The sequence below is a fragment of the Solanum verrucosum genome, unplaced genomic scaffold, assembly GCF_900185275.1.
Source record: "Solanum verrucosum unplaced genomic scaffold, falcon-dt-bn FXZP01000213.1, whole genome shotgun sequence".
Taxonomy (NCBI): Eukaryota; Viridiplantae; Streptophyta; class Magnoliopsida; order Solanales; family Solanaceae; genus Solanum; species Solanum verrucosum.
This window is the reverse complement of record NW_026020043.1, coordinates 626,342-698,430: the sequence shown is the minus strand read 5'-3', so window position 1 is coordinate 698,430 and position 72,089 is coordinate 626,342. Positions and strand designations below refer to the sequence as shown.

Sequence of the window (72,089 nt, the reverse complement as noted above, 5' to 3'; positions counted from 1 at the left end):
ACATGAGGACGAACTAGTCCAACACTATGATTAACCTTACATACCTGGAAGAACAAAGTTCTTGGCGAAACTCAGGAATTAGCTTGGAACCCTAGCTTTTATCCTCTTGGATCCTTTCTCTAAGACTTGAAATGTTAATGAAAGTAATATAATTTATTAAAACTTCCTAAACCCAAATTAGATGTAAAAACATTGGGTTTTAGGTTTAGAAGAGGTGGGAAAATACCAAAACACCCTTACTTAAAGTTATTAGAGTGATCTATAGTCCGTACTAGTCAACTGTAGAATCACTTTATGGGGCACAACTTTTGGGCAACATTCTACAGTTCCTTTCTAAAAACCGTAAGACTTTCTATGGTCCTTAGGTCCCTTTTGTAGACCTCAAGTTCAAACTCAAAAATCTCATTAAGTATGGATCACTCCTACAGTCCCTTCCTACGACCCGTAGGTCCTTCTCATAGAACCCAAGTTTTATCCAATTTTTCTTTCTAAGTCTGGAACCCTTCTACGGGCACTTTCTACGGCCCGTAGAGGTTTCTACGAATTATCCTGTAAAACCTTAGGATACATTAGTGGGACTTAAAATTTCAACTCACCTCAGATTCTACGGATGTCATCTTTGACCCATAGGACCTTCTGCGAACCATCGATGGGTCTCGTATGATTGGTCCAGAAGTAAAAATTTTTGAAACATTTTCCTTTATGTTTTCCTAGGTGTTAAATTAGCATCCTAAAGCATACATCTAACCCTCACAACTAGAGTTTTGTTCATCCTTTCTACTAAATCATTTAACTGAGGAGTCTTTGGAGGATTTTTCTTATGTTGAATACCCTACTCTCTAATATATCTATCAAAGGGAGCAATATCAGCACCACCATTATCTGAGAAGATGCATTTCAATTTCTTCCTTGTCTGTCTCTCAACCAAGGCCTGAATACACTTAAACACATCAAGGACTTGATCCTTGGACTTCAAAGAATATATCAAAGTTTGTGAGAATAATCATTAATAAAAGTCACAAAGTAAAGTGCACCACCATGAGACCTTATCTTAAAAGGACCACACAAATTAGAATGTACCAACTCCAGCCAATTAAGCTTCCTTGAAGGTGGATGACTCTGAAAAGAAACTCTTTTGTTTACCGGCTAAACAATGAACATACTTCTTCAACTTTGCATGTTTCACTCCAAAAAGTATTTTTTCCTTAATCAAACTATCAATCCACATTCTCACTCATATGACTCAGCCTTATATTTCATACCTCTAATGAAGTATCATTCTCTACCAAGTATAATAAGTCTCTAGAGATGGAGCCCTAAAATACATACAAGTTAGACAACTTGTCACCACGAGCCACAACCATCGAACCTCTAGTAGGCTTTCATTGACCAGCACCAAGGGTATTAGAATAATCGTCATCATCAAGGTATTCCACATAAATCAAATTCAACTAAACAACTTGAACATGCTTGACATTATTGAGAACTAGTTTGGAGCCATTGTTACTTTCCAAACAAACAGTCTCATTGCCAAGAACTTCAACCTTATGATTATTGTCCATTTCAGCAGCCGAAAACTACCTAGAGTATGAGAAGTAAATAATTCCTTCTTTGGCGTGACATAAGATGTAGAACCAGAATCCACACACAAGCTAGACTCATCACGAACAAGATTAACGGCATTTTCATCACAAAAAACAAGAAGATCATTATTAGCAACAACAGCAACACGATTTTCATTATTTTCATTTGTTATTATTTAGTTTTTATGATTTTACAAACCATGGGATATGATAAGGGGACCTGATCCCATGTGAGAATGGTGCACCTGTACTAGAAAAGGACAACTCAAAAAAGTATTGTGCACACTCTGCCATCTGTAAAAGGTGGTGCGCGTTTGGTGTAGTGGTAGGTTTGTTGGCCAATAACATTGCTTCTAGGGTTTTGTGTCCATCACATATAAGCTTCATAACAATCAACACAACCTTAGTTTTTGCATCCTAAAATTTTGAAAAAAGCAAAACCAATTCTCTTCAGAAATATTCTCCTCAAGAACAACAAGGGACCAGATAGAGTTTTCATTGTTCTTAGTTGTTGTAGGTTCATATTTATATCCTTATTCTTGTAGATCTATCCATGTGTAATAAAGGAATCAGATAAGTTAGTGTCTTCAACATTAATTCTGAGTTGTAGCTAGAATTAGCTATAGTGAGTTAGTGAAGTCTAAATTGATTAGGGTTAATTGATTTAGTGGGCAACAGGTTTGTTGCTTTGAAGCTTGTTCGTAACATAGTTGTTACAGTGAGGGGGTAGAGATTTAAAGTTAAATTCCTAGATTTCAAGAGCTTGTAATCGGAATCTTTGCTCCTTGATGATAATGGAGGTGAGTTGAAATCTTGTGAGTACATGTTGTGGTTTTCTCCTCCCTTGAGCAAGCAGGTTTCCATTTAAATGCTTATGTCATTTATTTTAACGTTTTTATTCAAGTTACTGTTCTTGTTGAGTCAAGGGACCTAGTCCATTGACGTATAGTGGGAGCATACATTCTAACAATTGGTATCAGAGTCTGGGCTCTCTAACTAGTTAATTAATGTTTGTCGTAATCAATGACACAACTTCCAATTCAAGTGTCAACGATCGTGCAATAGTATAATAACTCAACCAAGGGTTAGAGCCGTCCTAGGAGACTGGTTTTGAGAATTTATAGAAAAATAAAATTAAGTTCGAACTAGTCGTAACTTAAGACGTTAACGAGTAAAAAAATATTAAATAAAAGGAAGTGACACAAAGTGTCAAATATCAAATGGGGGTTTTGTCGCAAATAGATAAAAACAGCAAATTAACAATGGAATCTAAGCAATGAGAAGGCGATTCTTGGGATGCGACGGAAATACGGGTTAATCTAAAGTATTGGGTACATGCTTTTGATAGAAAAGTTATAGAGTAATAGTGACTAGGCTAAGCTTTATGTGGAAATAAGTTCTCTCTCGAGCAACTTACCCCATTTCAAATGGGTTCCTCTCGGACACCCACTTGTCGCATAAAGGCCAGCCTACGCCTTACCCCACTCACTCTCTCAAGCTGAGTGTTAGGATATGGGACTAGGGCTCACCCTCTCGGGCTGAACCTCATGTCGACACACTCCTTAGGCCATTAATTTAGTGGTCTTAGTTTTACGACTTCTCTCTCGAGCAAGTCGAAAACACATAAATAAACTTGTATTTACAACTACAAATTCATTAGATTCATACACAACCACTAATCGAAATCACAATTAAACTACAAATAAACTATCAGCAAGCATGACCCAACAAATATCTTAACCCATATTAGTTAAATCACACCCCAAGAATTGGGAGTTTTAGCCACACATCAAGAGAAAGAAATTTATACCTAAATGAGTTTGCATTCAAATGGGTATGAAGATTTAAGTCTTGTACAGGCCAAGAATGAAGAATCTAAGAGACCCAACTCCAAATCTCGAAAATGAAAACCCTCTTCTCCTTCAAGTCTCCAAAACCCTCTCACTTAGAGCAAAAAGCACTATTCTATTGTGGAAATTAAAATAAATGTTCGACTCCCCTAAAAATTAGTAAAGAGTTTTGTAGTTATAGACTTCAGAAATTAGTGTTGGAGGATCATTCGGCGAGGTTATTCGGAATCGCCGATTAACTCGGTGATTCGCCCTTTTGTGTAGTTCGTCGTCATCTTGCACTAGCCTTCAGCATCGTCATGCTCTATGTCGTTGGGCGACATAGTACTGCTTCGCGGAACTATTCGGCGACATGTTGACTGCTCCTTTCATCACCTTTTTTATCTTGCTCTTTTAGGGTTTTGCGTACTGGAACAAAGGGCGAAGTGCGTCCTTTCGGTGAATCGCCAAACGTGCTTGGCGATGCTCAGGTTTCATCTTCTTTGTTCTTTTTAGCCTTTTTATTCGTTTTTGCGCCTAAGTGTCCATGCTTCCACTAAAAGTTGAAATACCTGAAACTTAAAGGTTTTTATCAGATATTGAGATAAAATAAGCATTCGAGGACACAATATTTATTAAAATATAGCCCTAAAATGAGTCCAATTTGTGGACTCATCATTAACACCAAGAGAGAATCTTCTAGAAGAATGGTTGCTCCACTAAATTTGGAGGAAGGACAATCATCAACAAGGCCACCTCGTTTTAATGGCTAGTTCTACTGTTGGTGGAAAACTAGAATGCATGATTTTCTAATGGATGAGGATAGTGAACTATGGGATGTCATGTTTGATGGTCCCTATGTTCCTACAGCTGAAGTGAAGGAAGGAGAGATTACCAGATTTATTCCTAAAACTCAACAACAGTACACTGAGGCTGATAAAAAGAAGATTGAGAAAAACTACAAGGCAAAGAAAATGTTAGTGTGTGGCATAGGAGCTGAGGAATACAATCGAATTTCAGCATGTGAATCAGTTAAAGAAATTTGGGACTACCTCAAAACTGCTCATGAAGGGACTGAGCAAGTGAAGGAATCAAAAGTGGATATGCTTACTACTCAGTATGAAAACTTCACCATAAAGAAGAGAGAAACCATTCATGATATCCACACTAGGTTCTTGTCTATCACAAATGAGCTACATTGCCTGGGAGATCCCATTCATCCAAGTAAATAAGTCAAGAAGATACTTAAAATTCTTCCTAAGTCATAGGCAAGTAAAGTTGATGTTATTACTGAAGGTGCTGACAATGGATGCTTTGATTGGAAATCTGCAAACTCATGAGATGAACAGAATTCAGGAAATTTCAAAGAATGACAAGTTACTGGCTCTCAAAGTGACATCAAGTGAAGTGTGTAAAGAAGATGAAGACATGGCATATCTCACAAGAAGATTTCAGAAAATTATGAGGAAACATGGAGGGTTTAGGAAGACAAGAAACTCTAGTAGGGCTACTAAAGCAAATGATTTGTGCCACAAGTGTGGAAAACCAAGGCATTTCATCATATATTGTCCTATGCACAAACTTGAATATAAAGACTATGTCAAGGCCGGAGGAGACAAACACAAGAGAAGGGACCTGGTCTTTGATAAGAAGGGAAGAAAAGTTACTGCTGACTATGTTGTGAAGAATGCCCTTGCAGTCTGGAGAGACTCCTCAAGTGACTCAGAAGACTCCAAACATCCTGAAGATGCCTCCATGCTTGCAGTGAAATATGATGAGGATGTGTTTGATGCAGTGTTTGCTTTCATGGCAAAATCTGATGATGAAGAAGTTAAAGAAAAAGTAATTATTTCTGACTTTAAACAGAACATGGATGTTTATTCTATTAAAGGGTTGAGGAGTCTAGCAGTTGTTTTGATTGACTCAATCACTTAGTTAACCACTGAAAAAGATTTGATGAATAACAGTCTAGATATCTTCATGAAGAAAAGGTAGCCTTGGTTTCGCAAATGTCAGTAATAGAAGAACAAATGATGGTTCTAGAATCTTAAAATCTAGAACTCAGGAAAAAATTAAAAAATTTAAGTGAGAACTGTGCAAGAGGAGGGGGTGAAGCTAGCAGTTTACAACTCGAGCTAGAAACTAGCTTGAATACTGTTGAAATGAAACTAGCTATGGCCTTGTATAGAAATGATCAATTATAAAGGGACCTGGTTTGTGTCAAAGAAGAACTGAACAAATCTCTCAAATGGACCACTCCTTCAAAATTGCTTGTCAATCTTACTAGTCAGGGTCAAAATTATGGGAAGGGTTTAGGAAGCTTGAACATAAGTGCTCCCTATAACCCTCATAGCAAATTTGTGTCAGTGCCTGACAATTTTTTGTGTCTTCATTGCGGCTGTAATGGTCATCTGAAGAAGGAGTGTCCAGCTTGGAAAAGAACTCAAGAAAGTTTCTCAAACTACTCCAAAGATAAAGTCATACAGAACAAGGGACATGGTCCTAGTTCTGACTATTTTCGTGATATGAAAAAAGACTATCTTGCCATACTGGACGAGAAATTCTCTTGTTATGCCTGTGTCGGCTTACTAGGGACTCAGATTGAAATGGGTTCCCAAATCTAACAAGTAATCTATGTTGTAGGTGAGTGGAGGAAGTATCAATCGGTGTTGGTTCATGGATAGGGGATGTTCGAAGCATATGACTGGAAAGATTGAAAACTTCCTCTCACTCTAGGCACTTCAAGGTGGAGGTGTCTCGTTTGGAAATGGAAAGAAAGGGTACATTCTGGGAGTTGTAAGAATTGGAAAATAAGTAACAAAAGAGGTATTCACAAAGCCTACCAGGGTTTCAAAAACAAAGTTAATGAGTGACGCAATGAAGGAGAATAAGGTTAGCACCACTGAGAACAAGAGAAGAAAAAACGACTACAAGGGAAGAGAAACTGGTCCCAGATGAAGCAGTGGTTGAATTATCAAATGACCAGGATGAGAGTGAAACTATAGCAGAAGACATCATTTTAGCAGTTGAAAAGAGGAAGAAAGATCCATTAGGAAAGGAGAAACCAAAAACAAAGAAAGCACTAGTTAGAAAAGAAGTTGATTCGAAGAAGGGAGGGAAGAAGGAGCCAGTGAAGAAGAGAGTGAAGGAGACCACTAAAAGAAAAATATAAGTGTATCCTGATACTGAGGAACTCTTTGCAAAATCTGAGTCTAAGTCTGAGAAGGGACCAGGTTCAAAGAGTAAGAAGATGAAGGTTGAAAAGGAGTTAACTCGAGATGAGAGACTTAACAACTTGAAAAAACAAGAGGTTCTAAATGGGAGGGTATTTGACCGTGAGATAATCACTAAGCCGGGCATGTGTATTCTAGCAGACTCTGTGGAAATACAAGCACGGACTCACCTGTTCATAAATCGCATTCCAATAATACATGAGGCTCAAGTCAGGGATTTTTACTATAATGTTGAATTCACAGAAGATGGAAGTCTCAATACGCAAGTAGGTGACAGAATTTATCACTTGAATGAGGAAAGGTTGGGGGAGATTCTAGGTGTACCCATGGAAGGGATCGGGTCTGTGGTTGGACAATTTTGCTCCAAAAGTTTTGCTCAAGAATGTGGCAAACTCTCAAAGCTAAACTGTGTTGGTATTCCCAAGAAGCTTCCAAATGGGGAATATCAATTACTTTTCGAGTTTGTGAACAAAGTTCTTCTTCCTATATCTGAGAAGAGAATAGTTGCTTCGGAGGCTGACCTGTTTCTCATGGAAGCACTGAGCAAGTTTGATGTCATAAAGATCTCCAACCATTATGCTAGAACACATGCACAAGACTATTATAGAGCAAAAAAGGAAACATGGCATGGGTTATGGCTACTTCTTAACAAGAGTGTTCAAACACTTGGACATTCCTCTTGAAGATGGTGTAAGAGGAAGAGTGAAGCAAACCTTGTCCATGAACACCCTTGTTGAGTGTGTGGAAGGAAATATAGGGCACATGAGAAAAATGTCTAAGTTGGTGGTAGAACAGAGTCAACTGAAGCATGAGCTAGAAGAAATGACAGTATTGTTGAGCAAGAAAAATACAGAGAGAACTTTGTTGAAGACGTAGTTGGTAAAAGCTCAAACTGGGGGAGCAGGGTCGGCTAAAGTCACCGAACTGAGGGCTAGAAATGATAGCCTTATGACTCAAAATGTTGAACTCAAAGAAAAGTTGATCAAGACCCATGATGATGTAGATGTTCGTCTCACTCTTATCCTACAATCCATCACCCAAAAGACTCCCCATTTTAATTCTTGTCTGGTTCTCCTTATCAGTCCTCCCTTTATATTTTTTGTGTGGATTTTGTCCCGTGTTTCTCTTAGTAGCTTGTTTATGATGTATTGAATGCACTTTTTATGCAATGAAATGAATTCCTGATTTTGTTAATTCCCTTTCTTAATTTCCTGCTTTTCATTTATGCTTGTGTTGCCAATTGGCCATGGTTCTACCATTCTTGCTTACTTTTAATCCTGGTTTACTGTCTTCTTTTTTTATGATGCCAAAATAGGGAATATTGGTATGCATAGGATAGATTCTGCAAGTTCACTGTGTGGTTGACAGGGGGAAGTAGTGGGAAGAAGAAGAGAATATCCTAATGTGTTGACAGGGGGAAGTAGCGGAAAGAAGAAGAGAAGTTTGTTTGTCATCATCAAAAGGGGGGGAAATGTTATTATTTAGTTTTGATGATATGACAAACCATGGGATCTAATAAGGGACCTGATCCCATGTGAGAATAGTGCACATGTACAAGAAAAGGACAGTTACAAAAAGTACTCTGCACACTCTGCCATCTGTAGTAGGTGGTGCGCGTCTGGTGCAGAGTGGAAAGGTTGTTGGCCAATAGTATTACCTCTAGGGTTTTGTTTCCATCACATATAAGCTTCATAACAATCGACACAACCTTAGTTTTTGCATCCTGCAGGTTTGTAAAGAGCAAAAGTCATTCTCTCTAGAAATATTCTCCTCAAGAACAACAAGGGACCTGATAGAGTTTTCATTATTCTTAGTTGTTGTAGGTTTATATTTTTGTGCTTATTCTTGTAAATCTATTCTTGTGTTATAAAGAAATCAGATCAGTTAGTGTCTTCAACATTGATTCTGAGTTGTAGGTAGTGTTAGATATGGTGAGTTAGTGAAGTCTAAATCGATTAGGGTTAATTGATTTAGTGGGCAATAGAGTTGTTACTTTGAAGCTTGTTCGTAACAGAGTTGTTACAGTGGGGGAAATTCCTAGATTGCAAGAGCTTGAAATCTAAATCTTTGCTCCTTGATGATAATGGAGTTGAGTTGAAATCTTGTGAGTACAGGTCGTGGTTTTCTCCTTCCTTGAGCAACGGGGTTTCCATGTAAACTGCTTGTGTCATTTATTTTAACGCTTTTATTTAAGTTACTGTTTTTGTTGAGTCAAGGACCTGGTCCGTTGACGTATAGTGGAAGCATACATTCTAACATCATTTTTTTGTCTCATATCTCTCTTGTACCTGTACTGATATTTATTTTATATGTTCTTGTGGCAATAGTCACATGTAACATTATTATATTTAGACTTTGACTTGCCTCTAATTTTATCTCAGTCAGCCTGACCTTTGAACTTGCTTCTCTCCCTATTTTCAGTAACCAAAACATTAGAGTGTGAAGTTGAAAAATATGAGGCCTGAGATCGTATTCTCATCTCTTTATTCAAGACACCACTCTTAGCATATTCCACAGTTACAACACCACTAGGAGCAGAATTAGTCAAAGTCCATGTATCTCTTCATCGAACTTTACATTCATTCCAGACAGTTGGTCAAGAACACCTTGAAAATAATTAATATGATCAGAAATAGGAGTGCCCTTTTATACATGATGTTCATCAATTGTTTCAATAGAAACAGCTTATTGTTGCCAATCTTCGAAGCATAAAGTGTCTCAAGCTTGTTCCATAAATTTCTGGTGTGTGCCTTATTCACAATGTGATTTCTACCATTATCTTCAATTCATTATCTTATACAACCACAAACCTACAAGTGCTCAAATTCTCATTCATCATTCGTCATGGACTGAGGTTTATTAGAAGCAAACATAGGTAAATGCATCTCTTTCATCTTGCCTTTCCAAGTATGATAGTTACTACCATTCAAACAACTCATCTTGCTCATACTTTACTCCATCATTCAAATCGATAATCAACAATAACCTAATGTTCTCTGATACCACTTTGTTGGGTATGACAAGACACTAACAGACACCGAAATAATACCCAAGTCTAAATTTTCCCTTTCAATTTGAACCAAGTGAAGGCAAAGTAAATCAAGCAATACAAACAATGGACAACAAGTGTATCAACCAAACAAAACAAGACAAGAATAAATCAATCACAAAACACACAAAGATTTACGTGAAAATCCCTTCGATGTGAAAGGTAAAAAATCACAGGACCAAAAGTTCCACTATAATCATCAAGAGTTACAATATTGTTCTTCAAAACTGGCCACAAAACAAGTATCAAACAATGAGCAACAACGAAATAAGATTGCACCAAAACTAGAGAATTAAATGAGAGAATTCACCCAAAAAGGAGCTACTGTTCACGCACCAATCTTAGCAGCTATAGACAAGAAACTCCGATCTCCACCGTTGAAATACAAGAGTCAAATGTTGAGAACTCCCAGTTCAAATTTAAACACAATCCAACGGTTAACGAAGCAGAACACTTTGTTTAAAGCGGACTATCCGAGCAAAAAATTTGTGAAGCAACACGAAATTTATGTCTCCTTCTCTCAATCTTTAAAACAACTCTCTTGATTTTTCTCTCTTGTGTGTCAGAAAATAAGCTCTCTCTTGATTTTTCTCTCTTGTGTGTCTGAAAATAAGACCTAAGCAAGTCTTGTTTATGTCATATAATATTAGGCTTATGGGTAAAAGTGGGATGGTCCATATAAGTCTTTTATTTATCCACATAGAAAGGAAAAAATATCATAAACCCAACAAAGAAATACTGTGTTAGTGAAAACTTGCAAGATAACAAAAAGACAAGATTACAGTTGAAAATAAAAATGAAGAAAATAAATCTCTTCAGGTTGAGGCGCGGATATCTCGCTTTCTTTAAGGAGATTCAAGCTCACTACAGCAAATGTTTTCACCGGTCCAGCAATAGTCCTTCTTGACTTGTCCCCTCCAGGATACAACAGTTTAATCACAAAATATAACTCAACAACTCTGGACAAGAGTTGAGTCCAAAACTCCACAAAAAGAACACCACCCTTCAACTAATAAGAACTCTCTTTTTGACTAACTTTTTCACTCTATATTTTTCTTATGTGTTGTGTGTAACAAACCAAATGAAGACCACCACTATTTATTGTACAAGAAGTCTTCCTAGAAATTAATAGGAAGATAATGGAGTAGTAAATAGTGAAGATAAATGGCCTAAAGGTTACATAGGTTACAAGGAATAATAGAGGAATAATGAAAAGAATTAGTGGTCATAGTTGACCACCTTCTGCCACTAACGGCAACCTCAAGTTGAACGTTTTGTAACCACCAAATAATGAGCAATAAAACACATGCACAGTGAGTAACCAAAGTGAGTAATTAGGCATAAGAAAAGTCCACTAACGAACAACAAAAGAAATGCCATAATTTTCAACTTTCTCTGCACATTCACTAAGGCTGAAATGCAATTAAGCCTAGGATACAATTACGAGACTATTTTAATAATAAATAAATATTAAAATGCTCAAAAAGACCAACAACATCCCACTCATTTTAATATTAATCAAGAGAGTGTATCAGCTGAAGGAAGACTACTATGCATAATGAAGGTGTGCCCTACATTGAACCTCCACTTAGTGAAACAATAACTTTTACTCCAGAGTCGTAGTGGTCTCAGACTTGAACTATGACTACTTAAGGGAAATAAAATATCACTGCTCGCACATAATAATCAAGGTGTTGACATGAGCTTTAAAGCCAGCATGTTATGGCCATGTGCTATCCCGGTTTCATGAGTGCTTTTGAGAATAAGCCCAATTCTCATAGGAAGCGACCTACTTCCACACATCACATAGGTGAAATATGTCGAGAGTGCTCCTGTAAGCTTAACACTCCACCCATACGGGCTACAGATATTCATTAAGAGTTTTATCAACTCAGCCTTCACAAACTACAGGAAACAATGCACTCACATCATAGGAAGGGAAATAAAAAGATAGTGCATTTTTCACAACAAGTCATCATATGATTAGTTTTTCCCTTTGAACCTGGTTATAGGATCTCTAGTCCCCAGGTTGGATTTCCTCATATATGACTCAAGGATTTGTAGGCTTCAATCCCATCCCCCTCGATGTGCTCCAGACCTTTTCTCTTGTTAAGGCCTCAGTAAGAGGATCTGCAAGATTATCACAAGATTTGACATAATCAACATTAATGGTACATTTGTTAAATATGATTTTACATTACTATGTTTCCTCCTTATAGGTCTGGATTTACCGTTGTAATAACGGTTTTGAACTCTACCAATTCCAGCGGTGCTATCACAATGAATTAAAATAGGAGGAATTGATTTTTCAAAATAAGGTATTTGAAATAATAAATCTCTTAACCAATTCGCCTCCTCACTAGCTGAAGCTAAAGCAATTAGTTCAGCCTCCATGGTAGAGTTAGCAATTATAGTTTGCTTTATTGATCTCCAACAAACAGCGCCACCACCTAAAGTAAAGACATAAACAGCGGTAGAACATGAATCACCTGATAAAGTGTTCCAATCTGCATCACAAAAGCTTTCAAGTACAGTATGATATTTTTTATAGAACAAACCACAATTTTTCGTTCTAATTAAATATCTCATAACTCTTGTTACAGCATGTCAATGCTCATTACCTGGCTTGCTTGTAAACCTGTCAAGTACTCCTACTGCATATGCAATATCAGGCCTAGTGTAATCAGTTACATATCTCAAACTTTCGATTATGCTAGCATATTCCTTTTGATTTATTACATCATTTTCACTTTCAACAGGAAATAAGTAAACACTTGAATCAAAAGGAGTAGCAACATGCTTGCAATCAAGAAAGTTATATTTTTTTCAAAATTTTCTCAACATAATGTGACTGGTCAAGGAAAATTCCATCACATGTTCTTGTTATTTTTATTCCAAGAATAAAATTTGCCTCACCAAGATCTTTCATATCAAAATGGCTTCTAAGAATATTTTTAGCTTCATCAATAACATTCATGTTAGAGCCAAAGATCAATAAATCATCAACATATAGGCAAATAATCACATGTGAATTATTCCAAGACTTATGATATATGCACTTATCACACTCATTTGTTTTAAAATCATTTTCAATCATGCAAGAATTAAACTTTTCATGCCATTGCTTAGGTGCCTGTTCAAGCAATATAGGGATTTGGTAAGTTTACATACTTTGCTTTCTTGGCATGCTTCAACAAAAGTCTCGGGTTGATCCATATAAATTTTCTCATTTAGGTCTCCATTTAAAAAAGCAGTTTTTACATCCATTTGATGAATTTGCAAATCAAAAATTGCAGCCAAAGCAATTAAAAGTCTTATGGATGTAATTCTTGTTACCGGTGAAAAAGTATCAAAATATTCTAGGCCTTCTAGTTGTTCAAAACCTTTTTGCAACTAGCCTAGCCTTGTATTTATCAGTAGATCCATCCGGTTTCAACTTTTTTCTTAAGACCCATTTGCAACCAATAGTTTTACAACCCGTTGGTAAATCAACTAACTTCCAAGTTTTATTAGAAATCAGTGATTCCATTTCATCATTTACAGCCTCTTTCCAAAATATAGAATCATGTGAAGATAATGCTTCTTTCAAAGTGAGAGGGTCATCTCCAACATTAAACACAGAAAAATTAGGACCAAAATATTTTTCTACTCTAGTTCTTTTACTTCTTCTTAACTCAAAATCATCAATTTCTTTATTTTTTAAAGTAGAAGTAGAAGAACTAGGTAGTGACAAAATATTTTGTTCAATCTTTTGACCCCCACTATTTTTAGAATCAAAAGGAAACTTATTTTCATGAAAAATAGCATTACCTGATTCTATCACAATATTATCTTCAAGATTAAAAAATCTATAGGTTGTACTATTTGAAGCATAACCAAGAAAAGCACAAGTAGTAACTTTCTTACCCAATTTTGTAATATTGGGATCCATTAGCCTCACAAAGGCTAGACAACCCCAAACTCTTAGATATCCCAAACTTGGCTTGTAACCTTTTCACAATTCAAAAGGTGTCAATTTAGATTTTTTATGAGGCACACGATTCAACACATAACAAGCAATTAAAATAGCTTCACCCCAAAAATTTGAAGGTGCATGTGACTCAATAAGCATGTCATTAGTCAGTTCAACCAAAGTTTTATTTTTCCTTTCCGCTACTCCATTAGATGAAGGAGAGTAAGGAGGAGTAGTTTCATGAATTATTTCCAATGATCTAACAAAAGAATTAAAACTCATTTGACTCATATTCACGGCCTCTATCACTTCTACTTCTTTTTATTTTTCTTCCAAACTGATTTTCAACTTCATGGAGATAAACTTTAAAGTTTTCAAAAGCATCACTTTTATTTTTCATCAAGTAAACATATATAAACTTAGAAAAATCATCAATGAAAGTGATAAAATATCTATTACCTCCACGATTTAACATTCCACCAAATTCACAAATATCAGTATGAACTAATTCTAACAAATCAGTTTTTCTTTCATCTTGAAAATGAGGCCTTTTAGTGATTTTGGCTTTACTACAAGCCTCACACTTTTCAAAATTCTTTTTAAATCATTGGGATTAATCCTAAACTACTCATGATTTCAACATAACGATCATTAATATGACACAAATGAGCATGCCAAAAATTGGTAGAAGAAAGCATATAAACATAAATAGAAACTTTATTCATTTCAACATCAGTTTAAACATCCCATCACAAGCATACCCCTTCCCCATAAAAATACCCTTCTTTACTATTACATATTGATCAGATTCAATAATCTGTTTAAAGTCTGCTTTATTAAGAAGAAAACTAGACATCAATTTTTTTCTCATGGAAGGAGTATAAAGTACACCTTTCAAAGTTAACACCCTTCCAGAGGTAAAACACAATTCGACATCTCCCGTTCCAAGCACTTGAGTAGTATGTGAATCACCATGCGTGATGGTTTTGAGCTCCTCAAAATGAGTCTATTTTTTAAACCAGTCTTTGTCATAACAGACATGACGGTTTACACCAGAATCAGCCCACCATCCATCAACACTCTCAACCATGTTTATGTCGGTAATTACCACCACAAAAGGTTATTTGGTAACGTTTGCCTGAGGGTTAGGACCACGTTTCCAGAATCTGCAAAATCGAGCAATATGCCCACTCTTGCCACAAACAAAGCACGGCCCCTTATCTTGAACTTCTTGATTTTGTGCTTGGTTATTTTCACCATTATTTTTCTTGGGAGGTCTACCATTGTTTTTCTTGAACCTTTTCTTCTTAGGTTTCAAAGAAGTATTTTTGTGAGTTTCAGGAGTAGCATTATTTGAAGTAATTAAATTTACCTTCGTTGTGATGTTGTTCTCTTCTGTTTGTAAAAGTGCATCTTGGCCTCTTGCCTCTTCTTCCATGCGAATTTTCATTATCAAGGTTTCAAGGGAGGTTTCCTTTTGTTTGTGGCGCATAGTTTTTTGAAATTCCTTCCAAGAAGGTGGAAGCTTATCTACTATGCCACAAATAATAAGGTTATCTCCAACTTTTACCTCCTCGGACCTTAGCTCTCCAACAATCATTATAAAGTCTTGAGCTTGGTCTACCACTGATTTGTTGTCCACCATTTGGAAACGAAAAAATCTACTAGCCGCATATTTTTTCGCTCCAGCCTCTTCGGTATCATACTTACTCTACAATGCTTTTCAAATTTTCTTTGCACTAGAGTAAGTTCTATCATAATAATCATAAAAATTATCAGATAGACAATTAAGAATATAATACCAACACTTATAGGAATCACCATCATACTTTTCCACTTTCTCTAGATGAGAAATAGTTTCATCATCATTCATAGAGGTGATGTCTACTTTATTATGATTCTTCTCAGTTAACACATAAGAAACATTGAGAAGACTTAAGTAGAAAAGTATTTTACCCTTTCATCTCTTAAAATGGTTACCATTGAACCGAAATGGCTTGTTAAGGTCTCCCATCTTGACATCCGCATTTTTTTCAATTGTAGCCATGGTGAATCTCCTTAAAATTGTTAGTGAAAACTTACAAAATTACAATTGAAAATAAAAATGAAGAAAATAAATCTCTTCAGGCTGAGGCGCGGATATCTCACTCTCTTTAAGGAGATTCAAGCCCACTGCAGCAAATGTTTTCACCAATCCAACAGTAGTCCTTCTTGACTTGTCCCCTCCAGGATACAACAGCCTAATCACAAAATATAACTCAACAACTCTGGACAAGAGTTGAGTCCAAAGCTCCACAAAAAGAACACCTCCCTTCAACTAATAAGAACTATCTTTTTGACTAACTCTTTCACTCTATAGTTTTCTTATGTGTTGTGTGTAACAAACCAAATGAAGACCACCACTATTTATAGTACAAGAAGTCTTCCTAGAAATGAATAGGAAGATAATGGGGTAGTAAATAGTGAAGATAAATGGCCTAAAGGTTACATAGGTTACAAGAAATAATGGAGAAGTAATTAAAAGAATTAGTGGTCATAGTTGACCACCTTCTGCCACTCACGGCAACCTCAAGTTGAACGTTTTGTAACCACCAAATAATGAGCAATAAAACACATGCACAGTGAGTAACCAAAGTGAGTAATTAGGCATAAGAAAAGTCCACTAACGGACAACAAAAGAAATGCCGTAATTTCCAACTTTCTCTGCACATTCACTAAGGCTGAAATGCAATTAAGCCTAGGACACAATTATGAGACTATTTTAATAATAAATAAATATTAAAATGCTCAAAAAGACCAACATAAAGTAATGCGTAGAGATATATAAATACGCCTAACATCAATTATTTTGGAATTCTATCTATAAAAGTTAACTCTTTGTGATAATAACTATTTTTCAATTACAAAAATTAAAAAAATGGTCATTCGTAAAATTTTCTCAAATAATAGTCACCTACCCCATTTTGATAGTTTATCTCTAAGTCTTAGGTGAATTTAATTGGTACCGAAAATTATGTCTTGACAAAACGTCAGGAAAGTCCAAAAAAGGTATTGAGCTTAGCTAGACTAATTTAGAGGATAGAGAATATACGATGGAGATAAGAATATAAATAGTTTCACATCTTGATTTTGTTGTGTAACCGGTGGATACACAACAAACTGAAATGGAGTAGTAGTTTTCATCTTCTTTTTAAAGAGATTAGAATCTAACACTTGGCTGGTGATCTCTAATTTATCTAAGAGAAGACATTTAAACAGGAAAGGACAAGAGACAAGACAGGTTTGGCATAAGAGGACAAAGAAAAATTGACTACGATTACTAGTAGTGCTAGAGTGTATACTCTTTCATTCTTAATGAAGATAAAGTACTAAAAATAATTGTGAATTTAGTGTAAATTATTAGTTTCGTTCTCAAATTATTGATAACTTCAAAAATATCACATTACTTAACTAATTAAACTTAGATACATCATCGATCTGCCACGTGAGATAAAAAGTAGTCTCAAACTCTTGTAGGAGCATGAAGTTCTTAATAAAAAGACTAGAGAAATATGTGAAATCACCCCTGAACATAGCGAGAATTTAGGAGTGTATTTCACTCATGTTGCAAGATTGAGAGTGTATTTAAGTTCAGTTAGTCAAGTAAATGAATGTTTTTAAGATTGTCAATTGTTTGGAAATGAAACTAATATTTCGCGTCGAGTTCAGACGTGTTTTCAATACTTCCCTCTTCTTAATTAGAAACTTTGATTTCAAATTCAAGATACGACGTCGCATTTGATAAGAAGCACTTTATCATTAGTTTGAGACTTTCCTGTGTAAATCCAAATTAATCTAACTTTAAAACCAAAATTTTATTAGAATTGGCATTGCGGGAATAAGGATTAAGTAACCCATTGGGTATCCTTGTGTAGGGGTGTACATGACCGGGTTGGTTAGGATTTTTCAAATATCAAACCAAACCATGCGTGTCGAATTTTTAAATTTATAAACCAAACTAAACCAATAAAAGTCGGGTTTTTCAACCTTGGGTTTTTTGGATTTTTTCTGGTTTTTTCGAATTTTCGGGTTATTTCGGGTTTTTCCGGTAAAGTATTCATGCAAACATATAATTTACTTATACTTCAAATATTTCTTTAGTCCTACCAAAATACAATTATCTAAGGTGTTTCTTAATTTAAAAAAAAAAACACAAAATATGATATGATTAATGACACTAAAATATCCAACAAAAAAAATGAAATCGTGTAAAACAATTATTGCAAATTAAGAAGTCATAATGAAAATGATCATAATTTAAAAGTACTAAATCATGCTAAACTAAGTTTAATAAGTATTAGTTACATGACTAAATATTAAAGGAAATTAAAATTAGATTATTATTTTAATTGTCTAAATCAATGTAAAACTAAAGAACAAATATTCAATATTATTGTCATTCTTAGTGTTGAATTGATTTTCTTTTTGTATTAGTATTAATTTGATCTTGATTTAAGCTTTATTATAATTACCAACATATGTGGACTATAATCTTTATTTGACCATTCAGAATTTTAAGTTTCAAACTTGAAATAATATATTAAAAGATAAAAACTATGAAAAGTATAAGAAATATTAAAAATTATATCAAAGTAAATATTTTTATGTATAAAATAAAATTTTAAAATTATATATATATATATATATATAATGTCGGGTTGATTTGGTCTCAGATTGGTTTTTTTAGTTAAAACCAAATCAACCCAAATATAGTCGGGGTTTTTTTTCAATACCAAACTACTAATCAATTTTTTTTTCTATTTAACTCGATTTATAGTTTGATTCGATTTTCAATTTTCGATTTTGTACACCTTGCCTTGTGAGTTGTGAAGCCCCTTTGTACAAAGTAGTGTTTTTTTGGGACCGCAATAAACATGGCATCCAGCTCATCAACCATCCATGCCTTCATTTATTTCGTCCTTGTCCCTCAATTATTAACCCCTATCTCCTCCTTTTCCCACATACTCAAACTCACACACATTTATTAACTATTTCATATACTATTTATTTCGTTGGGCTTGTTATAAATAACGTTAAAGACTTCACTATGTCACTAATTACTTGTCCACTTTTTCTTTTATAGTTGTTCTTAATTACTTGTTTATTTTGACAAATCAAGAAAGAACAATTTTTTGTATCTATTATACCCTCAATTAATTACTTTGAAAAAGGTAGAACTTTTTGAAAATCTTAAGTTTTTAATCCATCTAATTCATAATTAATATGGGTAAAATGGTAAACTTACTATATCAATAATTATTTTTCTTAATAGGTGTGTCAATTCAAAAATGAATAAGTAATTTGGGACAGAGGGACTATTAGGTGAGATAAATCCATTTTTAATCGGTTCAAATACAAGAGAAATGATTTTACAAATATCTTTTGTACCTTGTTCATCAATTTCATGCGTTATATTTTAGTAATGGCATAATATATATATAAACACACACTTAAATTTGACCATACGAGTAAACATTCCAACTTTGAATATACACATTTAGACATCTCAAGTTATCTTCATTGTGTCAGTTACTCACAAATCATCATTTAAACATTTTCAAATTTTATGTGTCACTCAATGTCGGATGTCCATGAGATAAAGAGTGTATGAGTTGAAGTGTTGAGTGACCAGTTGAGACTAAATTAAAGTGTCTAAATGTGCATTCTAAAAGTTGAAATGCTTATCTATCAACTAAAACCAAATTTAAAAGTCTCTTTATATATTTTAGCCTCTATTAATGCAATATGAAACGAGTCATAAAACTAAAACAACATTGATAAACCAAGCCATATAAACAAGCTTTTATTTATTTATTTTACAATTGACACGTTTTTTAAAAAATAATTATTAATATAAATACTTTATCATAAACTGATTTTTAAAAAAATGGAACATTAATGGAGCACAAGTAAATGTGAATTGGAATAGATAAAGTGGGCTGTAAATTTGGAACGTGAAACACAATAAAAGGTGATCCAACCTTAACATCGTGCGAGTAGATAGAAATTAATAGCAACTTCTTTCTTCTGACATTTTCTGCTCACTCCATCTTTAAGGGTGGCGGCTCATCTTATTACCTCACTCAACATAACATTTTATTCAACTATAATAATACTTCCTCCGTCCCATTTTATGTGACATCATTTCTTTTTTGGTGAGTCTCAAAAAAAATATCACATTTTCTAATATGGTAAGTATTTAAAGGTACAATTCCTTTTTCACCATTATTGGTCCCACTTAATCTTAAAATAATACTCCAATACATTTATGAGGAGAGAGAAAAGTGAGTCTATTTTTTTAAAGGGCAATTTGGTAAACATTTCAAAGTTTTCATTTATTTCTTAAACTCCGTGTCCGGTCAAATGTTGTCACATAAAATGAGACAAAGGAAGTACTCCCTCCGTTTCACAAAGAATGACCTCCTTTCTTTTTTAGTCAGTTTCAAAAAAATGACCTCTTTCCTTTTTTGGTAACATTTTACTTTTTGTTTTTCACGTGGCATGTTTAAGACCACAAGATTAAGGGCAATTTTGTACATTTGACATAACTTTAATTTAGGACCACAAGATCCAAAAGTCTTCTTTAATTTCTTAAACTTCGTGTCAAGTCAAACCAAATCAATCTTTTTGAAACGGAGGGAGTATATATTATAGGCAAAAGGGTCTAATCGACCCTTATACTTGTATACGTTTGTTTTATAGACCCTTCTACTTAACTTGTTATCAACTGGACCATTCAACTCAATAATATTCAATATATTAAATCTCTCTGACCATTGACCATGCTTATGTGGCATTAAGATGGCTGAGTTGGCTAGAGAGCATAAATACACGCGTGTTAAGGCAAATGTACACCATATTTAAAATTAAAAAATATTAAAATTATAAAAGAATAAAATAATTAATATAAAAATAAAATAAAAATTGAAAAACCTTCTTCTTCACCCCACCCACCTACTTTTTCAGGCATCCCCATCCCTACTCAACTTTTTTTTTTCATTTTCTTCTGACAATCCATACGCTGGAGGCGGCAAGGAGTCCTATGGCATGCTGGTTCGACAAAGGCGGCAAGGAGTCTCCTTCTGATTCGAGAGAGGCGGCGATGATAGGCGGTCCTTGGTGTTTTGCGGGGATCACTGATGGTGCAGAGAAAGAAAGACAATGAAGGGGAGAACGAGGCGGGTGAGCGGCGAGGAGCTAGTCACACCGGGTGAAGAGGTTTGGCCACCGAAGTTGTGGTGCGGCAGCTTAGATTTATGGAGGTTGGAGAAGAATGAAAGGAAAATGTAGAAGGTGATCGACGAATAGAGACGTGTGAGGGAGAAAGTATTTGTGTGGTCTCGCCGACAAGAGGAGTGGTGGCTGTGGCAACTATCTCCGGCGAATTTTGGCCATTTCATGGCTGGATCGGGTAGAAGACGAGTGGAGACCCAAAATTTACATTAAAGATAAATTAATAATTTTTAATAATAGTTAATACATATAATTATGACGTGGTATTAATTTAAGTGACATGGATTTGGCATGTCATCTATTCAAGGGAGAGTGAGCAATAGACATGGTAAGAAGGGTTTAACAATCATTTTTTAATTGAGTTTAGAGGTTTAGTTGGTAAAGGGTTAAGTAGAAAGATCCATAATACAAACACATACAAATATAAGGTCCACCATACCCTTTTGCCTATATTATATGCTCTATTATTTTGGCAAAGAAAGTTTTTGCCTTTTTAATTTGTTTTTTTTTTTTTTATCACCTTATGCTACTGCCTGGTTTTCTTACCCTTCTTAGGAATTTGGATGCTTATCATCCGAACAATTTTCATATAAAACTGATATATATGATGTTATACTTATTTAATTTGAACTATTTTTTTATAATGTGATTTAACAGAACCATGCTAAACATGCTACATGTTAAATGAGGTAAACGAAGCTCTTATTATTTTAAAATTTGTCAAAAAAAAATATATGTCATATAAATCGAGAACGTCTAAAAGCATGTTGATATCGACAAGTAGCAGAGAGGAACGTGTATAAACATGTTGTAGTTTTCCAGAATCTTCCTTTTCTTTGCAATGGCCATGCGGAAAGATTTGTTCTCGTATCTCATTTAACGTCGTTTCATGCTTTCCTAAATAATTATATGAACGGAGAAAATAGCTTAAAATAATTATATTCAAACACAAGAAATACTTTTTTCTTAATTAAAATTTTTTAGATAATTTTTTTAATTTTCCTTTATCAAAATACTTATTTAACAGTATAATTTCTTCCTTTATTTAATTTCAACTGTCAATAAAACCCTTGTCAATTTGGTGGTTGTTACCTTAATGGCAACGGGCCGGAACACTTATTTTCTTCTTAGGTGGTACATGAAAATCAAAATACTACCTCCCTTTTAATTTATTATAACTCTGTCGACGTTATTTGACTAGAGCTTAAAAAATAAAGAAATACTTTATTATAGTTATTGTCTTTATTAAAATTATTTTTAGTGGAACCTAATAAAAATAAAAATGGAAATAATATTAAATAGTGTCAAATAATGTAACGTAAGATTCATTTAGAATAGTTTTAAAACGGAAAGAGACAAGTACCTTTTTCAGTCTTTCTAAAAATAAAATATTAACACACACCCTTAATTCAAAAAAAATAAAAAAATCTTAAATTTCGAGTTTAAATTAAAATAAATCAATTCTATACACAGGGAGTATATGAGTTATGCATCAGAAGATTGAGTAATTAAGTGTTGCATGATGATGAGGAAAAATCAATTAAATTGCAATGAAAATATAGAATGTGAATGAGAAGTTGACTTCACAATTGTTACAAAATTGACTAAAGTTTTGTTACATTCTATACGAATATGATGAATTAAGTTAAACTAATAGAAAAAATTACAGGAGCATAATAAGAAGAATGGTCACGAATTTTACAGATTACCAGGAGATGAGAGAAACAAGACAAATTCACTTCAGCATTCCATTTTTCTTCAAAATCTTTGCCCTCATTTGTAGATCTGTGTGATTCCGACACTTTATTTAATTTCACATTTTCCCCCCATTAATTTCAATGGAAAATCAACAACGCAATGAACACCGTAACGAAAATAGAAGATTTGGGTGAAAATACAGTGAGCTTAAAAGCAGCAGATTGTGAAGGCGGTGGAGGATTATAAAAGTAGAACGGGAAATACGGAACAATTGGATTTGGAGGTGGAGGAGTAGGTCCAGAAGGGTAATTTTGGTAAGGTGGAGGTGGTGAATAGTAGTAGTTCCCTCCGCCGCCGCCGCCGCCGCCACCGCCAAAGGAAGAAGGCGGTGGTGGCGGTGGAGAGTAGTAGTAGTAATTTCCCCCGGAACTAGGGGGAGAAGGTGGAGGAGGACAATTATAAGAGGTAGAAGGCGGTGGAGGAGACGGCGGAGGAGGCGACGGCGGCTGAGGTGGCGGCGGAGATGGAGTGGCGCAAGGGTTGTCACATGCGGCGCACATTGTACATTCAATCTGATACTTTGAACCTGCCCAAGTCGTTCCATTAGCATTTACCAAATTACCCTCATTTTCCATACTCGTTATCATCATAGTCACTATAAAGATCGAAAAAGCTAACTTCACTCCCATTTTCTCAAGATTTTGATCAAATTGGCTTAGAGAAGAGTGAGTTGAGACAATAGTGTTAGTGGAAATAGAGATGGAAAGGGGAAAGGAGAGGGTTCACTTGTAAATGAAGCTATAGAAAATGCTCTAATCTTTTAAGAGGCATTAAGAAAGGTGTTAAATAAAATATAAATATAGTAGAGTGGAGTGGAGTAAGGTGTAAAAAATTAAAGTGATGTGAGGAGCCTTCATGTTCAAAAAGATAGACCCACCGACACGTTTTACTTTCTTACTCTAACACCGAACGCGCAACCAAGGGTATTCTTGTCCATATAATTTTGATTATTCTTCGGAAAATGGGTGGGTCATACAATTTTTTTTTTATAATTGTGGTGCTAGTGTTTGAGCTAGTTATAACACGCAAGGGTGTAGTTTGTGATTAATAAAATAGTTTGGGAAACATGAGGACTCTCAAGTTTAAATTTTAATGTAAGGGAAAAAATTTAGATGATTCGAGTTTTCAATTGTTCAACTTTTAGCGGACAAATTGTCACGTAGTATAGTGCTAATGGGAGGTGTGGTGGATACCTTGTGAACGTATAACTTAACTAGTTTCATGGAAAATCTACTAGGCTACTAACTCTCTCATCAACACACAAGTAGCTATAAATATTTTGATATATGACGACAAATTTTAGAAGTATTCATTTTTTTTCTTAAATTTTGTACAAAGTTAAGTCTATATTGGAAATACAGATAATGAGGAGTCATGTCATATTCCATAATAATCCTAGCTAGTTCGGGATATATTGAAATGTCTTTTACAACTCAATTTGATCATATGTAGATGAAAATTGCAACCATAAAATCTATAGGAGGGTGTAGATACATTATATCTAAATTTTTGGGTTTTGCTTAGTATGTAAGTTATTACTAGTACATTTGTGTTAGTAAAGAATTGTATTGCTAAAATTTGAAATAAAGTAAAGGTTATTGGAGAGTGGATTGTCCAAAAGGACCTTTGACGATGTGAGTGTAAAGTTAGAAAGTGAATCATGAGAGGCTCAGCAAAAGAAGCAATAAAGAGTGAACTTTAAGAAAATGGAGTGGCAATTGAGGAATCTGTTCACAGAAGAACCAAAGCAGAATATCAATCAAAACTGGATTTTACTCAAATGAGGGAATGATGTAGACCACCACTAACTAAAATTATTGATGATCATATATCACACGAGAAAGTAATTCAAATAGAAGAGATTGTGTCCAAGTTAATTCTGTTGTCGTATCGTTAATGTCTTATATTCTGACCTCTATCGAGAAACGAGTCATATAACGAATGTATTTGTCGAAAAATAATTGTAGAAACTCTTTTGATTCATTGTATTTAGGTGTGAGTTATATGTACATGTTGATTATCATACATCTGAGAAAATTGTGATTATACATTCGAATTCTCAACATACACTAGATTCACGGTAATTTAATTACTAAATTGTATATATTTTATCTTAGACCATCATGGTCCAACATTACACTTCGATCATACATAATAGTTAGGTTTACAACTATAATGAGTACAATTTGGACCCAAGATTCTACGAGGTCCCTTCATGATTGCACATGTGTCAATTTAATTAGTTTCAATTTGGTGGACTTCTTATAACTCTTTTTTTTTTTTTTGGAATCTTTAAATCAAAAATAAAATAAAAGGCTTCAAACTTAATGCAATTGAGGGGTTAATGGAATCACATCAAAGTTGGATTATTCCAAATCTTTGGACAGATATATGAAACGAATATATTAATTATTTGTTGAATGAAGTTTTTCACGTGATGATTAATTGGCTTATTACACTATAACCAACTTTACAACTAACAAAAAAATCATTTTTGCTTTTGAACAACTATACAAGTAATAATAATACACACTGAACGGTATGTCTATATCAATCCATTTTACATTATTTATAAATAATAAACTATAAAGGCCAAATCAAGCATTATATATCTTCTTTTTATAAGAGGCTGCAAAACTGAAAATGACACAATAACAAATAAAATATATGGTCCTTTTTGTGTAACCTTAGCACCAATATGGAGTTTGATCGGTTTTAGGTTATTACTGCGCTGCATCTCAATCCTTCTCTTATGATTTTTTTTCTTGTGAAATTTTCTTTTGTGGTTTCTATAGGTGTTACAAAAATATTGTAGGTCAACGTAATTGTTAGTGATAAATTGACTCGTGCAATTTCTAAAAATTAATCAACAATAATAACTATGTCTCAATTTTAAAATGATCTCGATCATATATATAAATCGCAATTGTAAAATGCACAAAAATGATCCTTCATCCTCGCATACTTATAGTATGTGAACCGAACGATCATTTATCGTTTTTTATTAGTTATCAACCCTTTGTTTTAGCCTTTTGGATAATTCCGAAGGACGAAAAGAAAAATGTTTTTGCTTAAACCATTTACACTTTGTTTGGATGGTTGTTACGTATTGTTTCATAATGTATCATATTCAGAGGTGTATCTAGGATTTTGGTAAGATGGGTGCATCACGATTACGAAAAAATACATTTTAAATATAAATTTGGTCGGTTTGACTTTTAGGTTCTTAATATGAACCGTTAAATTTTAAAAATTATAGGTCCAAGATATATAATACTACTAGTTTTAAATTTTAATAAACACATTTGATTTAATTATATAAAAAATTTGCGGTGCTAATTTTTTTAGGAATTTTCAATGTAACACACTTTAAATTTTTGAAAGATTAAAGAAAAAAATAAAAGAAAAATTAGTTGAAACGCCAAAAGTGTAACTGATAAGCACTTGGAGAGGTGTTACTTAAATAGACAAGATAGATATAAGATTTAAATATTTATCCTCACTTAGAGAGGTGCACCCAATCATCATCGTATTATTATATGATACTTGAACGTGGGTTCACACATCTATATTTTAAATATTTTAAAAAAATATAACACTACTATATATGATCTAGAGAGGGGAGCATGGGTTCACGTGAACCCATGACACCCCCTCTAGACGCCCCTATCATATTGTATTGTATTATGTTGTATTGTATCGTACTGTATTGTTTTAATGAATATAGTGTTTGGATAGATTGCATCGTTCTCCATCGTTACATAATATCACACATCCATAATTTGAATGATAAACCTACAAGAAAAATAGGGTAGAGAGTAAAGCTACTATAAAAAGGTATGATAAAAAATGAAATATGATTATTAGTAAATAATAAATAAAGATAAAATGAAAAGAAATATTAAGGTAACGATGCAACCACACCCCAAATTGATCCTTACATGAAATAGGCATTTAATTTTCGTCGTTACCTAACAATAGATTTAAACGATACAATACAATAGAATTTAAGTAACAATTAAAACTAACATTGTAATTAAACTAACAATACAATATAATACAATACAATAAAACGAGTAACAACCATCCAACACAAGGTGTTATTGGTTCAACATTAAATAAAGGGCAAAAAGGAAAAAAATACTCCCTCTGTCCCAATTTATGTGACACATTTCGAATTTTGAGATTCAAACAAGTCTATCTTTGACCGTAATTTTTTCATATATCTTTTAATTATTTTGAATTATCAATTATTGAGACTTATAGTACTACTTTTTATGTAGTTTACAAATATATAAATTTCATTTTTTTAAAATTGAAGATTCCATGAGCAAATTCTCGGTCAAACTTAAATTGTTTGACTCTCGAAAAGCGAAATGTGTCACATAAATTGAGACAGAGGGAGTAAAAAACTGTCTAACCAGAAAAAGAAGGGAGAAGAAGTTTAGAAGAAAAAAAAAGGAAAAATAAGAGATGAGTGGAGGCACTATGAAACTTTCCAGGCTGTGGACAAACATCAAATGTCTGTCTTCAATTATTATCACTTGTGAATTTTCTAATGCTCTAATAAATTGGAGGTCTAATTAAACCTTCTCTCGATCGACTTGTCTCCTCTATTATGCTTTAATTTCCCTTCTCATTTCACTTTCTTTTTCTAAAAGTTTTTTGGGCTCAAATGATGTGACTCAATCAAAATGAATTGACATAAATCCCAAGCACACAGTACAGACGACATAAAGTATGATCAATAATGTTTTTATATCACAAATATAAATTAGGTGTTGTGCCAAATTCTATGTCTTCATGTTCCAAAAACTAGCACAAAGGGAAGAAATATTATTCAAGACTTAAAAGAAGACTACGCATCTCATTAATACGGCAAAGAAAATCAAAGTAGACTTAACATATTTTTGCATTGGATCCTTTTGTAGTTCCTTGATTCAGGTGAAAAAAGGATCACAAAGTCCACTTATTTTAGTTCCTCACACTCACTTTATTAGATTTGCACAACAACTTAAAGTGGCATGCAATCATGCAACTTTCTTCTAAAATTTTAATTCCTCAATCCCGATGTTACACATCAATCTTCTCAATATAATTTTTATTTTTTTTCTTCAAATGGCTTATTTATAAGGACGAATTGGAAAAAAAATATTTAAAAAATGAACAATTCAAAAGGTGGAGCCACTAAAATATTATTGGACAAACACACATTTGTCTTTTGTCTGATTGGGTTTTTGTTAATTCATAGCTGTTTAGTCATGGAGAAGAGCAACTGATCAATAATACTCCCATGTTTATATCATTTGGTATTATAAAGTTAAAAGACTTAGGGCCCGTTTGGCCATGCGATATGGTATCATGATATGAAATCATGATATAGTATCATGATATGGAATCATGAGATGAAATTGAAGGTTTGTTTGGACATGCGATATGAAATTTTTGTGTTGTATATTTTCTCATAAACATAAAAATCTCATAAGTTATAAAACTATTAAAATAGCCCCAATTGTTTATTCAACCTTATCAAATAAACAAAAATTATAAAATCGCATAATAAATTATTACAAAGTTATTTGTTCTTCAGTTAAATAATTGTTTCATCTAACTTTAATTTAATTAAAAAAAATTGAACATAAATTGTACTTGATATGCTCATATCTCTCAACTACTCTTACAAATAACCTATAAAGTAGAAAAAAAAACATACATTAGTGAGTAAATATTAACTTAGGAGTTAAATGCACTAAGATAAAAATTAACAAACATCACTAACTTCTAACTATTTACAAGAAAAATCAATAGTTAAATATTATTGAATAACGAAATTTTAAAAAGTTACCACAAGTTTGAGTCAAAAACACTTCTAATAAAATTTAATCAAAAAAATTATAACTAGTCCACTTGACTAAATATTAATAACTAATTGATCAAATTTTCCCAAATCCTCAATCAATTGGACTTGATATCCTTCAGTCATGTGAACGAACATTTTGCAAATACTAAAATTAAGAAAGTGCGGCACCGCCAATGAAAATTGTCTTTTATCAATATTATGCTTAGTCATAAGATTAAGACGTTTTTTTTATTATGAAAAATCGAAAAAGTATTACTCCCTTCGTTCTCATTTATATTCACCAAATGAATTTCTACTTTATCATTTATATTCACCAAATTTAAAGTGATAATAAATTTTATATTGGTGAGAATAATAAATTTTAAAAAGTAATGATGTGATTATAAATTTTATTTACATATGAAACAAATGGTTAGTAGATATAAATGTGGGGTTGTTTTAACAAAATATAAACTCATGGATCAATTATTGTATTAAAATATCTCAAATCATGATATGGAATCATGATAGGCGTTTGACCATGCGATACCATATCACGATATGGTGTTGTGAGATGGAATCAGCGTTTGGACATGCGATTTTACGCTGATTCCATCTCATGATTCCATATCATGAGAGGTGATACCATATTCTCCAAAAACCATGATATGGAATCACCATGTGATTCCATATCATGATTTGAGATATTTTAATACAATAATTGATCCATGAGTTTATATTTTGTTAAAACAACCCCACATTTATATTTACTAACCATTTGTTTCATATGTAAATAAAATTTATAATCACATCATTACTTTTTAAAATTTATTATTCTCACCGACATAAAATTTATTATTCTCACCAACATATAGTCACTTTAACTCACACCTCACGATTGTGAAACTTTTCAACATTCACTTGAAACAATTAACCGGCATGTTAAAATAGTTGCCGAGGCAATTAGCAAGATGGCACCAACATTTATACAACCAAAAAATATGACTGGTGTACATTCCAAAATTCAACATAATACTCGATTTTGGCCTTGGTTTAAGGTAAAATTTCAATCACATTAATAAATTTATTTTATTGCCTTAATAAGTGAACATTTATATTTTATGTGTAAGTTATTAGTATTTAATTACATATTTCCTATCAACTTTGTTTAAAGAGATAATATTTATTTTATGACTTTGCATTGTCTTGGAACCACTATTTTTATTACTCTTACAAACATTATTTTTATGAAGTGCATTCTATAATGCTTCCAATTTATTTTATGTTCACTAAACTAATATTGATGTATTTTTTATTTGGTAGGATTGTGTTGGTGCGATTGATGGAACATATATAGAAGGGAAGGTTCCTAAAGCGGTGCAACAAGCATATCGTAATCGCAAAGGAAGAACATCACAAAATGTCTTATGTGCTTGTGATTTTGATATGCGATTTACCTTTGTTGTTGCTGGTTGGGAAGGTACTGCACATGATAGTAAAGTACTTGAGAATGCACTTGTTGAACCAACGTTACAATTTCCATTTCCGCCACATGGTAACTTTAAATTACATCCTTAGAATAAATATTATTTATTTACACACAGTTGTCTCATTTACGTCATATATGTTTTTAGTAATTCTTTATAAAATGTTTTTTGGTAGATAAATATTATGTTGTTGATGCTGGTTTCCGAAACACAAAAGAATTTTATCTCCATACAAAGGACTACGCAAGTTCAACGTGAGGAAATTATCCGTACTATGTGGGAGGATTATATTAAAGACTAGTACACTACAATTTATGTTCAATTTTTTTTATTAAATTAAAGTTAGATGAAACAATTACTTAAGTGGAGAACAAATAACTTTGTAATAATTTATTATGCGATGTTATAATTTTTTGTTTATTTGATAAGATTGAATAAACAATTGGGGCTATTTTAATAGTTTTACAACTTATGAGATTTTTATGTTTATGAGAAAATATACAACACAAAAATTCCATATCGCATGTCCAAACAAACCTTCAATTTCATCTCATGATTCCATATCATGATACCATATCATGATTCCATATCATGATACCATATCGCATGGCCAAACGGGCCCTTAGTTTCCTTCTTTTATTTTTATTTGTGTTCCTGGTTTATTTAGTTTGTCATTTTATTTCTTAGTGATATTCAATGATTTCCTTTTGTGTGAATGAAATCTTAGTGGTTAAATCAATAACAATTGATAATCGATAAATTGATACTTTAATGATTTTATAATAGCTTAGCGTGTATACAAATCGATAATCAATAAGTGGAATCAATAAACTTCAAAATTGAATTGAACCAATTGATACGCAACCCTAAATTGTAAAGTATTTTTTTCTAGGGAAAAAGGTCAGATTTAACCATGTACTCTTAAAAAAAATTATGTTTATCCTTATCTGTCTCTACCTTAGCTTTATCTCATACATTGCACTCACTGGATTTTTATTTCGCCCAATTTAGGCCCATTTGGTTATAAATATATTGGGAAAAACTTGGGAAAATTTTGGAAATTAGTATTACATTTCTAGATTGTCGTACAAAATTTATACTGTTATATATATATGTTATATATTTTGTATTCGAGCTTGCTCTCCGAAGTGGAGAAGGCACTTTCAATTATAAGTAGTAATAGTAGTAGTAGTTGTTGTTTTTCGTATACAATTAATGGTGTTTTTCTTTTATTTTCTTTCTCTTTTTCAAATCCATACCAATTACGTTCGTTATCGTAGCTTTTCATGAAACATTTTCATTATAAAATGATAATACAAACTTATAAATTTTTAATAATTTTTAGAACTTATGGATATCAATCATCTTTTTTTTTTAAAGTCAAATATTTCTCCCAAAATCTATGATCAAATGCATGATAAAACTTAACTCTTAACTTTCAAGAAAAAATAACTTACCAAAAATATTTAAATTTTATGATCAAACACCAACTTAAATAATCTTAACCTACCTACCATTAAAGCTGACCAGTTCACAAGATAAACCTATCCTCAACCCCATTCTTTCAGAGTCACAACAAACATCCAATTGCTGAGATAGTGACCTAAATAAATGGAGATATATAGTTAAATTTGGACAAGTGCAATATTTTGCAATAGATGCAAGTAAATTCATATTTCTCCAGTTTTAATTTGTTTTTCTTATTTTTCTTTTTAATGACAAATTTTTGGGTATATTCTAAGTATGTTTAGTTTAATACCATTAAAATTAAAAAGTCTTATTTATTTTTTAAAAAAATTGTATCAAATTAAAATCAGATAAATAAATTTAAACAAAAAAATGATGAATGTGTGTGTCCACAAAAGAGACGTTGTAGATATATACAAGTACAACGGTCCTATTCGTTTACCAACATAAAATCCATTATTTAATAGTTATAGAAAATTTAAGTGATGAAGGTACCAATGATATGTGACGCTATTATAATGTATTGTTAGGTCTCAAATCACAATCAGAAAAGAAAAAAAAACAGTATTTAATTTGTTTAGAAGTGGAGTTTCATTATATTTGACTCATTAATTGTATCATGTTACACGTCCTCATCGTCATTAATGGATCAAGCTACCGTTACTTAAGACATATCTTAATATTTTTCACTATCAGCACACCTTGTTTTATACAATCAGCACATGTTATTTTATACTACTAATTAATTAATCATGTTTGGTTGTGTTATATAAAAGAAAAGAAAATTAAGTTATGGCTTTTGTGATATAATAAGTGGGTTTTAAAATTAAACATTTATCTCACACAATATAAGTTTTGCCGGAATTAAGTTATATAATATGACATAATTTGTTATGCCTTTTACGATATAATTTGTGAATAGAACTTTTGTCTCACTGGACATAGGTTCAGTAGGAATTAAGTTATACAGTACGACATAATGTGTGATATATTATAATATGAAAATATAAGCTTATGTCGAGCGAAAAATTATTTATTATTTTGGTGTCAATGGTATTTTTGACCACTTATTTTTTACTTAAAAAGTTCAAATGCTTAAAACATGAATTAAAGATCATTAATTTAAGGACAAAAATTAAAGACGACTTCAAAATAGACCCACTCTTTTCAACACTCCTGTATGGACACTTATCATTTTCCAACTTCTTAAGTAGTATTTGAATAGCCAAACAGTTTATTTTTTTGGTGTTAAAAAGCAATTGCATTTTTATTTTTTCCAGTAGTAAACACTTTTCTTGTACAGTTCATGTACCTCACATAGATATATATATTATTACAGTGTCAATATAGAATTATATTATTTTTGTGGTGAATTTTGAGTTTAATTTAACTAAAAAATTAATTTTAAAAATAAAAAGTGTTCATGTCATCTTAAAGAGGCCACACATCCTTTAAATAACTGATGTGAAAGTCTTTTACAATCCTCTTGTTAATAAATACTTCAAGGAAATATTATTTTTAAAAACCTAAATACCTAATTTATCATAATTTAGTTTTTAATTTATGCTAGTTTAGAGTTATATTTTCATTAGAGTTGTCATAAAGGGTTGGCCCAGCCTAAGCTTCGTGGGCCAAGAAATTTGATGAGCGAGGGTGGATTGGCCCTTCATTTGGAAGGGCCTGAAAATGCTCAACCCAACCCAACCCTAGAAGTGCCGAGGGTTGGGGCGGGCTAGCCCTTAATTTTTTTTCAAACTTAAAATTTTATAACATCAATAAAATGACAAAATTTTCAAATCAAATATGACAAACAATGGTGTTGTTTCAATAACACTAGCAAAAGATCTAGTGTGATTAGCATGTATCTAGGAAACTAGATACGTGAGATACATGAATCTGGAGTGATGCATCCCAAATACACGAGCGAGATAAGAGAGTGGCGAGTGAGATGGGAAGGAGGTGAGGGTGCAAGATTTGTCAGATACATGCAAATCTACTTGTATAGAGTATATATAGAACAAATTAACTTAATTTTGAGTCCATGTATCCCGAGATACATGTATTTAGACGTACCAAAATTTGGTAAGATTCATAATATTACAATATAACATGTATTTAAGCAATTAACTCATATACTAGTGAGATTGTTGTAAGTTACCCTTAAATAAATAGTTTTGGCCCATGGACCGACAACAGCCCGGCCCTTATCCAGCCTCAAGGGCCAAGGGCATATATGATTTGGGCTTATAAGCCCAAATTTTAAATGAGTTTCAAAAATCATATCCCAACCTTACCCCAATAACGGGTTGGATTGGGCCAATCCCATGGACTTAAGCCCATTTTGACGGCTCTAATTTTCATCATTGGTCAACAAACTATAAGATTCTTACAATCACTCGCAGAACCAATAGTGAAAGCAGTAAGATTCTTACTTTAAGTTCTAACACATTATACAAGAGTCAACAAGGTGAAATTGTCTTAATATGTTCCGTAGCCGCCTCTAAATTATAAATATGGTACACTACATATTCATAAATAGGACTCTACATCATGACTCATGATTCTCTAAGACCCTAACACACCATAAATTGAATTGTCTTGAACGTTGCCAACTTGTCATGCCCAAAATTGAGGTGAGACATGATTGACATTCGACTTAATTAAAGCTACCCAAAGAGTGAATCGTAAACTAATGTATACTAAGTATCATAATAATTAAATTCTCACCATTTTAAAAAAAAAAAATTATATCTATTTTCTAAACTGATATAAAATGTAACACCAATAAACTTAAAAGATTGTGTCTACTAACAAGTCATAAATTGATAAGCTGAGCACATAGTAAGTAGCAATACACATGAAAACATGTAAAAGTTGAGTCATTTAGCACACAAGTAGCACCAGGCTACATACAACACATATACAACTATTATTATGAACACTTAATCTTTGATGTATTTAATTACTCCTACAAAATATATATCTTTGCTTATTTTGTGCAATTTTTAGTTTATCCCTCCCCCTTTTTTGTTAATAAAATAATTTCTCTTATTTAAGTTTTTTTTTAGTTTTTGTTTTGATATGTATTCATTAAAACGAAAAAGGAGAATATGGCACAATTCTGATAGACCGATTTGAAATCAACTTTCAACTTGGTCCAATTAACTATATATGGTTCAAATTCAATCTCAATCATTCATCATCTTTTGATCCAATGACTCCAATTTTTTGAAGGCTTCACTTGTTGAGCCCAAACTTTGAAAAAATAAAAATAAAAATATTCTTTGGGTGTTGTATATAGGTGTTGCTCCTGAACTCTGCGGCGAGTTTTGCCACCACCTCTGGATCTGGGCTCGAGCCCATAGAGCTAACATATATGTATCACTGAAACTTGTAATAGACAACACATATATAACTATGTATATCACCATATGCAACGGTGTATATTCATGTATAACAGTGTTACACTTCTTTTATGTGTATCTCATATTCATAAAAATAGTGATTTTTGGAGATCACTAAGAGATAAAAATATTACTATATAATGCAGTGACTAAATAAGAAGTACATGTATTTAAGTATGTCTTGTTTACTTTAATATTCATATTTTGATTATGTAGGAAATGATTTAGTGAATAGATGAAAAGTTGATGAAAAAGGGAATGAAAAAATAATTTTGAAGTAATACTGATTAGCAGCTTTGATTAACTTATACCTAGTTAAATATGTCATTTACTAGATCGGATTAGGATAAGGAAAGTGTCAAATTTTTTAGAATTACTGAGAAGAAGGGCCTCATTGCAGGCCTCAAAGCCCAATACACTAGCCCAAATTGATAACGCAAAAGGTCTAAGTGTAAAAATATCTTTTTTTAAGATCGCCATTTAATTTAGGGAAACTTATATAAATTTCGTACATTCGGGAGTTAATTACATTCTACCTCGGAATTTTCTCCAATTATAAAAATTTTGAATCTTTCATTGCTCTCAAATACATTTCTTAGTTGTCCGATACATTGTAAATGATAAATTACTCAATGGGAGGGATGTATCCGAGAGGAGAGAGATGTATCCAGAGGGAATAGGGATGTATCTGATAAGGGTTTTGTAATTTTTTTAAATAGTAAGAAATTTTAGAAATTATAATATCTTAAGTTGTGTATTTATGTAATTTTTCCTTTGATTAGTTTATATTTGATATTAAAATTTTCTTACAAATTTATCGCTTTGGCCACAACATTAGACGTAGGCAATTGAAGTTGAAAAATCGCACATTTTTGTGTGAAGTATGTCTTTGTGAAGGTCGAACTCAGATATTTTTTGTCGAAAAAAAAATATGTATTAGAAAACGTAAATTATTATATGATGACAATATAGAGTGTTTATATCCTGATAATTAAGGGTAATATGATTTATTTTAGAGATAAGTGTCAAAAACACACTTAAACTATACCATTTTTTTGAGTTTCATACCTAAACTATTGAGAGTGTGAGTTTCAGATCTAAACTATTGAGAGTGTGAGTTTCAGATCTAAACTATCATTTTTTAGTTTGAGAAACACACATATATCTGTTATACCACTCTCATCATGGTGTGTGTAATACACACTCTCTTTTATTTAAAAAAATTATCACATCACACTCCATATGGACAAAATATTCAACTTTGACAAAAATTAAATAAATTATTAGTATTAGTTAAAATTTAAAATTAAAAAATTATTATCCAAAAAAATAATATTTCTTTTATAAAATAAAATGTAAAATATTTTTCTCACCCCCTCCCCCCAACCCCCGGCCATTTTTTTTTGTTTAAATTTCTTTTATAAAAGTACTTTTTTTTTACTTCATCTCCTCTCCCTCCCCCCTTTTCAAATACTAATTTAGATATTATTTTATTTTTTTAAAAAAAAAATTCTACTCTCACCACATAACCCTCCGCTTCCAATTTTTTTCTCATTTAGTGTTAAATATGTACATATCGAAAATATTTTTTACTTGCCATCGTAAGACTTTTTTTAAGTTTTAATTTATTTATGTTATATTCGTACACTAGTAAAAAAAAAATCTAAAAATATATGTACATACATATCTAACACAAAATGAGAAAAATGTAAAAAAAAAAAAAAAAAAAAAAGGACCGGAGGGTTAGAATGGGGTAGAATTTTTACTTTTTATAAAATAAAAAAATATCAATTTTTTTTGGGGGAGGGGGGGGGTGGGTACGTAGAGGAGGTGGTGGAGTGGGTAAAAAAAAAATTAAAAATAATTTTTTTTTATGGATAGTAATACTTTAATATTTCATTTTTAATTAATATTAATAGTTTATTATTTAATTTTTATCAAGGTGAAATATTTTATCCATGTGGAATGTCATGTGTCAAGGTTTTTTCAAAATAAAAGAGAGAATGCATTACACACACCACTGGGGTGTGTTTCTCAAACTAAAAAATGATAGTTTAGGTATGAAACTCACACTCTCAATAGTTTAGGTATGAAACTCAAAAAAATGGGATAGTTTAGGTGTGTTTTTGACATTTATCTCTTTATTTTATTTATAATCTATGATTTCATATGTAATTAATTTAAGAAATTAATCTAGCCTTGAACTCTTGATGCTGGAGGCATAAATAATTTTTTCAAGAAAGATTCGAGAGGATGAAACAAAATGAAAGATGAAAATGTATAAGATGGACACTAGTGGAGTTTGCCTCTCAAATTTACAGTAAAATTACTTTCAGCAATTGCACGTAATAATTTTTTTATATGTCGTGAATTTATCTAACCTAGGTCATAGATTTCGAATTAAATTTTAAAAAATTATTTTCAAATATCTGTTTGTTATGAAATTTGATTAGATTTCAAACTTTAAGTTCAAAATATTTTCAAAACTCCCAAAAATTAGTATGGGTTTATTTTGGGGAGAAATCATTTTCACTCGCAAAACTTCAATTTTAAAATACATATCCAAACAAAATACATGTCCATAACACAACGTTAAATTAAAAAAATTATACCTACAAAAACACAAATTTCGAAATTTCTAGTAAGATTTTAGCGGGATATATTGTATATTAATGAACATTCAAGGGAAATCATTATAAATACACCGTAGCTCAATAGCTTATGTTATTCTACTAATAGATAGTCAATTCAATTCATTTATATATCAGTTTGAAGGAAAATAAAAATCTCCTTCCCCCTCCAACCCAACTTCTTTGGCCGTATCTTTTTATTATATTATTCCATTTGTGCTATGTGACACATTTCGTATTTTGAGATTCAAACAAGTCCATCTTTAACCGTAATTTTTTTTCATATATCTTTTAAATATTTTAGATTGTCAATTATTATGACTTATAGTACTTTTTACGTAGTTTATAACTATATAAATTTCATTTCAAAAAAATTAAATATTTCTTGAGTAAATTCTCAATCAAACTTAAATTGTTTGACTCTTAAAAAATGAAATATGTCACATAAATTTAGACGGAGGAAATAATATTTTGTTATTATTTATAACATGAAAAGAATATTTGTATTGGATTTGGCATGTTCAATGGCGCAATGTTAGGAAGCATGAGAAAGAAGACGTGGTACCCCACCACCCCAAAATAAAGTCCACAAAAATCAAACAAATCCTACTCTTTTTCCTCCTAACCATAATGTGTCAATCAGCTTTTATTGGGACCAAGTCTAACAAAAAATTTGAACAACAAAATTAATCAAGGCCTTCTACTTTTCTTCGGTTTATGAAATGACACAAATTGTATAGTTAATTCCCTTTAAAACATTCTAAATATGTTGTCTTATTATGCTTTGAGTCTACAACTTCATTCAAAATTGATTTAAAAAGTTCTGCATATATGTTTGATAGGATAAGACGACAAATAGTTGAAGAAGAGATTAGATACAAGAGAAAGGAACCTTGCAATTGGACATGCGTTATATTGAAATTTGAAGAAAAATAAAACAAAATATGGAGTTAAAAATTAAAACGGATATTTTGAAATTAGGTAAAAATTCACTTGCATCATCGAATATTTATACCAAATTTATGAAAGGTAAGACATAAGCCTTCATTTTTTAACACTTAACTATGATTAAATAATATGTATTTTACTTTAATTTCTTAATTTTTAAAATTAATTATTTAATTAAATATAAATAATCGATACAGATAAATAGTAACATCCAGACATAACATGCTATCACTATAACTAAAAAGACGATGAGAGAGCAAATGCATAGGCTGAATACATAAACAGATCCCTAAACTTGTTGGATTTTTCCTTTCAGGTACCTCAACTACGTCATTTTCCTATTTAATCTTTGAACCACTCATAATTTATTCTTTTTACATAGAAATATTTTTAATTTCAATTCAACCTGCCCATTTAACACCCTGTTCCCGAACTTATTTGTGTCCTTTGTCAAAAATGCAGTTATCAAAAGCCCCCACAGAAAGCATTTCGCTTTCAGCCTTACCAACTTTCCTTTATAGAAAGAAAAAATCAAACAACGTTCTCTTCTCAACGGTAACACACTGGGCTCCACTTCGCGTCTATTTCATCATTCGCTCTAAATTTTCAAATCCAATATACAATAAACAATTTACATTAATCTATAAACAAAGATTGATTACCCATTCACAGACGCCACCTTACCATTATTACATTAATTAATTCATTTCCAAATTACTGATTGTAACAAATAATACTGCTAATAAAATATAGTCAAACATATTCGATATCACCATAAATGATTTTTCTAATTTCATACTTCTCTTCATTTTAATTTATTTGCACAAAGTTTAAATAAATAAATAAATCTTTTTGACATCAAAGTGAAATCACTGAGATGGAATAAAAATAAAAACCTTTTTTTTTTCAAATTTGCAAAATCACTCTTTTTCTAAAAACAAGAAAATTAATACAGCTTTATCTAAGCTGTCTACACTCCTTTCGTCTTCGTTTCTTTTTCCCTCTCCGCGTTTTCATCCTTCTTCTCACATACATGTATGTACACGCACACGACTACTACATTTTCAGACATATATAATATTTATACTCTTTGAATCCAAAACCACATTATTCAAACAACATGGCAGTCACCACATTTTTCTCTCTCTGTCTCCTCATCATCACTGCCGCCCTTCAAGTCGCAGGACAAACAACTCCGGTGGCTGAAGCTCCGGCACCGGCAGCCGATGACTGTAACGGTATATTCTTGCAGTATGTGTTTACTTCCGGATCTAAAATCAAACCCACTTTGAAAGCTCGTCAACCCTACAAGTTTCAGTCTATTCTCAGTATAACTAACAACGGGCTTGATGAGCTTAAGTTATGGAGGGTTTTTGTTGGATTTCAACATGATGAGATTTTGGTTTCTGCTTCTAATGCTGTGCTTGATGATGGGGAATCATTTCCTGCTTTAGTTGGTAATGGTACTGTTTTTGCTGGATTTCCAGCCGCCGATCTTAAGACTGCTGTTGAAACGGCTGGAGATACTACACAGACGACTGCTCAAATCAAAATTGTGGGTACCCAGTTTGGAGTTGGGTCTCCTAATGTACCTATGCCCTCGAATATCTCTTTGGAAAATGATGGGTTTATTTGCCCTAAACCTTCTATGCAAGGTACGGATCTTCCATTTAAATTCATTGCTGCACCTCTTACTACAATAACAAAAAATAGTAGGTCTGGTTATGTGAATTCTCTATTACATGGTTTGAATAATTATGTTTGATTCTCTATTACATGGTTTGAATAATTATGTTTGATTCGTATGCAACTTTGTTTTTCTGCTTTACTTATCAAATTTAGGCCAAAGTTATGGATTTTTATAGAGTACTTGCTAAGTGGAAATGGCTTTAGTTTAGATCTGTTGTCCATGGTCATAAGCTGATTCGTTGTTGTTTTTGATGAATGATGCTGGAGGTTAAATTAACATTCAATTGGCCAAATAATCGTGGGTCCTCTACTATTTTACTTTCAAATTAAATTTATTGGAGAATGATAAAGACGGGTATTAGACCGATAACTTTCTGGAGATTTTGGTTCATTGCTATGTCAACTTGGATGGAACATTATGTCTGAATCTTGACAACTCTAAGGAAGTATATACGTCGTAAAGATTAGCTGTCATTTGACTCTGTCTTCTCTAGAATTCCTAATGGATAGTTTGCAAAATTTCTTGAATTGTTACCTGGAAATATGGTTAACCATTGACATTTCAAGCTTATCCTTGAATCATTGATAAACCTAAGTGGTTTAGAACATGTATTATTTGGAAATTCTACCTGCCCTTTTTTAGTATTTTCTTCTTCTTTTTTTTTTTTTAAAAAAAACTATACTTTTTGCATATCTGAATTGCCTATGCTTAACTGTTCAGGAAAGAGTGTTATGCAAGTATGCTGTATTAAAGACGAAAAATTCAAGACAAATCTGACATTGGGTGAGAAATTTAGTCCACGCCAAGATGGGGATCTTACAATTATGTATGATATCCTAAGAACATATGATTCAAATTACTGGGCACAGGTTACCATCGCAAACCATAACCCCCTTGGCCGCCTTGATAATTGGAAACTAAGTTGGGACTGGATGAAGGATGAGTTTATTTGGGAAATGAAAGGCGCATATCCCTCTGTTGTTGATACTTCTGAGTGTGTTTTTGGGCCACAGGCAAAATTTTATCAAAACCTTGACTTTTCCACTGGTTTGAACTGTCAGAGAAGGCCGACACTAATTGATCTGCCGCTGGAAAAGACCAATGATACAAAGTTGGGAATGATACCTTTTTGTTGTCGGAATGGGACAATCTTGCCACCTGCTATGGACCCAAGCAAGTCTGTTTCAGCATTCCAGATGAATGTCTTTAAAATGCCTCCAGATCTCAATCGCTCCTCGTTTACTCCTCCACAGAATTGGAAGATCGAAGGCAGACTGAATCCAGATTATAAATGTGGACCTCCAGTCCGTGTAAGCCCCACCCAAGTCCCTGATCCTAGTGGATTGTTACCTGCTACATCAGTATTTGCAAGCTGGCAAGTTGTATGCAACATCACCCAGCCAAAAGGAGCTAGCCCCAGATGCTGTGTTTCTTTCTCTGCTTTCTACAATGAATCGATCATTCCTTGTCCAACATGCGCCTGTGGTTGCCCTTCCAATACTGCTCGTACATGTAGCATGAAAGCCCCAGCACTTCTCCTCCCATCTCAGGCTCTTCTGGTTCCATTTGACAATAGAACCAAGATGTCCCTTGCCTGGGCTGACATTAATCATCTTCCAGTTTCAAACCCATTGCCATGTGGAGATAACTGTGGTGTAAGCATCAACTGGCATTTGTTCACAGACTATAGGGGCGGATGGTCTGCCAGGATCACCATATTCAACTGGGAGGACGCTGCTTTTGCTGATTGGTTCACTGCGGTGGAATTGGACAAAGCAGCAGCTGGTTTTGATGCAGTGTATTCATTCAACGGAACTATGTTAGATGGGGTTAATAATACCATATTCATGCAGGGCCTTCCAGGCTTGAACTATATAGTAGCAGAAGCAGATGGAGCTAATCCAGAGAAGGATCCCCGGGTACCTGGAAAACAACAATCAGTAATCTCATTCACAAAGAAGAATATCCCAAACATCAACATTGCTGCTGGTGATGGGTTCCCAACAAAATTATACTTCAATGGAGAAGAGTGCTCATTGCCAAAGGTACTCCCAACAAGCAGTTCATCTAGAATATCTTCATTCACTATCACTACTTCCATTCTTGCAGCAGTTGTGGTTTTTATGTTGGTGCGACAATAGCAGTGAGCTGTGGTGTTTTCTCTTCATTTCATACCTGCCAATTGATTCATTCTTTAGCGTCTGCTACCAGGTTTTAATGCTGGTGACCAATCTTTCAATCAGTTTGTCAGATTATGTTAATGTGTATTCAGGGACAAGGTTTTTTTCGGCAAGTTTTGATTTGTAACTATTTCTTACTCTGGAATTCTCATTCCAGACAATATTTGACTTTAACATTAATACCTGTATAATTAGCAGATAAGAATACCTCAGTTTGTTCATCATCATCCTTCTCTCTCTCTCTCAATCTCCTAGTACAAGCGACGTGTGCTAACAGTTCCGAGTCTGTATGCAACTCAGATGAATCATGGTTTGTTTGTCTGAAATATAAAACTCAAGTCACTTGGTTCAATTTGTTAAAATTTGGGTATGTCAGTTACTTGTTGAAGGAATTGCATTTACCCTTTACTGTTATGATGTATTATACCAGAATTCAACTTTTTAAGATTAGCATTTAGCGCTGCCGGCTTAATATGGGTCTCTCTCCTATTGTAGATAGATATTAACAGTAAGTGGAGGAAAAAATATAAAGATGGTCATATTTGTATAAAACCCAACTTAGATAGTGTGCTATACAGAATTAGCTAATACACAACATACATCTCAGAGTTTGAGCTGCCACCTAAAAATAAAACATGAAATGGAGCAAAACAATGAACAACTATAGGAATCCGACAGACTTATCCTAATAAGTGATTCAACTGAAATATGTACATCAATCCTGAAAGTGAAAGGGAAAAGATTGCATTATTGATGTTAGAACTTGACCTTCCTGTTTACGAAAATCCCTGCACCTAACGTCTGCACCCACGAAATGTGATTCTCCTAACAATCACCTACCAATACCAGCAAAAACTTTGCATGTTTGCCTTTGGCACACTATGCACTAGTATCATCCGACAGCTAACTCTTTTCCCTTCTGTGATCTATCTGATATCCATACTTCCCATCCGACAGCTACGCCTTTTTAGACCAGAATCCAAGTTCAATAGCTGAATAGAAAACTGAGACTTTGGTTCATAGGCAATTTTCAGGTGTAACAGCAACTATGTACACTGGCGTCTTCAACCTATATGTTTAAACTGTCAGGTACATCAACTAAGCTTTGTTCACATCTTAAACTGGAAGATTATCCAATGTGTATCCATCGAAGCCAAATTCAGTTTCAACTGGTCCAACACTTCCTTGCTGTCACACATGCAATTAATCCAAATTAGTAACGAGATCTAATTCATGAACTACAAAATTGATTTAAGAAGCTATATTTGTTAAAACATACCCAGTGAAATCCCACAAAGTAGCGCAGCAAACCTTACCACTACCTCGTGAAGGTAGAGAGGTTGTTTTCGAAAGACCCTTGGCTCAAGTATACAAATTAGAACTCACCTGTTTTAGGAAGGCACTCATGAGGTCATCCTGTCCAAATTGCTCCGGGAAATTGGTACTCTGATAGTCTGCATCCGGAAATCTTTCAGCTTTAACAGCAAGCATATTCCTACTGACATAGTTAAGTTGTTGTCCACCCATAAGATTAGTATGTCCACTTTCTTCACCATTGGTGTACATTGGTTTCCCAATAGGACCATTTCTATTTTGTCCATTGTTGTGTGTTGAAGAAATCCCCTGTTGCAGTAACAATTGTGATGAGAGACCCTGAGTTCCTTGTATACTTGGGTGATGAGATGAGTCAAAGGATGAATCAACATTCTGTAAACCCCAGTTCTGCGATTTTGGCTGATGGAGGTCGTTGAAAATATCATAATTAGTAGGGAAACCTCTAGATCCTTTGATATCAGAATTCACCTCTTCCTGAAGCATCCCTCGATTAGTCAAAGTGGACATCCCTGAACTATTACTCCCAAGAGAAAAGTTGTAGTTTTGCAACTCCTTGCTTTGATTTACTGAGAAATCTACCATTGAAGATGCTTGGGAGACTGGATTGTAAACACTCGCTCGTGCATTGTCAACAATACGACACCGTGCTAGGACCGCACCAGGTATCCCTTCTGATGACAAAGATTGCTGCATGGACAATGGAAGCCTCGAAGCTTGACTGCCATTATTAGCTCCACATAGCATTTGAGCCGTAGGTTGTGATTGGGGCATTCGCATAATCACAGAATTGTTATGTTGTGCCATGGAGTTTACTTGCATATTCATACCCACAAAGGACTGGGAAGGGTGGTGCAAATTTGCAAGCTGCTTTGGTTCCATGGTGGTTGGAATTCCATGCAGCAAGTCGATTTGCTTATTGCTATTATTCAGTTGTTGTTGCCCTTCTGGAAATCTCACCTGGGAATTTTCGAAGCTGAAAAGGTTTCTTTGATCTACTAGGGGAATAGATATGGCAGATTTTGTAGCAGATCTACCAAGGGCAGCTGCTTGGAGGGTAGCAAGACTTTGTGCAGGGATTTGACCAGCAGCAGCAATAGCTTGAAGATCAAGCCCATTGAGGGAAGATATTGTTCCGAAGGTTGCATCTGGGCGTCCCATGAAAGAGTTGTTCAGTCCATTCTGGTGCTGCGATACACCACTCAACCTTCTAAGATACAACCGATATTTCTGCAGAAAATGATTGCCACCATTGAGTGCTCGGGTAAAGAGATAAGGCAAACTTTTTTGTACTACACAACGCAAAACGAGTACAAGACAGACTTGGTGCTATTAAACTTCTTGGGCTTGACACGGTAAAAGGGTAAGAAGTAGAAGTCTTAAATTACCTGAAGGTGGCTAGCAACATTTTCTCTGGTTAGTCCAGGAACATTCATCAGTTCCAAGATTTTCTTGGGAACAGCCTCTGCATTCATATCCAATGTTGAAAGGTTTAGCGTGGTCGAACACACAACAAATATGTAGATAAATATTCATCTAGAGTTCACATAAACCAAGTCGTACAGTAAAAGACAGCACAACAAAATTATATGACTCCTTATAACAAGATTAAATCGTGAGAGACTATAAAAAGTTTGGGCACTCGAGAATATTTATCTTATCTAGTCATTTTTCATTTCTGCCAACTTCATTCTTTTTCGTTTTCTTTACCAACACTTCTAATCATTTTCTTCCAATTACATCCAGCTTTTATTTCATTGTTTCTTTCTTCTTTCTTTTAGAAAATCATGCTGAGAAAATTTAACCTATAATTGATGCTCTGTTGCGATTAACTTACTATACTCTCTATTAGTTCTTGACTACTTCAACTGCAATAGCCCTTCAAAGAAAGGTACAAAATTATTTGATTAAATGATTGGACTAACAATGAATAGAATAATATCAACCTTTTGATAACACTTAACAAATTTGATATGACAGAGTAAATGACGTCTGAACAAACCAAAATTAACCTGGCTAAACCATAAATTTCATATAATCCATCCTTTAGTTATTCTACTTAAGTTATCGCGCAAGTGTTTTTAACAAACCACTCCCTCGACCCACGTTCACTCAAAATTGGACGTTACCCTCAACTACTTAAATAATCTGTTCAAACTTCCTCTTTTTAATCTCAGCAAGGGAACTGTCAGTTGAAATTGAATGGAGGAAGTAATCATGTGAACAAAGGCGGGGTGGAGTAGTTGGACATCTTGCCTTTGTTCACATGATTTGTTGAGATGAATAAGAGGTAGTTTGAACAGAATATAAATAGTAAAAGATGTCACAACAGCTATAACTAAGCCTCAACTTCAAGCTAGTTGGAGTTTGCAAATAGAGAAAGATGCATCTTTCTCTATTTGGATATTTCCCCTTCACTGTCCACCAAAGGTTGGGAGAAAGAAGGGATAATGCATGAGGAAGCAAAAAAAAAAAGACAAAATTTAGGTTAGGCTAATGAATAATTCAACTGAAAAGAACTCTTTCTACCAGTTGTATGGTCACAGATCTCTGTTCAGTTCCCACTGCCAGAAATCAAACAACACAAAAACTGGGAATCTTTACGAGTAAGGTCGTACTGAAAAGGCACTCAAAGGGAGACCTCATCCATATACAAGTACGAGATATGCTAAATGGCATGTGCAAATAAACATTTAACATCCAGACAAACGGAGCAACAAGGGAATATGTTGTTAACAAGATAAAAAGTGAAAAACATAACAAACAGAATCGAAAATGTTCATACTGTCAATTCCAAGTTGATGCACAGCTTGTACAAATTGTTGATGAAGCTCCACAGACCAAACGACACGTGGCTTCTTTTGTGAGGATGTATCATCCCTTTCTTCACCTTCTTCATCCTCTTCCTTTCTTTTCTTGGAGTTTTTCCAGTTTCCTTCATTAGCTGAAGATGAGTAATCAACATCCTCCGATTGTTTCTGCTGCCGATCTCCCTCTTCCACACTTCCTGATTGATCAAAATTATTGTCCCTCCCCACATGTTTCTTTTTACGAACAACATGTTGCCAAATATTCTTAAGTGCCTCAATCCGCACAGGTTTGATCAAATAATCATATGCACCATGAGTAACTCCTTTCATAACCACATCCTTACTATCATCAGCAGACATCACTATAACACCAATCACAAAAATTGAAAGTCATAATCACCAATCAGTACAAATAAACCTAAGAACATCACAGTTTTTAACAAAACAAGAATACTCACTTATAACAGGCAAGTCCATCTCCAGACCAATGTGCTCAAGAAGTTTGAAACCATCCATGTCTGGCATGTGTACATCACTTATAACAATGTCAAAACCATTCTTATTTTCCCGGAGATATGATAGTGCAACCTCAGCCCTATTACACTTGGTGACTGAAACATCATACAAATGAACTTTAAATCTCACTAAAATAACATAAAAACAGAGATCTAGAATCATTTCCAATAAATATTCAAATTAAATTTAATACCTTCATAGTGACAGTTCCTGAGCATCTTCTCCAAGATCTTTAAACAAGTAGGGTCATCATCAACTACAAGTACCCGGAGTCCCACCGGAAACTGATCGGAAACCACATCACCGGACTTCCAAGAACCAGTAGAACTGAGAACAGACCCACTACCAATATTCATTATTTTTTTCAAATTTCAACAACTATACATCAACACAACAACCCCAAATAGTAGTAGTAACAGTAGATATCAATCTCCACACATAACAAAAACCATTAAAAAAAAATTGTAACAGAAAGAGACAGAAGAAAGTTGTTATACTAAAAGATTGAATTTTTAGAAGATTAAAAGCTCATTTATATATAAATTTTTGTGTTATGCAACAAAAGGAGAGTTCAATCTCTTCTTTCTCTTCTTCTCTTATGGGATGTGTAATGTAAATTTTTTTCTCTACTTGCTTTTTGGGGTTTATCTTACTTTTACAATTTTATTCTTTTAATGGTTCTTTCGATTTCTTTTATTTATATTTTTAATTTTAATTTTAATTTTCTTTCCATATTTGATAGTGGGTCTTCGAATCCAGCTCATACATAAGTTTCTGTAACCCCATGCCAGCCCAAAATCTTATATTTTACATTTTACATTTTACATTTTACATTTATATTATTTTACTATATGATTTTTTTTACTTTTATAAAGCATCATATCGTACATGCATAATACTGTATTCTTTGTATGCATATTTAGCGTAACTGGGTAAAAGACAATCATTCTTTCACACTACTGGAACACCTATTTATTAACCTATTGGTTAGTAATAATATTAATAATAATGCAATGGAATATGCTTTATCCACTACTTTTAAAAACTATTTCTTTCTTTATTCTATTTATCTTTTCTTTTTCTTTGAGGTTCAAGTAGTCCTTGCTTAGTAGCTGGGAATATTTTCCACTGTAATATAAGAATTCCAATCTATTAACTCACTCTATTATCAGATCCCAAAATAAAAGACTATTGTTATTTTATTATTAGGGACAAGGTGTAATACTCCGCAACTAGAAAGAGCTAGAATTAGAAAGAGTTGTTTTTAGAAAGAATGAAAAATCTGGAAATTTGACGAAAAAATTAAGTCAAGTATGAGTTTTGCGTCAATTTCAAACGACCATAACTCCTAGCTCAGGATGAGTTAGGTGTGCTACAAGATACCGTAGGAAAGATCTTTGAACTATCTTTCCAACGCCACTGAGTTTGATCAGTTTCCAGTTTGTATGAGGGAGATATGCCCATTTGAAGTTGAGTTGTCTAGATAAGGAAAGTCAAAACCGGATTTTAGAAGGGTATTATGGTCTTTTCACTACCCAATTAAATTATTTCGTTTTTGGTAATTACTTAGGGGTATAAACTGAATTTGGTCAGTTTACGCACTCAAAGAATTCAAGCTAGGGTTTTTAGAGAAAGAACGCAAGAGGAGAAAGAGCCAAAGTTCATCGTTCTTGAGGTTTTGCTTGTGGATTTCGTCAAGGGGTGATCCCTATGAGGTATGTGAGATCACATAGCATTGGATTAGTTCATCCATGCGTCAATCATGATTTATTTCAGGGAATTTAGATTCTTGAAGGTTTAGAAATTGAGTTCTTGATGGATTTGTTTGAAGTTTCTATTGGGTTCTTGATTGTTGGAGTTGTTGAGGAGTTCTTGATTTAGATTCATAAAATTAGGTGTCGTTTTGAGTAGATTCTTGCATATTTTGATTATGTAGTCGAATCTAAGTGTTTGGGGAAAGACCCAATTGAGTTTATAGGGTTTAGAGTTGAAAAACGAGCAAGAAAAATCATCAAACACCTGGGGAGGGGGCTGAGGCGCCACGCCACTCAAAGCACCCCAGAAGGTGTTCTATAATTGGGGCCTTGGGGCACCGCGCCAGCCAGTGCGCCCCAACTTCAGTTCTGAAGTACAGCCTCTGGCGCCCCGCGCCACTCAGAGCGCCAGGGACGCTAGGCCGTCTACCATTTTCCACTTCTTTTCGTACTAGTTCCCTTGAAATGTACCTATGTTTCCTAGTTTATTTCTACACTCTAAGGTACGTCTAAACAACATTAAATCATTAATAACATGAGATCATGGGTCTTAAATCCATAATTCAATTCAAGGAAAGTTAAGAGTCAAGTCAAGAGAAGTTCATAGAGTTTTCCAAAAGTCTTTTACAAACGTTTTAACTTTGTTTTAAGACTTGAGTTTTGAGTTGAGTAAAGAGTAAAGATTGAAGTTCATTTCTTCAAAAGAGTATATCGGGGACTATGCATTCCCAAAGAGTAAAATGTTTTCACATTTAAGCAAGAAAGAAAACTTTGATTTCCAAAAGAATATTTGAGCTAGTTTTCCAGTAAAGAGTAAATGTTTTCACAATTAAGCAAGAGAGGAAACTTTGATTTCCAAGAGAGCCTTTGAGCTAAGGTTCTATTACTCCTCAAACATATTTTTTATTTGTAATTTTGTACACCTTTTTGGCTTACATGGCATACAAATATCTCTCACGTTCCTCAACTACGTGGAGTCACAGAGTGTCACATAAGTCAAAAGATGTATAAAAATTTTTTAAAAAAAAAAAGAATTCGTGGGGGTAATAGGACATTAGCTTAGTTAAGGTGTGTCTCTAAAATTTCATGTCACGACCCGAGCCTACACCCTGGACGTGACCGGCACTCGAGAACCATTGGTGTTCCCTAAGGGAACCCTCATCCTGGCTAACTATAAGCGAAAGACTAACTCAAGCATACATAAACATCAATTGAAAGAAACGTTCAAAAACATTTTAGTGAATCTCAAAACTTTGCTGAATATATTGAGTATGAAACATAAGTTTTAAATAAAGCATTTGAAAACTAAAAGAATCTCCAAAATTGTCTATCTATGAAGTCTCTACTATACAAAGATGAGTGTCGGGACAAGACCCACGACTCCTCAAGGAAACTACTACAACAACTCATAAAACTAGAGTCCTCCAGAAGCAAGGAGGTCTTACTCAAAAGCTGACGAGCAAATGGAGTGTTCTCAATAGACTCTTATTGAGGATCTTAAGAACCTGTATCTACATCATAAAAAGATGCAGGTCGAATGACATTAGTACATTGAATGTACGAGTTTGTAATATAGTTGAATAGCAAATAACTGAACTGATAAGACTATAATAGATAAAACATAAACTCAATTGAATGTAAAAGATTACGGGAATGAAATCATTTAAAACTTTACAAAAACACTTACTCATCTCTGAAACTCAACATAATAAGTGATATGATAAAAATATAATTTTACCTCTATTTGGGAGATACTCTAACCGACAACTATCACTATGAGCTACGTGATGATACAACGTCTTGCTCATGCTGCCAAAACTGTCATATACCTTGCCGGGGTATAGAACACATCAACTAAGTGGATCCACTAAGCTCTGCCCGAAGGCACTAAGGATTCATCTAAAAAATATGATCCTTTACCCATGTTGGCTACATGGTTTATGAGAAATTTGAGTTGTCTGAATTCATCCCCATATTGGTGCTCAATACTACTCCTAATAATATATACTCATGATCAAATGTATAAAACATAGTCTTTCTCTTGTTTGAGATAATTGCTCAAATTATCCTCTTAAAAGAGGTAACTGCTTGGAAATATCTTTGAGGGAAAAGGCATAAATTCACCCTTGAACTTGTCTCGAAAAGTCAGTTACACGCTTAAACTATCATGACGGCCTATTACACACATTTACTATTTAAAAATGATTTTTTTTACCCCCTAAAACTGACGTGCAAAAAATAAAAAAAATAATAAAAGAAAAGCGCGTTTGACAGTTAATAAGGTAAAAAAGATAAATTAATTTTTTCTTTTTACTATCACCCTACCCCCACCCTCCACCTCCCACCCAACGCCTCTTCTTCTTCACAGGCAACCATCTTCTTCTTCTTCTTCTTTATTTTTTTTTCATACCCAATTTCCATCCACCCCACTATACCTCCACCAAACCCCACCCTCCATCATATCCTATTTTAATGCTTATTCGATTTCACCATTTTCATTATATTTGATTTTTCTCTTCAGCTTTGTTGGTGGTTGATAAAATTGATGATTAAGTTTAAAAAATAAAATATAATGATGGATTTGTTGGCGTGGGGTGACAAAGAAATGGGAATTGAAGGTGATGGAGAAGAAAATTTTGAAATTGACAATGGTGGTAGTGATATTTGGTGGTGGGTTTGTATATTTTGATGGTGATGATGTAATTTTGGTGATGAGTTTGTTTATGAGTGTCAAATTTTGTTGTGGATCTTTATAATTTTTGTGGGGATAATGGTGATAGTATGATTTTGATGGTGGATTTGATCGTAGGTGGTGAAATTTATGATGACTATTTTGATTTTCATGGTGAAATATATAGATTTGGTAGTAATGTGGTGGCAATGGTAGTGATTTCATGGTGGTGTTCATTGAAGAAGAAACAATTGAATGATATGGAGAATTTTAGTAAAAATTTGGCATGGCATCTGATGTGGCAATGACATGGCATTGATGTGACGCAAGTGTGATACACCTCCCATTGTGAGAGTGGTGCTACACGTCTTAGGGGGTAAAAAAATTCACTATTTAGTAGCAGAGGTGTGTAATAGGTCACTATATTAGTTTAAGCGTGTCATTGACTTTTCGAGACAAGTTTGGGGGTGAATTTATGTCTTTCCCTATCTTTGAACTCAGAAACTCTTTTAGAAATCAAAATTTCTCTTTTCTCAATGTAAAAATGATACATTTGAGAAATACTTAGTTCCCTTAAACTTTACTCAAAATGCCTCTTTAAACTTTCCTCAAAAAACCAGTTTAAAACACAAATATAGGCTTTAAAAGATTCTCAAGATTTATAACTCAATATAGAGTTCATGCTGAAATATAGATATGAACGAATCAACTCAAAAATCTCAATGACAATATATGAAACTCAATACTCAGAACTCAAGAAATCAAAATCAACTCAATAAAAGCTCTTGTATTTTACTCTTAAACTCACTTTAGTTTGGAATATGAATTAAGACATATGACTTGTACATGTAGAATCTCTCAACGACTAATGAAGCCTTTACGAGCTAATACAAAGAGGAGAACGTAGTCACGATTCAAAGGAACATGTTTGGAAAGAAGCACGAAAATAAAAAGGATCAGGCGACCATGACATACTGAGTGACGCGTCACCCCAAGGCCTGAACTTCTGAAGTTCAGCCTTGGCGTGCCACCTTAGCCCCTACCCAGAAAACCGATGAATTTTTCTTCTCAATTTAGGGTCCTAACTCATTTAGAATTGAGTAATTCTTCCTAAACCCCTCTTGATTCTCTACCCCCAACACAAATTCATAGAAATTTCATACAATCCCTTCAAGAATCACAACTCATACTCAAGAAACTCAAAACCTCCATTGTTAAAGAATGAAACTAAAATCAAGAACTACTCAAGAATCTCTTAATATAACAATTTCATGGAAAAATTCAAGGATGAATTAGATGTATGGCGTGAGTAAGAACAAGTTACATACCTTGAAAGAACAATGTTCTTGGTGAAAATTGATGGGATCTTAACGAACGCTCAAAACCTAGCTCTTTCTCCTCTTGAACTCTTCTCTTATTTTTTCTAAGTGTTTAGGAACAACAAAGAATGGTTTAGCATCTGATTAGACCCTTAATTGGGTGAAGCAAAACGTGTTAATCCTAGTGGGAAAAGGAAAAGAGAAAAATACCCTTTTCTAAAATGGATGAAATGCCTTAAATAGAGAGGTTTCACTCAAACAGGCATAACTTTTTACTCCGATCTTGAAATTTTGCAAACTATGTGGCGTTGGAAAGAGGACTCAAATACATTCAATTTGATAGCTCATAGGACACTTAATTCTTTATGTGCTAAAAGATATGGTTGATTGAATTTGACCCAAAACTAGAAACGGATGGTGACTCGCACAAACTTCTATTTAGTTCTTTCGAAATCCAAAGTGTTACATATCAATCATAGTCTAGGGGGGTACTTGTGCCTTATCCTTTGTTGTTGTTGTTGTTGTTGGTTTTGTTGGACTTGCATGAACTTCTCTTTAGTTCTTTCGAAATCTGAGGTGTTACATTTCAATCATAGTCTAGAGGGGTACTTGTGCCTTATCATTTGTTGTTTTTGTTGTTGTTGTTGGATTCACACAAACTTCTCTTTAGTTCTTTCGAAATCCAAGGTGTTACATTTCAATCATAATCTAGGGGGTACTTGTGTCTTATTTGTTGTTGTTAGCCAAATGAGAAGTAAGAACTATTGAAGTCAAAGTTGTTTATAGGGTTGTTATTAAAGTGTTGTGAGAATTTTTCTATTTTTGGGTGACGTATAACATTGTAGAACGTCAAGAGGCAACTCAGAAGCATTTATCTTAAAGAGATCTCTAAGGTGAACTTCCGTATATATAATCAACAGAGAAAGATCTTCCTAAGAATATTGAGGCTAAAGCAAAGTTTTCCTAGAAGTTTGAAGACATTGTCAACAAGTTCAACATAGGATGGTAATAATACAAATGGATTCGATGCTCCCAAAATATGTAATTGAAAGGGTATCATGATAATTCAAACCTTGTTACTGTGTGAAGTTTTTAGCTAATAATTTAACCTTATTTTTCAACACTATTATCAGACTTATAATTAATTTTGTAAACTCACTTACACCAATAAGAGTCTTACATGTAAGTAGTTAATCAATGACCTACCAAATGTGATGTCATCGAGAGCTTAAATTTCATGTTTCATAGACACTATCCTGAGTAGCTTGTTCAAAAGAAAAAAATTCAGAAGCAGAGACTAAAAAGTGGAGAGATCCACTTTATAAGAAATTAAAATAAGAGAATAGGTCAAACAATTTGATGGATCTAATAGAACTTCTTTGAAAAGGTACTAGGTTGATGACTGAAGTAATAGTGGACAAAGAAAAGTAGAGTGACTCACAAGAATAAATAAGAGAGGAGGTGTTCGGAGGTAAGTGATGGAGAAGACATGTGTTGATAAGGACAAAATGAGAAGATGATTAAAATAAAACACCTTCCAAAATTAATGAGGTATGAATGAATTATCAGGTGTGTAGACATTGAAATTTTGCGGACTCTACAAGACGTGTTTAATTCGAAATGAGACTCTAGAAGATGTGTTCAGTTTCATTAGAATTCTTGGAGGCTACTCAACCTTAAACCCTAGTTTATGCCTATATAAAGGGTACTAAATTCCCTTAAAAGGCATCTCAAAATATCCCATAAGCTCTTGGGTATTTTTAAAGATCATGATCTCAAATATTCCACAAAAGTCATGGAATACTCATATAGAGGTCAAATCTAAATCATCCTAGTTCGAGAAATACGCCACTAACGGTGTTCGAATCATGGATAAATCTTAGGAGAGTAGAATCAAGGGAGGAACAGAATTGTACCTGCATATTTATCAATAAAGTTATATTTCTTCTTATTTTATTGTGATTGCCATTTATTTTCTGTCACTTTAAAAATTGTTGCAAACAAATTGGCACGTCCAATGGGACCAAATTTGTCCTTCGTCTTTGAGTTTCATCAAGTCTACACTTCGACAAGCCTTGAAGCAGGGGGCATTTGTAGACATTGAATTTTGCGGACTCTACAAGACATGTTCAATTCGAATTAGGACTATAGAAGATGTGTTCAGTTTCAATTAGAATTCTAGGAGGCTACTCTACCCTGAACCCTAGTTTATGCCTATATAAAGGGTACTAAATTCCCTTAAAAGACATCTCAAAATATCCCATAAACTCTTGGGTATTTTTAAAGATCAGGATCTCGAATATTCCACAAAAGTCATGGAATACTCATATAGAGGTCAAATCTAAATCATCCTAGTTCGAGAAATACACTACTAACGACGCTCGAATCATGGATAAATCTTAGGAGAATAGAATCAAGGGAGGAACAGAATTGTACCCGTACATTTATCAATAAAGTTATGTTTCTTCTTATTTTATTGTGAGTGCCATTTATTTTCTGTCACTTTAAAATTTGTGGCAAACAAGGTGATACATGAGAAATAATCATTTGTAGGGTGAAGAAAAACAGTAGACGAGGAAGGAAAATGAAACCATGAGAAAAATGAATAAGTTCTAAAAAGATATGTTTGGAATGTTTGAAAATCCTTTAAATACTATGATAGATGTCGGGACAAGACCCACGACATTCTAATAAAGCTAAAATAAAATGTGGAACCCTCCGAAAGCAAGGAGGCTCACCAAAGCTACTGAAATGCAAATGGTATCAACGAAGGTCATGTTGATGATCCTGAACACATGTATCTGCATAATGAAAAGATGCAGGTTGAATGACGTCAGTACATTTAATATACGAGCATGTAAGGGGAAAACTGAAAGCAATAGTAAGCTGAACTGACAAGGTTGGAAGAAATACTCACCTCAACTCAACTTAATATAAAAGCATCAATGATAGATGTAATATTTAAAACATTATAAAGAAGTAAATATACTCAATGATGTATAAAAATGTAATAAAACACTCTTTACTCTTAATTGGGAGATTCTCTAACCCACAACCATCACTATGAGCTACGCGTTGATACAATGTCTTGTCCACGCTGCCAGAACAATCCTATACCTTGCCGGGATATAGAACACCTCAACTAAGTGGATCCACTAATCTATGCTTAAAATCAAGAAGGAATCATCTAAAAAGTATGACCCTTTACCCATGTTGGCATACATGGTTTATGAGAATTTTGAGTTGTCTGAACCCATCCCCATATTAGTGCTCAATACTACTCCCAATAATATATATCACTCATGCTCAAATGCTTAAAACATAACTCTTTCTCAATTTGAGGTAATTGGTCAAAAGATCCTCTTAAAAGAGGTAATACTCTGAAACTCATATAAACTTGTAAATCATTTAGGAATCGGTGTTCCTCTCTTTAAAATGTAAATGTATTACATACTTAGGGAATACTTAGTTCCCTTATATTCATTTTAAAACATAAAACCCAATTATCCTCATCGTCATACTCATTTACTTGAGACTTGGTTCAAATTTTTAGTTAATTTCAAAAGGGTTTTCAACTTTTGACTCGAAAGGTCCTTCTGAACTTTCCTCTTAAATTTTCTTTAATTTAAAGATGTAAATAAAGAGATGTGATTGAATTTGTATGATTTCTCAAGGATTAATGAAGACTCTAAGAGGGGACATCAAGAAGAAAACGTGGGTACGATTCGAAGGAACACACACAAAAAGAAGGACGGAATGGTAAGAACCTGGCGACCATGACGCACTGAGTGGCACGATGCGCCAACCCCAAAACTACTGACCAGAGTTTGGGGTGCACTGCTAGTGTGATGCTCCAAGCCCCAAACTAGTGACTAGTAGTCTTGGCGTAGTGGTGGCGCGCTGCCCCATACCCGTACCCAGAAATTTGACGAATGGGCAACATAGTTTCTTAAAAGAATACCCTTATTGAAAAATAAGTGATTGGGACAATAATATAATGTTTATATCCCTTACGGCATTTGATGTCTATAAGATTTATTTTATTCTTAGCTAAACACACTATCTTCATAAAATTGCTTTGTCATGCCCCGAGGCTACCCCCTTGACGTAACACAGGACCTAGGATCACAAGTGACCCCAAGCTAAATCTGTGTCTAGCATATCATAATCATACTATAACATAACTGAGTAGAACGTATACTATGCGGAAGCTAAACAGTAGATGATATAAAATGGGGAACACCCAAAACTGATCTGAATATATTAACTTACTAAGAGTTCAATACGACTGAAAGATAAACTTAACAAGTCAAGTTGATTCTATTACTATGTCTAGAAAGCCTCTAACTGATTAGAGTTGCTGGGGCATTCCCCCATCTAACTCTAACAAGACTGAAAACTAAATAAAAGATTAAAAATGAAATGCATGCATGTTGTCCTCGAAGTATGAGGACTCACCACTGAACCTGCTGAATACAGATTGACAAAACGATCTATGTGTGAGCTAGATGCTGAGTACCTAAACCTACATCATGAAAGGATGTAGCGCAGAGTATGCGTCAGTACTTGAAATGTACTGAGCATGCAGGATATAGATAATAGCTGAACAAAATGTATAAGCTGAACTGTAACACCTGTATCCTAGATAGACCAAAATGCAGATTTTGAGAAGCAGGTGCAACCCACGGTTGCCATCCAAGGACCGTAGGTCAGACCACGTCCCGTGCTGGTGGTCTGTGGTTCACCACTGCAACCCCTCCCCAAACCCAACTCAAAAAATCGGCTAAGTCTCGACCCACGGACAGACCCACCGTACGTAGGTCAAACTACCTCCTTTACCCAACCTCTGACACGAACTACGATCGACTAGCACGGACCATCGTCCGATCCACAGTCCGTAGGTCTGATCGTAAGTGAGGGTTAGCTGCCAGTTAGATGAAAATTGTTGATTGGGTCAAATTTAGATGGTCATAACTCTTAGCACAAAAGTAATTATGTATTCCATGACCTATGATATGATAGATAATTGAATCCTCTTTCTAACGTCACCGAGTTTTCTAAAATCCGACCTCCGAGTAAAAAGTTATGCTTGTTTTAGTGAAGCCCTATCAGGAAAGTTAATCGACGACCCCAATCTACGGATCGTAGATTGAACTACGGCCCGTAGGTCCAATCCGTCGGTCACTCGGACATTAGTTAAGTCAGGGGTCTTTTGGTCTTTTCCTATTTCGTTGACCCCTAAGATACGTCGTTTAGACCCTAAATCATGAGGTTTTGGTCAGTTTAAGCCTAGAAACATAACTAGAACTTATCTAAGTCAAATCATTAATCAAAACTTAGAAAAATTAGAGCGTAAGAGGAGAAAATAGGTCAAGAACCCTAGTTCAAGAACGCAGCAAGTTTCCTTCAGTTCCTGCCCCAAAATCGAAAGATTTCTCCGTGGAATTTGTCACCAAGTATGTGGGATTTCACTAGTGGGTTCCTTTCGCCCATTAGGTCCCTAGAATTCAGTTAGATTCTTGATTCCATGATTATGAACAGACCTAGGGTTTCTAGAATTTCAACTGATCATCATGAATTAGTTATTTAAATGTTCCAAATCAGATTATCACGTTATTACTCAGTTTATTGCATGAATTTCAGAATCATAGTTATGTATTTCTTTAGTTCTTGAATTACACATGTTAGGTCAGATATCTCAGTTATTCAGTTATACATGCCTCAGTTATTAATGCATCATTATCAGATTAATTGTTGCATTCTCAGTTTGCATGTTCAGTTTTGAACTATCTAGTATTTATAGAAATTTAGTCATAACCAGTTAACCACTTAATTCATTGGGAGTAGCATAATACCGAGTTGGACTAGGGTTCAGCGTACCCATATAGTCCCAGAACTACGAGCCATGTAGGTGTAAGTCCCCTCTGTGGGCAACATCAATTTAGTGATCACGCCAGTCATGCCTCTATACCTTTGGCCGGGTATATTAGGTCCTCTCGATAGGGCGTATACATCGGACTCCACATTTAGATCATGTGGTTTTATTGTCAGTCATTAGTAGCTCACACAGTTCACTCAGATTCTATTGCATTAACCTCATTTACAGTACAGTCAGTATTCAGTTTTAGCATGTTATAAATTTGGTCATTGCATTCAGTTAACTCAGTATTCAGCATCTATATCATGTTCAGATTATTTCATTGCTTTAATGCTTTGTTCAGTTATATGTTATTTTAGTTTTACTCTATCCTGCATGCTCAGTACCTTTCAAGTACTGACGCATACGTGCGCTACATCTTCTCGTGATGTAGGTTCAGGTTCTCAGCATCCAGATCACGCTTAGGTCGGTTACCGATCTTCAGTTTAGCAGCATTAGTGGTGAGTCCTCATTCTTCGAGGACTAGTGACATGTTTATCTTTATCGCTTTTAGTCTTTAGTTTCAGTTTTGCTAAACCTAGTTGGGGCATGTCCCAACATTTCTAGTCAGTTTAGAGGCTTATTTCAGAAATAGTTAGATTCAGTTTAGTATTGAGTTAATATCTTCTTTGTATTAAACTCATCAGTTATCATTTATATTAGTTATAGTATATGAGTATTCCTCATCTTTTTATTTTTATTTATGATTTAACTTCCGCATCAGTTTATTATCTTTAGTATGCTCATGATTATGCCAGCGGGGTTAGCTTGGGATCCCTTGTGGTCCTAGGTCCCGTGTCCGCGTCTCGGGGGTAGCTCGGGGCGTGACATGAACAATGCATAACAGAGCAATGACATAATCTGAACAAGAATGTACAAACTGAAACATAACTGAAAACCTGAGCTAAATGCAATGACCAAGTACTAATCATGAACATAACATGCTGGAACTGAATACTGAAGTCTATACTAAAACCTTGTCAATTGCACTAGAGCGTAACTGTGGGAGCTACTATTAACCAACATAAATCCACGTGAGCTAACTGTGGATTCCAATGTATACGCTTCATTGAGAGGACCCAATATATCTTGCCAGGGGTATAAAGGCATGACTGACGTGATCACTAAATCTAATACCCATTGAGGGAACTTATAATCCTACGAGGGCACGTAGTTTTGGGACTATGAGGGTACGTTGAACCCTAGTCCAACTCGGTGCTAAGCCTACTCCCAATTGAATATGTATCTGATACAACATAACTGAAATACTGAATAGCTTAATATTCTGACATTCAACTATGAGAATGCAACATTTATGTATTGACAATGTAACATTCGAAATCTGAGGCATGTTTATCTGTTTAAATGATCCGGCAAGTGTAATTCATTAACTAAGAGAATCTACATAACTAGGGTTCTGAGTTTCATGCAAGGAACTAAGCAAACTATCCAAGAAACAAGCTAATTCGATTTAGGATACTACAATAACTATATCACAATAATTATCTAAGGTTTTAGAAACCCTAGGTCTAAACAAAACATGGAGAATCAAAAATCTGATTGAATTCTAGGGACCTAGTGGATAAAAGGAACCCACTAGTGAAATCCCACATACCTGTTGACGAAATCTATGAAGATCCAGTATATAATTTTCAATTTCAGTAAATTTCTAAGAGATTAAAATATTATTTGAAATGTCTGATGGATGAATATATAGAGAATTTCTAAAATTAATATTTGTGAAACTCAATTTATTTCATGGTAGAATACTCTAATAGTTCACCTACATGTATTATTTTCGATCTTTCGATAAATTCAATTATCAGTGGTAATAACCTTGAAAGTAAGTAAATAAATTCACCAATTCTAGGTGCAAAATTATAAATTTGAGAAGGAAATTTACTTCTTGTTGCATTTTAATATCATGATCGGTCTTCATCAATTCTTTATCTTCTAATTTTGTGAAAAGAAAAAGAAAGGTTAAATACTCTTCAAATAAGTTAACTTTTACTCGATCATCAGATTGTGATACCATATTAAAAATTATAATTCAACCATGTGAGAACAATTAAAGAAAGGATACAATGGAAATAAGAGAAAAGTATGAAAATGAAATTGACTCATGTAACAACCCTTTATGTCGTTATGAGTGAGCTGTTAGTAATAGAAATGGGACAAGCTTCTGGAATAGTGAGTTGAAAATTTCATGTTAGGTAAGGATTGAATGAAATCTAAAAAGAGGTCTGGGGAAATCCGATGACATAATTGGGTAAAACGTCTAAGTATAGTTAGTTTCCTTGTTTCTGAAACTTTAAGTAGTTTGCAGATCGGGAGTGATTAGGGTGAATAGAAATATCGATATCAAACTTGGTGTGAAGGGGTTGATTTGAAACGTCAAAATTTGAAGGTGTGTTGCGAAATAAGCTATTTTGAGAAGATTTTTGAGTTTCTATCCCATGCAAGACGCAATAGCAGGTGGCACACTACTACAACAATGAAATTTATTTTTGCTACAGTCGAAGATCCTGCTACTACATCGCCGCTATAGCGGGATAGGACCACTATGATGGGATAAGTCACTAAAATGTAGAAAATTCTCTAAAATGTGTCATTATCATTCAAGAACATTTTGGGAAAGCGCAGAGGCGACCTAGGGAGGTTTTTAACCTATTTTCCATCATAATTATTCAAGAACATTTTGGGAAAGTGCAAAGGCAACCTAGGGCGGTTTTTAACCTATTTTCCATTAAAATCAGTTGTAAAGAGAAGTAAATTACTCTCCCAATTTGGTAATTCAATTACTAGGTCTTTGAATCCATGGTGGTGACGTTAGGGGATGGTTTGTTTTGATTTAATTGTGAAAAAACCCTAATTTGGATAGAATAATCATGAACCTAGCATGCTATTTGAGATTAGAATATAATTTGGGTGTATTTTGGCCATTTAGGCCTGATTTTGTGTTGCATTATTGTTTATAGATCAGGAACAAGCTAAACTTCATAACAAGGTGAAAACTTAGGTTCAATAGAGCATTTCGAACTTAATTCGATGTAAGTGATGGTTGAATTGTTTCTCATCTATGTCATATGTGCATGTTAATTATTTCGCTAACATTATTTGTATTATATGTGGTTAAGAAAATTAGAAATAGATGAAATTAAGATGCTATCTTGTTGTCAATCTCATGCAATGAACTTTTCATTTTTTTTATTTTGTGTAACAAGAGGATTGTGATTATGTGATGTGTAATTCTCGATTGAATCAGGTACCACGTCTGGTATATATCGTTAGTTGACTCGGGTACCACGTCTGGTATATACCGTTAGTTGACTCGGGTACCACGTCTGGTACATATTATCAATCGTCTTAGATACTACACTTGGTACAAGATATATCTTGATTGGATGGATACCATGCTTGATACATATATCAATTGGGTCAGTACTACGCCTGATACAAAATATCTATTAATTAGCTTGGATATCACGCCTGGTATAGATTTCATATTAGTTGCCTCGAGTATCATGTCAATTATATGTGATTATTATGTGTGTTGGCTCCATGAGTGAATCAGGTTTATTTATTGTAATGTTGTTAAGCATATTGTTGTGGTTGTTTAATCAGTATCAGGACTGTGATTCATGTTGATGTTACTAATTATGACTATATTTGTGTATTGTCTTATTTTACTAAGTTTTTGTTTTACGTTTATATTTTGTATATTGGGAGATGGTTGACGATCCTTACAGTAAACTATGAATTTTCTATATTGATAATGCATTGAATCTTTCTTTGTTGAGTATAGGACATATTTCGGTTGATGTTACGCGATCTTAGTTGTGAGTTCAACATTTTTCGAATCCAAAAGTGAGCAGTTCTTGTGAGTAGCTATGAGATCATTTTTCCCTCTAGTCCATTTTTTGGACTTAGACTCTTTTTGCTTTGGGGTTGCATCCCATATTCTAGACTATTAGATGTTTTGATACACAACTCTCAAGTTCTAGGAGGTTATATAGTGATTGTTTTATGATAATGACCTTTTGATTATGAATACTTGTTTTAATTAATGAAGACTATTTCCTTTTAGTTATTTAGTTTACTATGTGCTAACATATAATTGGTTCTTCCACCGAAGGTTTAATGTGGGTGTCTCTCACAATCATGATTCGAATTTGTCGTGAGTGGCACCCACATTGACCCCCGATGGGAGAACCAACCAATTACTCACACATAGTCTAATAATGAATTAAAAGTAAGTAGTTCCAAAGATTTTTAAAAAATAGTCTTTAATGATTAAACTAAGTTTATAGAAAAAAATCATAATCGTCAAACAAAGCAGAAGTAACCCCTAAAAATTGAAAGTCACGGTACCAAAACTCTAATTGACTAGAATGAGGGGATACAACCCTAAAAAAATAAAATAAACATAAGTCTAAAGAATATGAGCCTGGACAAATGGACTAAGAAAATAAAAAGGAATCAATTAGCAGCCTGGAGGAAGTGGCACATCCTTGGATTTAGATAATGGAGGTCTCACAGTTGAGATCGTGAAATAGCTTCCTGAATATAGTTTGTACTCAATAAAGAAAGAGAAAGTGTTATATCAATACACAAACATAGTGTAGTGGTAGGATCATCAACTATTTCTAGTTATATGAGATATGAACATGAAACCACAACTTAGTAAAGTAAATAATACACCATTATAAACGCAAGTACAACATAAGTGTGACTGTTAGTCCTCTCCCTGAATTGATATGCACAATAAATATAAACTATCACAGCACAAAAAACCAATCTGATTCTCTCATGGGACCTTACACATAACTGTTGGTGTTCCAGTGTGGTACTCGTTACCATATTAGTGTACTAGTGTGATACATGTTCCCATTGTTAGCGTATCAATGTTGTACTAGTTTTAATAATAGTATGCACCAACGTAATATCTATTTCAATAATAATATGTACCGCATGATACTCGTTCCAATAATAGTATGTACCGGCGTGGTACCCGATTTCATTATCAAACACATAACACAATCACAACCACAATGAACAACAATCACACATGTACACCCAAGTAAACACATTCATTGCATATGATTGACAATATAATTAATTTTATATCATGTTCCTTTCTTTTTATATAATAATATATCATGCATATAGTACTAACGAAGCAATTGACAAGCACATATAACATAAACGGAGAAAATAAACAACCATCACCTACCTTGAATCAAGCCTTGGAAGCTCTATTGAACTTTAGTCTCCCTCTTTTGTTATGCCTTGAATTGTTCTTGGTCTAAAACAATAATAAAACACAACAATTAATGAATAATAACCTAACAATACCCGAATTGTAACGAAATTCTAAACCCCGGGCCATTCTCATGATCATCCCACCCAAATCAGGGTTTTCCACCATTAATTCAAGTCAAACTCTCCCTTAAGGTCACCCAACAAAAATTATAAGGCCTAAGAATCACAATACAAAAGTATGGGAGTAATTAACATACCTTTATCGATTAAATTGATGGAAATTGGTTGAAATTCACCCAAGATTGCCCCTCCTTCTTTCCAAAATGTATTTGCAAAATTATGAGCAGCTTAGGATAAATTTCTCCATAAACTTGAGACTAACACTACTATAGCGGCCCAACCCGCTATATCAGCTCCACCATTGCAGAACACCCACTATGGTGAGAATTAATCCCCTCCTATAGCAGTGTGATACCCGTTATAACGGATTGCACAGAGATAGAGACTCGGAACTCTCTCTAAAAGTCCCCATTTCACAACACGCTTTTGAACCTTGATGTTGTAAACTAGCCTATTCGCCTCAAATTCAATATCGAGAGTTTTACTCACCCGAATTTTATTACAAAAAATCCTATGAATTCCTTAATATCCTAGCTAACAGAAAACATGATTTAAGCTTAAACATACCACCCAATCCATTACTGGACTGCGCTAAACCAAATCTCACTCAGATTTTACCTGAGAATGGCCTAACCTAAAATTTTCAAGTCACTACCAAAAAGGTTTTCTGATCCAATTATTTCACTATTGATTTACTTAGAATGCTCGAAAAGATTCGTTACACTCATGCGGGGTTAGATCGTGACAACTACCTCTCATTAGCTGAAAAGGAGATATTTTATAGTGTCCTAACCAACTTCATCAATTAAGCTAACTATCGGAAAAAACTTAACCGCACCGGGTTTTTACAAAAAAAACTAATGCAATTTCCATTATTATGTGATTTAGTGAAGTAAAACACATTTTAATTAATTAAGATTAAGTAAAATGAACAACAAATTTAAACACATGGCATGCATGTATTGAATTGGTGTATACATGTAACACCTCAGAAATTTTTTTGAGCTAAGACTCGAACCATCCTTCATTAATGACGAATTTAAAATTTCTTGAGTGTTAAGGTCACAAGATGTAACACCTTGAGTTCCAAGAAGAACTTAAGAGAGTTCGTTCAAGTCATTCCTAAGTTCTTCTAAGTTTTTGGTCAACTTCAAACGACCATAACTCTCAGTACATGATGAGTTAGGTGGGCCATAAGATATCAAATGAAAGGCCTTTGAATTATCTTTCCAACGCCACCGAGTTTGCTAAGTTGAGGTCAGATGAGTGAGATATGCCTTTTTAAAGTCAGGATGTCTAATTAAGGAAAGTTATCCAAAAATAGTAAGGGGTATTTTAGTCTTTTCCTTACCCGATCAGATTTAATTCATTTTTAGTAAGGTTTAGGGGTCTAATATGATTAGGTTCAGTTTTATAATCCTAATAAACGCCTAGGGTCTTAGTTGAGAGTTCAAGAAGAGAAAAGAGGAGAGGATCAAGGCGTTCGTCGAGATTCTTGAGTTTTGTTGCGGATTTTTGCCATGAGTTTGATCCCTAAGAGGTATGTAAGTTTCAATAGTGTTGGGTTTGTTCACTCACATTTCAAACATGATTTTTATATTTGAATTCGTCCATAAAGATTGAAAGATTTAAGTTCTTGATAAGTGTTCTTGAAGTTCATACTAAATCTTGTTTTATTGGGGTTTCGATGAATTCTTAAGATGAAAGTTAGTGATTTGAGTGTTGTTTTGTTTGATTAGTGTGTACTTAGGTTGGGTATTCGAATCTAAGTAAGCTGGGAAGAAACCATTCTATTCTAGGCGAATTAGAGGCAAAAATCAAAGAAAAAAATTCATTAGAAAAGTTTGAGGGAATGGTGGCGCGAAGCGCCATGTATGCGCCAGAAGAGCTGGCGTGGCGTACTAGCAGTGCGCCAGGATGGTGTCTCTGAAGTTTGGGAATGGCACCCCGCGCCAGGAATGCGCCAGGGATTCCTGCCCCAACTCATTTTCCGTCGGTTGTCCCGTTTGAGTCCCTTTTAAGTGTCCTTCACTCTTTTGATTTTAAACACTCTAAACTACTTCTAAACACCTATAAATCATTCATAACATGAATCATAACCTTAAGTTCATAATTTAAATTTAATGTAGAGTTAAGAGTTAAGTCTTGAGAGTCCTTCCGAATATTTGGAGAAAGTCCATTTGAGTCTTTTTGAGGAGTCTTCTACAAATTCAAATAACTTGTTTCAAGACTCGAGAAAGTGAGTGTGAGAGTGAGTAGAATGTATACATGAGTCTACTTTATCATCACGAGATCCTTCTTATTATGAACCATAACTCTTGAATTCATAATCCACATTCAAGAGAGAGTTAAGAATAGAGTTCAAGAAAGTCTTTGAGTTCAATTATGAATCCTTTGAGATCAACCATCGATTTGAAATAAGTCTTGAGTAATTACGTATGAGAATGAGAAAAGTTGTATACATGAGTTTCATAATGTTCTGTAGACCCTGGAGTCGAGTTGTTCATGCTCATAAATTCCGCATGAACTCCATACATTGAGTGTCTTCGAGAGGAGTAACATCTTCGAGTTCTAAGCCTTTTAGCATTGAGTTCCTAATCCTTTTGAGATTATATTCCTACTTATGGGACTACTACATGTTACCCATGAAGCCCTTGATTTGATTTGTTCATACCCATAATTACGCATGAACCTTATAAGTCGAGCAGTCTAGAGAGTTCTTAGAGTCTTTTCAAGAAGTCTTGTACAAATGTTTTAACCTTGTTTTAAGACTTGAGCTTTGAGTTGAATAAGAGTAACAAATGAAGTTCTTTTTCTTCAAAGGAGTATATGGGAACTAAGTATTCCCAAAGAGTAAATGTTTTCACATTTAAGCAAGAGAGGAAATACTGATTTCCAAGAGAGCCTTTGAGCTAGTTTTTGAGTAATTATCTCAAACCACATAAATAGTTATATTTTTAAACATATGAGCTAGTTACATTTTGGGAGAAGTATTGAGCACCGATTTTGGGATGAGCTTGAGTTCAGATAATTTATAGTCTTCATAAACCGTGTAGCTAGCATGGGTAGAAAAGGGTCATACTTTTTAGATGATTCCTTAGTGCTTTTTAGCATAGACTAGTGGATCCACTTAATAGTTAGGTTCTATACCCTTGGCAAGATATAGGACGACCCTGGCAGTGTGAGGCAAAATGATGTATCATTACATAGCTCATGTGATGGTTGTCGGTTAGAGAAACTCCCACAGAGATATTTTATATTCTTTAATACACATAGATATTTTGTATTCTTTAATACACAGAGATATTTTGTATTCTTATATACATAGAGTTTATTTTAAATTTTTATATACAAACAAGGTTTATATTGTATCCTTACATACAAACTGAGTTACTATTGAAATTTTCAATGCATTGAGTTGTTTTCTATTGTTTTAAAAGCTTTCCATATATTGCATTTGTATTATTTATATTGAGTTGTGTCTACAGAGTTGAGTATATAGAGTTAAGTATCCATTGTTGAGTATCCAGAGTTGAGTACCTAGAGTCGATTATCTTATAATTGAGTTTAGCCTTATTTCACTGAGTTGACTATCTTATTGTTAAGTTGAGCCTTATTTCACTGAGTTGAATATCTTATCTTTGAGTTGAGTAGCTTATTCTTGAGTTGAGTGAGTTTCGAAGAGGTAAGTATGTTTTCTTTTTATTAAGCTCAAGCTTATGATATGCTTTAGAATTCCCCTTAAATACTCGTACATTCCATATATTGAGCCATTTGGCCTGCATCATTTCATGATGCAGATACAAGTATTCAGGATTATCAACAGGTGTTTTGTTGATACCACATGCAGTTCGAGTTAGCTATCGTGAGCCTTCTTGCTTCCGGAGGGTTCCACTTGTACTTTCAGTTATATCAATTGTGAGGATGTCATGGGTCTAGTCCCAACTTTCATCTTTGTCAGTTAGAGGCTTCATAGATAGACAGTAGATTTTCAAACGTATGTTTATTTATTTTACAAAATATTTTAAAGACTTACGATGCCTATTTTATGGCGAGTTGAATATATTATTTTTATTCAAAGTTATTCATTTGAGTTAAAGATTTGTAATTGAGTTCAATGAATTTTGTTCAGTTTTAAGCTTTGTATGCTTGAGTTGTAGTCAGCCATGATGAGGGTTCAATTGGGGAACTGCAATGGTTCTCGAGTGCCGGCCGCGCCCAGGGTGTAGGCTCGGGTCGTGAAAAACTTGGTTTCAGAGCACAGATTTCTAGTGTCCGGGTGTCTATGAAGCCGTGTCAAGTAGGATCTTGTTTATGGTTGTGAGGGCCCCACTTCTATAAACGAGGGACTACAGACATTTAAGAAAAGTTTCCCATCTTTCATACTCTTAATTATGCAATAGAGCTATGTTATAGAGATTTATTCATACTCGTGCATTTCTCAGATTCATTCATTCGACTCCCCCTCATACTAAAAGTGGTTGAAAAGTAAAGTTGAAGATCCTTATGGATAAGTTATTCTTGAGCAAGTCATGAAATTCCAGAGGGGTTTGAGATAAGCCCTTAAGTGAGTTAAGTGTTGAGTTTCAGAGGAATGCACCCATAATTATATGAATCGTGCGTTCGAGCTAAAAGTGAGTTGTACTCTTTTCCTTAAGCCTTGTTTCAGGTGAGATTCTTATGAGGAGGTATTTTTAGATCTTGGGTAATATTTTCACCCCAAAAGGTAGCATGAGTTATGAGATCATGAGCACTAGTAGCGAAAAAGCCCAGAGTTAGAGAAAGTATGCAGAGGTTTAGTAATCCAAGAAAAAGAGATAATGATGAGGCAAGCTATGTTATTCTAGTCATGCACCCATTCAATTATAAGTGATGAGTTCATTTATGAGACAAGTGAGGAATAGTAAGGTTGTAGAAGAGTTCGTGATAAAAGGAATAGTTAGTAGTCAAAATGAGTTAGAGTTTACTTTAACCAGAATAGAGTTGGTGTCGATGTGTCATCATGTTAGAGGAGGTGAAATATATGTGTGGAATCAGATAGCAGAGTATTCATGATGTGATAGACCCAAGCTAGGCATATAAACTTTGAACGGGGAAGCCCCATAGTATTCAAAGGATGATAGAACTATTTGAGAGATAACGCGCAGTAAGTGAGTAAATAGTATTTAAGTTGTGAAGTGGAATGTGATGGTGATTTGTGAGTATAGAGACTAAGAGGTAAGGATTGACTATTTTTCATAATATCCTAGGGGATGAGTGTTTTTGAATTTGTATCTAAGTAGTTGTAAGTTAGTATGGTAAGTGACCAATCATATTGATATTCGGGTTTAGTATTAAACATTAAGCTTGAATTTGAGATTAGTGTCTTGATCAAAAGAATGGCAATATGAGGGTGATGATGCTAGTCTTGAGATTGGATCTAAAAGACTTGACATAGAGTAGTTGAGGAATTGAGATGATTAGTTGCAATAGATATGAGTGGTACAAGTGGAAGACCCTAACCTTAGATAAGGGGCAATGAAGTGTGACTGAGTCACAAGAGTAACATGAGCATTAAGAGGTGTACTGAAAGGGTATGTAATCAAAAGAGGTTAAGAGAAACACCTTATAAAAGAGGTATTAGTACTTTCTTATGGAGAGTTGGTAGTCATGAGATAAGCTTCTCCCCAGTGTTAGAGTAAAAAAGGATGTAGACCAGTTTAGAGATGATGGAATAGGTCCATAGCTTTCAAGTGTCAGCTTTAGACCTAAGAGGGAAACGAAAAGATGATAAATCAAGTAAAGTGTTAGAGAATAAGATATTAATGAGTTCCAAAGAGTATAGGAGATATATTTTCAAAGGTCCTTTTAGTAATGGAGTGGTGTTAGAAAGAGGAATGTTCTTATCGTGTTAGTGATGGTGTGATAATTCCATCTAAGGTTTTAAATGAGGAGGATGAGATTCCCTATAGAGAGGTATAGAACCCGAACCTAAGGATTTGGGTTAAGCTTTAATATAGTAAAAGCATATCATTAGACTCAGATCTTAGTAAGAGTAACCCCATTCCATACCTAATCCAATTGTCATTCGAGGATGAATGATCCAAAGGGGGAGATATTGTAACACCCCATAAATTTTTTGAGCTAAGTCTCGAACCATCCTTCATTGTAAGTAGGATTTTACTAAGGAATTGAAAATTTCTTTGAGTGTTAAGGTCACTAGATGTAGCACCTTGAGTTTCAAGAAGAACTTAAGAGAGTTCATTCAAGTCATTCCTAAGTTTTGGGTCAACTTCAAATAACCATAACTCTCAGTACATGATTAGTTAGGCGGTCCATAAGATATAAAATGAAATTTATTTGAATTATCTTTCCAACGCCACTGAGTTTGCTAAGTTTCGAGGTTGGATGAGGGAGATATGCCCTTTTGAAATCAGACTGTCCAGTTAAGGAAAGCTACCCGAAAATAGTAAGGGTAAAGTCTTTTACTTACCCAATCAGATTAATTCGTTTTTAGTAAGGTTTTAGGGGTCTAATATGATTAGGTTCAGTTTTATAATCCTAATATAGGCCTAGGGTTTTTGTTGAGAGTTCAAGAAGAGAAAAAAAGAGAAAAGAGGAGAGGATCAAGGCGTTCATCGAGGTTCTTGAGTTTTGTTGCAGATTTTTGCCATGGGTTTGATCCCTAAGAGATATTTAAGTTTTCATATTGTTGGTTTCATTCACCCACACACCAAATATGATTTTCATATTCGAATTCGACCATAAAGATTGAAAGATTTAAGTTCTTGATAAGTGTTCTTGAAGTTCATTCTAAATCTTGTTTTGTTGGGGTTTAGATGAATTCTTGAGATGAAAGTTAGTGATTTGAGTGTTGTTTTGGTAGATTAGTGTGTACATAGGTTGGGTATTCGAATCTAAGTACGTTGGGAAGAAACCATTAGATTCTAGGCGAATTAGAGCGAAAAATCGAATAAGAAAATTCGTCTAAATTGTCTTGGGGAATGGTGGCGCGACGCGCCACGGATGCGCCAGAAGACCTGCTGTGGTGCGCCAGGATTGTGTCTCTGAAGTTTGGGGCTGGCACCCCACGCCAGGAATGCGCTAGGGTCGCCTGCCCCAACTCATTTTCCGTTGATTGTCCCATTTGAGTTCCTTTTAAGTGTACCTTCACTCCCTTTGATTCTAAACACTCTAAACTACTTCTAAACACCTAGAAATCATTCATAACATGAATCATAACCTTGATTTCATAATTTAACTTTAAGGTAGAGTTAAGAGTTAAGTCTTGAGAGTTCTTCCGAATATTTTGAGAAAGTCCCTTTAAGTCTTTTTGAGGAGTCTTCTACAAATTCAAATAACTTGTTTCAAGATTCAAGAAAGTGAGTATGAGAGTGAGGAGAATGTATTCATGAGTCTACTTTATCATAACGAGATCCTTCTTATCATGAACCATAACTCTTGAATTCATAATCTACATTCAAGAGAGAGAGTTAAGAGCAGGGTTCAAGAAAGTCTTTGAGTTCAATTGTGAATCCTTTGAGATCAACTATCGATTTGAAATAAGTCTTGAGTAAGTAAGTATGAGAATGAGAAGAGTTGTATACATGAGTTCTATAATGTTCTTTAGACCCTGGAGTCGAGTCATTCATGCTCATAAATTCCGCATGAACTCCATACATTGAGTGTCTTCGAGAGGAGTAACATCTTCAAGTTCTAAGTCTTTTAGCATTGAGTTCCTAATCCTTTTGAGATTATATTCCTACTTATGGGACTACTACATGTTACCCATGAAGCCCTTGATTTGATTTGTTCATGCCCATAATTCCGCATAAACCTTACGAATCTAGCAGCCTAGAGAGTTCTTAGAGTCTTTTCAAGAAGTCTTTTACAAATGCTTTAAACTTGTTTTAAGACTTGAGTTTTGAGTTGAGTAAGAGTAACAAATGAAGTTATTTTTCTTCAAAAGAGTATATGGGAACTAAGTATTCCCAAAGCGTAAATGTTTTCACATTTAAGCAAGAGAGGAAACACCGATTTCCAGGAGAGCCTTTGAGCCAGTTTTTGAGTAATTATCTCAAACCATAG

At 34.0% G+C, this 72,089-nt stretch overlaps 3 protein-coding genes across 3 annotated transcripts; 1 reads left to right on the top strand and 2 right to left on the bottom strand.

The window, feature by feature from the left end:
- Positions 1-22,596: 22,596 nt before the first annotated feature.
- On the bottom strand, positions 22,597-23,305 carry LOC125821715 (leucine-rich repeat extensin-like protein 3). The gene has a single exon (XM_049501100.1). The coding sequence runs from the start codon at positions 23,303-23,305 to the stop codon at positions 22,754-22,756; it is 552 nt and encodes a 183-aa protein (XP_049357057.1). The 3' UTR covers positions 22,597-22,753.
- Positions 23,306-39,455: 16,150 nt separating this feature from the next.
- Positions 39,456-42,545, top strand: LOC125821709 (COBRA-like protein 7). The gene is made up of 2 exons (XM_049501094.1): positions 39,456-40,106; positions 40,862-42,545. The coding sequence occupies exons 1-2, from the start codon at positions 39,572-39,574 to the stop codon at positions 42,280-42,282; spliced, it is 1,956 nt and encodes a 651-aa protein (XP_049357051.1). The 5' UTR covers positions 39,456-39,571; the 3' UTR covers positions 42,283-42,545.
- Positions 42,546-42,868: 323 nt separating this feature from the next.
- Positions 42,869-47,392, bottom strand: LOC125821708 (two-component response regulator ARR2-like). Its single transcript, XM_049501093.1, has 6 exons — positions 47,173-47,392; positions 46,922-47,074; positions 46,439-46,825; positions 45,042-45,118; positions 43,708-44,883; positions 42,869-43,509 (listed from the first exon to the last, which is right to left on the bottom strand). The coding sequence occupies exons 1-6, from the start codon at positions 47,333-47,335 to the stop codon at positions 43,438-43,440; spliced, it is 2,028 nt and encodes a 675-aa protein (XP_049357050.1). The 5' UTR covers positions 47,336-47,392; the 3' UTR covers positions 42,869-43,437.
- Between the last annotated feature and the right edge of the window lie 24,697 nt (positions 47,393-72,089).

Coding starts and splice junctions, on each gene's coding strand:
- LOC125821715 (XM_049501100.1), bottom strand. CDS start 23,305: ATGGGAGTGAAGTTAGCTTTTTCGATCTTTATAGTGACTATGATGATA.
- LOC125821709 (XM_049501094.1), top strand. CDS start 39,572: ATGGCAGTCACCACATTTTTCTCTCTCTGTCTCCTCATCATCACTGCC. Junction 40,107..40,861: donor CCCTAAACCTTCTATGCAAG/GTACGGATCTTC, acceptor TTAACTGTTCAG/GAAAGAGTGTTATGCAAGTA.
- LOC125821708 (XM_049501093.1), bottom strand. CDS start 47,335: ATGAATATTGGTAGTGGGTCTGTTCTCAGTTCTACTGGTTCTTGGAAG. Junction 45,119..46,438: donor GCATCAACTTGGAATTGACA/GTATGAACATTT, acceptor ATATGAATGCAG/AGGCTGTTCCCAAGAAAATC. Junction 44,884..45,041: donor ATGTTGCTAGCCACCTTCAG/GTAATTTAAGAC, acceptor CATTTTCTGCAG/AAATATCGGTTGTATCTTAG.